The sequence below is a fragment of the Lepus europaeus genome, chromosome 1 (assembly GCF_033115175.1).
Source record: "Lepus europaeus isolate LE1 chromosome 1, mLepTim1.pri, whole genome shotgun sequence".
NCBI lineage: Eukaryota > Metazoa > Chordata > Mammalia > Lagomorpha > Leporidae > Lepus > Lepus europaeus.
In genome coordinates this window covers 4,608,305-4,680,393 of record NC_084827.1, presented here as the reverse complement: position 1 = coordinate 4,680,393, position 72,089 = coordinate 4,608,305, and the positions used below count along the sequence as shown (strand labels likewise).

Below are 72,089 nucleotides of genomic sequence, written 5' to 3'. Positions count from 1 at the left end.
TATTAATTTATTTGAAAGGCAGAGGACAGAGAGAGAGAGAGAGATCTTCCATCCACTGGTTCTTTCCTCAAATGGTTGCACCAGCTGTGGGTGGGCCAGACCAAAGGAAGGGGCTTGGAACCCTATCTGAGTTTATCACGTGGGTGGCAGGGTCCCAGGTACTTGGGTCACCTTTTTATGCTTTTACAGGCACAGCAGCAGGGAACTAGATTGTAAGTGGAGCAGCTGGCATACAAATAGGCACTCTAACATGGCATGTTGGCATTGTAAGCAGTGGCTTAACCACTGTGCCACAATGCTGGTCCCTACAAATGAATTTTCTTTTACTGTAAAAAATAAATATGTATAATATTTATGTCCATCTATTTCTAAGTGCCATATCATGTGGTCCCTACAAAATTTAATATGTGGACTTCCATTTTCATTTGTTTCTCAATATTTTGTAACTTCCCTTATGATTTCCCTTTTAAGAATATTTTAAATAGGTAAAACACGCACGCTCTCAGTTTTTTTGAGCATGTATAACATTCCAGGCACTTGGGCTATAGAAATAAAACACATGCATCCCATCCTCAAAAAATCGTAAAGATTGTTTATAGACATTACAGTTGCAAAGGTGTTTCCTCTGAAAGATGTCGTTTCTGTTGTTTGTGGAGTGGGTCCATGTGTGAGTCAGCCTGGATGTGTACTGATCAGCTGAATGTAGTGACTGAGTAGTGTGACCCCAGGTTAGCGTCCAGTGTGGGTGCCCATAAATCAGGCTGTCTTTGTTCCTGGTACAGCTAATCTGTTTGTGATCTTGTAAACAGATACCTCAACACAAGGAAGAAATAATGCAAATAGGTCACTTATTTTCAGTTTAATTTTTACTCAATGCACCCATGGTTAAAGTCCTATTTCTTCATGGCTTTGGATTTAGAAAACAAAGACAAAACAACAACAAAACCCTGTCTGCTTTCTCCTCCACATCTCATTTCCTTTCTTTGCTGGAAATCACTTTCAATTTATCTGTTTCAGTTGATAATTTCTTCCATGTAGCTAAATAACATTCCTCTTGAGAAAGGGTTCATGGGAGATACATTTTAAAAATATATTATTATACATTTTAAGTTTTTGAGATAACATTTTTAATTTACTTTATGGTCAAAGGCTTAATGGTCCACTAAATAAAGAGTTCAACAAATAAAAAACAAAAAGACCATCTTTCAGCAGGAACGAGGCAAGGGCTATAAACAATAATCACATGAAAAGATTTCAGTTTCACCCATATATAGTTAATGCTAGAAGAGTCACAGATTGGGCTCAGTGTTGTGGTGTAGAGGGTGAAGCTGCAGGCATCTCATATGGGCACCAGTTCAAGTCCCAGCTGGTCCACCTTTGATCCAGCTGCCTGTTAATGGCCTGGGAAAAGCAATGGAAGATGGCCCAATCCCTCTTAACAACTTGGTTGACAAATATTTAAAACAAAGTTTGAGCAAACACTATATTTGCAGCAAAATTGATATACACAGGCTTTTCTCCCTTTTTTTGCTTTTTGATTTTAAAAAAATGTTAGCTCCCACATATAAGGAAGAGTACATTGTATTTGTATTTCTATGTCCAACTTATTTCATTCAATATGATGTCCTCATTTTTTTTTAAAAAACAGATTTGCGGGCAGGTGCCATGGCTCACTTGGTTAATTCTCCGCCTGCGGCACCGGCATACCATATGGATGCTGGGTTCTAGTCCTGGTTGCTGCTCTTCCAGTCCAGCTCTCTGCTGTGGCCCGGGAGTGCAGTGGAGGATGGCCCAGGTGCTTGGGCCCTGCACCCACATGAGAGACCAGGAGGAAGCACCTGGCTCCTGGCTTCAGATCCGCGCAGCACTGGCCATAGCGGCCATTTGGGGGTGAACCAATGGAAGGAAGACATTTCTCTCTGTCTCTCTCTCACTGTCTATCTTTCAAATAAAAAAAAAACAAATTTGCATGTCTCAAATATTTTTATTCTAACCTTTTACCTGACTGCGTAGATATGATTAGAATTCCAGGCTGGGACCCTTTTTCCTTAGCAGTTTTTTTCCTTGAGCTTTCAGAGTGAGATCAGGGAGTTCAACCCCATTCTTGTGTGTTTTCATGTAATCTCTATTTCTGTCTGTGGAGTCATCTGATACCTTCTGTTTGTCTAGTCCTGAATTTTCAGGATGATGTTCATTGCTGCAGGTCTGTTGTGACTGGGAATTCAATCTGGAAAAATTTTATCTTCGAAGTTGGAAAATACACAGATCATTTATTCAGCAACTCCTTTAACTTTGTTTTCTCCTTTCATTTCTGAATTCCTAATCATTGTACGACTTTAATAATTTTCCAGATCTAACATTTTGTTCTGCTTTCTGCAGGTTTTCTTGACTTCACCTTTCTGTTGTGCCATTGCGTTCTTTTTAGTTGCCCTACTACATTTTTAACTTCTACGTGCACGTGCCCTGTTCCCCTTCTGAGTATACATTTTCAGCATTGTGCTGCTGCTGTTACGTGGTGAAGATACAACGAGTTGTCTTCTGGAGTTTCCTTTTTCCTGCATTGGCATCTGTTTCCTCTAATGTGTGCTCCTCTTTGATTTTCACCTTTGTCTTTCTTGGTGAGACAAAATAGAATCAGGACCAATTCAAGCCTCTCTTGAGCTGACTATGGTTCCATACCAATCAGGAGCAGAGTGTCCAGAACCTAACCACAAAAGATTCCCTACTGCCCCATTCCCAACTTGGGTGCATCCCCAGACTAGTCTAATACCACCAGTATCTAACCTTCCTGAGCAGGCAGTAATGAGCAACATCCCCACTGTGAGAGTGTGTTATGGCAAAGAAGCAGATGTGCCTGCAAACCAAAGTGCTGTGTGCCCAGGGAATGAGCTCAAGACCTAGAGGTGTACTGGGCCAGCGCCATGGCTCACTTGGCTAATCCTCTGCCTGTGGTGCTGGCATCCCATATGGATGCCGGGTTCTAGTCCTGGTTGCTTCTCTTCCAGTCCAGCTCTTTGCTGTGGCCCGGGAAGGCAGTGGAGGATGGCCCAAGTGCCTGGGCACCTGCACCTGCGTGGGAGACCAGGAAGAAGCACCTGGTTTCTGGCTTCGGATAGGTGTAGCTCTGGCCATAGCGGCCATTTGAGGGGTGAACCAATGGAAGAAAGACCTTTATCTCTGTCTCTCTCTCTCACTGTCTATCTCTATCTGTCAAAAAAAAAAAAAAAAGACCTAGAGGTGTAGTCATGCCTCCCCAACTCAATATAAACTGTTCAGCACCCATCAGATAGCCAGTCGGTTGAACGTCATCTTGCCATGTTGGCTCTCTTGTGTTAGAGTGTCAGTCAGGTTGGCCTACTCAGTTTCTACTTGCAAGTGAACCTAAGAACCCTGAGTGGCCACACCTGCATGGCTGACTCTGAGTGAGCGGGACTCTTCTAGCTCTTTGATCTCATGATATATTTTTTATTTTGCTCTTATCCTTAATAACAATTTAACTAGATAGAAGATTGTGTTGACAGATCTTTTCCCTTAGCACTTTTAATATTTGGATTTTCTAGTTTTTTTTTTTTGTGGTATTCATTATTGTTAATGAGAAAAACACCATCTTTCCTTAGTAATTTTTTTTAATGTACCTTTGACTAATTTTAAGATCATCTTTTTAAACAAATATGTTGGAGTTTTCTATCATGTGTTTAGTTTGTCATCCTTGGCATTTTGATGGGGCTTTAGATGTGACATCACATGTTTTTTTTAAAACTGGGAAACTTTCTGCAGTTATATATTTAAATACAACTTCTCAGACTTTTGCTTGGATCTCTTTCCTTGAATTTACTGTTACCTTCAGTTTCCCTTAACTGTTAACTCAAGTTATTGATATTTGTGTCTCCTTACTACTTACTCCATGTAGAATAGCCATGCAATTTATCATGCAAATGAGAAAATTTTGAGAGTGAAAAATGGTACTACAATGATTAAAATCATAAAATTATTTGAAATATAAACTGGCAGACTGATGAAATAGATATTCTAAAAGCACTTTACAAACTATTTTTACAAACAATTCTTTCTCCCTAAAGGAAAATGAAAAGTATTTGTATTAACTGAACACTAAAAATGATACAAATAATTTTCCTTTTGTGTGTAAATATACTTTAATGAACTTTTTGATTATATTATTTTTTAAAGATTTATTTATTTATTTGAAAGAATTACACAGAGAGAGGAGAGGAAAGGAGAGGTAGAGAGAGAGAGAGAGAGAGAGAGAGGTCTTCCATCCACTGGTTCACTCCCCAGTTGGTTGCAACAGCTGGAGCTGTGCCGATCCGAAGCCAGGAGCCAGGAGCTTCTTCTTGGTCTCCCACATGGGTTCAGGGGCCCAAGGACTTGGGCCATCCTCTGCTGCTTTCCCAGGCCATGGCAGAGAGCTGGATTGGAAGTGGAGCAGCTGGGACTTGAACCAGTGCTCATATAGGATGCCGGCGCTTCAGGCCAGGGCGTTAACCTGCTGTGCCACAGAGCCAGCCCCGATTATATTTATTTCTAATCCCACATCAGTGATATTCATGTTTCTCTGAATGCTGTTTTAAACTATCTCTTTTGACCTCTCTTATAAAGTTGTGCAATATTCTTCATTTTATGACTAATACATTTGAATTGTTGATACCCTCGATGGTCTTTGCTGTCATGATGACATAGTAGTCTTTTTTTTTTTTGGACAGGCAGAGTGGACAGTGAGAGAGAGAGACAGAGAGAAAGGTCTTCCTTTTGCCATTAGTTCACCCTCCAATGGCTGCCGCGGTAGGCGCGCTGCGGCCGGCGCACCGCGCTGTTCCGATGGCAGGAGCCAGGTGCTTCTCCTGGTCTCCCATGGGGTGCAGGGCCCAAGCACTTGGGCCATCCTCCACTGCACTCCCTAGCCACAGCAGAGAGCTGGCCTGGAAGAGGGGCAACCGGGACAGGATCGGTGCCCCAACCGGGACTAGAACCCGGTGTGCCGGCGCCGCAAGGCGGAGGATTAGCCTAGTGAGCCGCGGCGCCGGCGACATAGTAGTCTTTTAAAGATGCTGAGACAATTGGTGCATGCCAAGAAAATTCTGCCACATGGAGGCTATATTCAGTTCTAACTTTTTAACTTTTTATTGTGATGAATTATGTTAACATTTTAGCTTCCATTCAGCAAACTTTCTTCAAAATATTGATAAGACAAATATCATTAAATAAATTTCCTCTAATTATTCTGAGTATTTTTCACAATCTAAATACTACAAAATAATAGTGCACACTTTTGTCTAATTATAACACAGAATCTATTTGTATCTAATAAAATAATAGTTCCATAAAAATACCCTTTCCATGAGGTATTCTGGCATAATTTTTAAAGTTTTCAATTAATTAAGTCTTATCCACCATTGAGCACTCATGGCTAATTTGTTTAATTTTTTCTTTCTTTTAAACAGGTAAGACACCATTCAATGTCTTAACACTTTTTTTTTTTGACAGGCCAGAGTTAGACAGTGAGAGAGAGAGACAGAGAGAAAGGTCTTCCTTTTGCTGTTGGTTCACCCCCCAAATGGCCGCTACGGCCAGCACGCTGTGCCAATCCGAAGCCAGGAGCCACGTGCTTCCTCCTGGTCTCCCATGCGGGTGTAGGGCCCAAGCACTTCGGCCATCCTCCAATGCCCTCCCGGGCCACAGCAGAGAGCTGGACTGGAAGAGGAGCAACTGGGACTAGAACCTGGGGTGCCAGCGCTGCAGGCAGAGGATTAGCCTAGTAAGCCGCAGTGCTAGCCAATGTCTTATACTTTTTAAAAACATTTATTTATTTACTTACTTGAAAATTGAAAGGCAGAGTTACAGAAAGAGAGGACGGGGAGGGGAGGAAGAGGAATTGAGTTATTGTAATTGAGTTATTTTATCTTATCCTTTTTTACTATTGAATTGTATGAGTGCTTCATGTATTTGTATATTGTTAGATATTATGAAATATACATACATACATATATTTGTTTAAAGATTTTATTTATTTACTTGAAAGTCAGAGTTAACAGAGAGGCAGAGGCAGAGAGAGAAAGAGAAGTCTTCCATCTGTTGGTTCACTTCCCAAATAGCCACAGCAGCTGGAGCTGAGCTGTTCTAAAGCCAAGAGCAAGGAGCTTCCTCCAGGTTTCCCACATGGGTGCAGGGACCCAAGGACTTGGGTCATCTTCTACTGCTTTCCCAGGCTATAGCAGGGAGCTGGATTGGAAGTGGAGCAGCTGATACTCAAACCGGCGCCCATATGGGATGCGGGCACTGTAGGCAGTGGCTTTACCTGCTGTGCCACAGCGCCGGCTCTGAGATGTGTTTTTATAATATGAACATATATATATATAATATATGTATATTTTATAATACATAAATACATATATATTCAAGGATTTTCTCCAATTCTGTTGGTTTCCTTTGCATTCTGTTATTTCCTTTGCTGTACAGTTTTTAGTTTGAAAAAACATTCAAGTAACTGGCTATAAGAGGATTTTTCTGAACATAATAGAGGCCATATATGATACATACCCTATAGCTGACAGCATATTGAACAGTAAAAAGCAGAAAGCTTTTCCTATAAGATCTCTCACCATTCTATTCAGCATAGTACTAGAAGTCCTAGCCAGAGCAATTAGACAAGAAGAAAATTCAAGGATCCCAAGCAATGAAGTAAGAAATAAATTAACTCTGTTTGTGGCTGATGCAATGTTATATGTAGTAGAGGTGCTGCCAAAATAACTGTTTAATGAATTTGTTTACTAATTCAAACTTACAGAACATAAATCCACCTATAAAAATTGAGTATGTATATACTAATAATGAAGTACAGGAAATGGAAATTAAGAATACAATTTACAACAAATCAAAAACAATACAGTATTTGGAAATAAACTAAAAGAGATTGGAGCCTTACATATCAGAAATAGCAAGACCCTGATGAAAGAAATGATTCAAGTGGAAAGTCATTCTGTGTTCAAGGTTTGGAAGATTAAGTATTGTTAAAATGTATATAATATGCAAAGAAATATACAGATTCAATATTATTCCATCAAAATCCTAATGATATTTTTATAGAAATAGAAAAAGAATGCTAAAATTTACTTGGTAGCACAAAAGAAGCTTAATAACCAATGTGATCTTGAGAAAGAATAATGTTGGAAGCATCACACCTCCGGATACCAGAATGTTTTACAAAATTACAGTAATTAAAGTAATATGGAACTAGTACCACAGACATAGCAACCAATAAAATAGGATCAAGAATTCATCAATAAACCCACTCATATATGGTCAACTGATTTTTGACTTGGGTTCCAAGCAAGCACAATTTGCAAAGAGCAGTCTCTTCAACAGATTGTGCTGAGAAAATTGAATATCCATCGGAAAAGAATTAAACTGAAATATTAATTTAAACAATCCAAAAACTAACTCAAAATTCATTGAGGGCTTTACTATACAACCCCTAGAAGAAAATATGAGCGAAAGGTTCTTGACATTGGCCTTGGAGTGAAATCAAAAGCAGAGGTGAAAATAACAACAATAATAGAGATGACAGACTCTGAGAACTAAAAATCCTGTAATTTTTCATCAGTTGGGATGGGGCAGAGGTAGTGTTTGACTAACTTGGATGAGGGAAATTATAAAGGCTATTACATTGAATGTCTGCTGTTATTAGTTGTAGAAGCCCAGAAGAAATGACAAGTCCTGGTAGGTCAACAGTCAACTCAGGATAAGGATTCAAAGTCAAAAGTTATTCAGGATGGGGCTGGCGCTGTGGCGTAGTCGGTAAAGCTGCTGCTTGCAGTGCCAGCATCCCATGTGGGCGCCAGTTTGAGTCCTGGCTGCTCCATTTCCAATCCAGCTCTCTGCCATGGCCTGAAAAAACAGTGGAAGATGACCCAAGTCCTTGGGCCCCTGAACCCACATGGAGACCTGGCAGAAGCTCCTGGCTCCTGGCTTCAGATTGGCGCAGCTCCGGCTGTTGCAGCCAACTGGGGAGTGAACCAGTGGATGGGAGACATCTCTCTCCTCTCTTTCTGCCTCTCCTTCTCTCTCTGTGTAACTCTTTCAAATAAATATATATAAAAGGAAATAAATAAATAGATAAATAAATCTTAAAAGTTATTCAGGGCAGTTTAAACAGGTTCTCATGTCTTGTAGTTTTATGTACATTTACAGAAAATCAGGAGCACTGAAAATTAGGACTAGGATTTAATGTTAATGATGAGATATTTAAAAAGCACTGAATTCACCACCCTACCAAGTCCTACTCAGAGTCATGAGGAGTAAATGGATTCCAAGAACTTGGAATGGGGAAACTTGGGAATATGCACATGACAATATTGACCCCTCAGTCAACCACGAACCTCTGAACTTTGCTAGTGAAGAGCCAACTTCCTGGCCTAGAGAACAAGCAGAGAACCAACCTGAGATGATGTTTTGCTTTGTTAAAATCTGTTCTAACCTCTCCCTCCTTCATGGCCCTTCATGGAAGGACTGCCTCTGTTATGGGAAGGGAAAGATTACTCATCAAAGTGTTAGGTAGTTCTTTATCATCAGGAGTGAAATGGATATGACTGGACATGAATGATGACAGTTTTGAACCATTGAGGAAAGAATATAAGATTAATGAGAAAGAATTTATTGATACAAGGGCTATATCAGTTATTTACTGCTGTATAATTACCACGAATGTGGCAGGAACACACGCATTTGTTATCTCCCAGTATCTGTGAATCAGGATTCTGGATGTAGCTTAACTGAATCTTTTACTTCAGGATTTTTCACAGGCTGCAATCAAGATGCAGTCTGGGATAATTTCTCATCAGGAAGCTCAGTTATGGGTGAGCCTGCTTCCAAGCTTGCATGATTGCTGGCAGCTTTTCGTTTGTGGTTAGTTAGACTGGAGGGCCATAGTTCCTCGCTGGCTTCTGATCAGAGGCTACCCTCAGTTCTTGCAGTGTGGGCCTCTCCAGAATGACAACTTGCTTCCTCAAATCCAGGGAGCTAGGAGGCATGTCTACTAGCAAAGCAGACATCTTTAGTTTATATACTCATGAGAGCGACATCTCATGATCTTTGCTGAATTCTATTTGTTAAAATAAGTCTTAGTTTCTGCTCATTCTGAGGAAAAGGAATGACAGAAAGGCATGAACACTAGGAAGCGGGGTCATTGGGAATCTTGGAACCTGCCTATTGCAGAGGTGCGTTCCCTTGGTCTAGGATGTAAGCCTTGTCGAAGGATGCCTGGGGTCCAGTTGCTATTCTGCAGTTGGCTCCTTGTGGCTTGGATACATTGTGAGCTAATGGAAATTACATGAGATGCTCTCGCTATTTTGGCAGAGTATTAAGGTAGGATTCAAAAATATCAGAGATGTGAGCACACTGAAAATTCTGTGGAAAATGGTCTTAAAATATAAATTGATTTTGGTGAGAAAATTTTTGAAATCAATGCATTGTTTTTTCATAATACTCATTTTCCATGAAGCTTTTAAAGACTCCCTTCTATTATATATAGCCAGAAAATGAATCATGTGACTATTGCTTGAGAAATTCAAGAAGATGCTCACTTTAGTAAGGAAGTAATGAATGTGCTGGTGAGAAAACCAGTTGAATTATCAAGAATTTTTAAAAAGATTTATTTATCTACTTGAGAGGCAAAGTTACAGACAGAGGGAGAGACAGAAAGTTCTTCCATCCCCTGGTTCACTCTCCAAATGGCCAAAATGGTCGGAGCTGGGCTGATCCGAAGCCAGGAGACAGGAACTTCTTCCAGGTCTCCAACGTGGGTGCAGGGGCCCAAGTACTTGGGCCATCTTCCACTGCTTTCCCAGTCTATTAGTGGGGAGCTGGGTTGGAAGTGCAGCATCCAGAACTTAAACTGATGCCTGTATGGGATGCCAGTGGTGCAGGTGGAGGCTTAACCTGCTAAGTCACAATGCCAGCCCTGAACACGAAGTTTGATGGTGATTGTCTGTAGGTCAGTATTGGGTAGGAAATGCTGCTGTTGAATTGATTACCCTTGCATGAGGGGGATTATAGGATAGTGGGCCAGTGAAGGCTTGGTATTGTTTCCCCACTGTTGGAGGCAAGGGGAACATAATCACAGTAATTGTTAGAAAGGCCAAACTCACAGCCTTGGGACCTTGATCCACAGGAATATTTGGTGATGGTTAATAGACCATGGTGGTTTTAGAAGGAAGGTAGATGGAAAAAAGTTAAAGATGGAGAAGCTGATATTGACCAATGTAATGGACAATCACAATACTTCATCTTGTTTCCAGACAACAAGTAATTTTCAGAAGCAGAGCCTGTTGATTCAAGATGACACGGGTTCCTCTTTAAGGACCCTGACATACCACAGCACATGCTTATTTACTCCTTTAATTTTTCTCCAAAGGGACTTAGAACTACTTGCCAGAATAACAGCTTTATCTGGGAAATGAGGAACTCGCACATCTTAATGATACTGTATGTTAGTTGTCTGCTGAGATTGGCACAGAAGTGCCATCATGGTCTTCATGATAGAGCAGGTTTTATGGAAGCCAGTTGTGTGTGGGGGGGTGTCCTAGGCTGTTAATCTCAAAGTGAGTACATTTTTTCTCATACTGTGGTTATTCTTCAGGCATATTACATGCATAACTGGGATGAATATAAACTATAGATGCAGAATCTTACCATTGATTTCCTGGCTAGTAGAGCAAGGACTAAAATGATTTGAAAGGCGAAACAGAATCCTCTCGAATTTCATCCCTTAACAATAAGTCTCAATTCATCCTAGTAGAATAATGGAGAATGGCAAGTGCCAACCTTAAATAATTAAAAGATGCTTGCATGGTGGGCCTACATTATAGTTCCATTTTCTCAGCCATCTGACTCATGAACTAGATGGAGATGGACCCTAGTAGACTACTGCAAACTGAAACAAAACCAAAAAATCAAAACAAACTACATTGACAGCTGCTGTGTCAGATGTGGTATCTCTACAACAACAATTAATACAACTTCAGGCACTTGTCTGTGGCTGTTGATCTGATGAATGCTATTTGTGTCAATTCCTATCAGAAAGAAGATGAAGAGCAGTTTACTTTCACTAGGATGAACAGTCAGACACACTGTTCTGCTCCAGGATTGTATTAACTGGTTCCTTGATCATTCTGATGTTCAAGAGAACAGAATATTGATTTATATACTTATGATCCTGTGTTAACTGGGTCATAGTAAGCAGTAAATGGCAAGTATTCTACATGTCTTCAGAAGATGTATGTATAATGCAAGTACTTTAAAGACTACATCAGTTTTTTAATGCCTACAGCATACTGGAAAATATTTTGTAAGGTAATGATACAGTTATTGTACCTTGAGTAACCTATTACTAAAAGAATAGGCACCATGCTTAGGAGACTTTGATTTACTACACATGGGAATAATACACTCAGTCACATTTATTGGGTGGCTCAATAAGATTCCAATTTTGAGTGATGTTCCAAGCAATAAAAACCTCTACTAGAGGTTCAGACTTTGGCATAAGCAATCATTTTTTTTGGCCACATTGCCTGGCAGATCCTGTGAGCTACATAAATCTGTAGTGATTAATGATGTGGATAGAGTTTCTGGTACATCACAGGAAGCGCAATGCAGAGTAGACCACTAAGATACTGGAACAAGGCCACACCATCTGCGGGAGAGAGCAGTTTCTAGGAAAGGAGCACATGGCAGACTCCTGGACTCCTGGAGACCTTGTATGTGCATGAAACGGGAAGAGGTGGTGCGGCTAGAATTGCTCACAATGGCTCATATTGACAGACCCACAAATTATAAACTTGGGTGGGTACAGCAGCACACTAGTATGTGATGGAAATAGTACAGTTGGTGTGGGATTCAATCTGGTCTAGAGGCCTTAAGTTAAAGAAGATGGTGTATAGCCTATGCCAGCTACTTTTGGTTTAATTACAACTCTCTCTTATAGCTAAAGCTTCAAGTTGGGGGGTCCTTACAGTTTTGAAGGGAAGAAGTCCCAGGTATGATTCACATAGAGGCTCAGTTTGTTATTGTGAACTGATGATAGACTGTAACTGCATTAAAACGTTACTCAAGAGAACCCTAGAAAACATGACTCAGGGATAATACAGTGGAGTGAGCTTCAAGCAGTATACCCGGTAATGGACAGGCGCACCTTAATTCTTGGGCTGTGGACTCTATTGACTGACTGTTCAGGGACCTGGTCACAATGAGAACAGAGTATTTGACACTAGGAAGTCTGAGGAAAACCATCTGGATGAACATCTGGAAATAAACGTGAAGTGTATGGAGATCTTTGTGTCTCACGTTAGTACTCAGAAGAAAGTATCTGCCGCAGAGCAGACTGGTTCAGTGGATGTCAGTCAGCGTCTGTCTCTAGCCCAGTGTTTGTATGATAGCTCATGTGGCGGTGGTTGATACTATGCATGGACCCAGTAGCCAGAATTCCCTCCCACCAAAAGTGGTTAGGCTTTCGGGGTGCCGGTTCTGTCCTGGTTGCCCCTCTTCCAGGCCAGCTCTCTGCTGTGGCCCGGGAGTGCAGTGGAGGATGGCCCAAGTCCTTGGGCCCTGCACCCGCATGGGAGACCAGGAGAAGCACCTGGCTCCTGGCTTCGCATCAGCACAATGGGCCGGCCGCAGCGCGCTGGCTGTGGCAGCCATTGGAGGGTGAACCAACGGCAAAAGGAAGACCTTTCTCTCTGTCTCTCTCTCTCACTGTCTACTCTGCCTGTTAAAAAAAAAAAAAAAAGAAAAGAAAAAAAGAAGAAAAAAGTGTTTAGGCTTTGCTCCTGCCAACCCTTCAACAACAGAGACTGATGCTGACTCCTCAAGAAAGTTTCACTCTCAAGGAGATGGATCAAGCATTTGGTAGGATAGTAATATACATGCATATTGGGCCCCTTTGACTCTAGAAAGGGTAACAGTTTGTCTTTCCTGGAAATGATAAATATGCTGGGTCTAAATGTGGGTAGATATTTTCTGCTTGTGGTATCTTGTTACCACCACTCTATGAGGGCTAGCTGAAAATCTAATTTCTAGACATGAGATCCCATCTAATATATTCCTGATCCAGGGAAATATTTTTTAATGATAGAATTACTACAGTAGATACAAGGAATCTGGTGGTGTTTTTATTGATTGTATTGTCAGGAAACTACTGGCTGTGTAGCATGCTTGAAAATCCACATAAACAAGCAGCAAAAGAGATTGCTTGGGGACCACATCTGGGATTATGCTGCTGTCTTTCAAGATGTAGCATTTATTTAAAAAACAGCTACCAAATGGTGCTATGTCCTTGATATCTACAACGTATTGGCCTAGGAATCCAGGGATAGAAATGGCCTTTCTTTCCATCACTTCCAGTTGTGGAAGTGCTGTGTTATAGGGTGTGTCTAATGAATTTGAGTAATGTCAGACTATTATCCAAAGGCCACACCTATTTATACACTCCAACTAACATTGTTTAATGGTTTGTATGTATCTCTCCTGAATCCCCACCAGCACATAGCATTGCCTAGCTCTCTGAGTTTATTCTACTGTGAGGAAACACAAGGATATATACATGGGAAGGAATATGTCATGTTTAGAATTACAGTGCATCTGAAATTCTGGGGATCTTTTTCTTTCCACTAGTTGAAAAAGAGCAAGCTATAATTATTTTTTGACTTTTGATTAGTTGACTTCAGATAACTGGGAGGGGCAACTAGATCTAGTTGGACTAAATTGGTAGGGGATCAAATCCTCCCTCAGTTCTACCCTTGATTTTACCCTGGGGACATTTTCTTATCCTCTCTCTGAGTACTTTTTGTCTACATTGATGACTAATTCCTACTTTTTCTCTCATTCACTAGGGAATGAATGCCCATTCTGTCACATTTGTGGAAATTTCTTGGAAAACCAGTGCTGTAAAAATCCTTGGGATGTTTGAACAGACACAGTAGTAATTTGGGGGTTAAGGACGCAGAAAAGACATTGAGATTGTAGGAAATTTTTGTTGTCATCCACACAGACTCATACAGACTTAAGGATAGTTTTCCTCAGAGGGAGACTCTAGGGCTGGAGAGTCAGAGCCAACATCCTAGGTCAGGGTGTTAGAAAAACATAGTTCTTAGCAAATGCTTGGTAGCAAACAGCAACTCTTCATTGGGAGAGTACATATTCTCTGCTGACGCAACTTCAGCCATCCCTACTATGACTGTTATTTTCTGGAGAGAGGAAGCACAACTTTTTGGGGGCATGGGCTTTGACACCACTTCACCTCTGCTCTTCTGCTTAGTCTCCACCCACAGCCTCTCCCACCCTCCCTCTTACTGGCACTAAGTTTGCACTTCTCTGTTTCACAAACAAAGCATATCTGATGCCAGCCAATATCCCTGCCCTTGCATTCGGTTCCCTGCTCGTGCTTTCTGTCTATCTTGTGTCTCATTTTTATTACAATGCCTTACTCCTTTGCTTTCTGCCACTTCTTGGCCTTTTTTTGGTGGTAATTTTTTCCCAGAAACCTTTTATATAAGGAGTACAAACTTCATGTATTTCATAAATAAAAGTTTAGGAGCATGGTAATTCTTCCCACTGTACCTGCCCTGCCATCCACACTTCCACTGTTCTTCCTCCTCCCACTCCTATTCCCATTCTTATTTTTTTTTTACTGAAATTTATTTTCAATTAACTTTATAACACATATGATTAACTCTATACTAAGGACTTCAACAACAGTATGAAAAAAAATGTTCTGTGTTGAGACAAGGGCCGTCAAAGTCATTACATTTCAAAGTGTCAATTTCACGTCTATGGATTACCTTTTAGGTGCTGTATTAGTTATCACAGATCAGAGAGAAGATTGGATATTTGGCCTTTTGAGACTGGCTTATTTCACCAAATATGATGTTTTCCAGATGAATCCATTTTGTTGCAAATGACAGGATTTCATTTTTCTTACTGCTGTGTAGTATTCGATGGTGTACATCCATAATTTCTTTTTTTTTTTTTGACAGGCAGAGTTAGACAGAGAGAGAGAGAGAGAGAGAGAGAGAGAGAGAGAGAAAGGTCTTCCTTCCATTGGTTCACCCCCAAATGGTCACCACGGCCGGTGCGCTGCACCAATCCGAAGCCAGGAGCCAGGTGCTTCCTCCTGGCCTCCTATGCAGGTGCAGGGCCCAAGCACTTGGACCATCCTCCAAGGCCACAACAGAGAGCTGGACTGGAAGAGGAGCAACCGGGACAGAATCTGGCGCCTCAACCGGGACTAGAACCCGGGGTGCCGGTGCTGCAGGCAGAGGATTAGCCAAGTGAGCTGCGGTGCTGGCCCATAATTTCTTTTTTTAAAAAAAAATCATTTATTTTTTAAAGATTTATTTGAAAGAGTTACACACAGAGAGAAGGAGAGGCCGAAAGAGAGAGAGGTCTTCCATCTGCTAGTTCACTCCCCAGTTGAAAGCAACAGCCAGAGATGTGCCAATCTGAAGCCAGGAGCCAGGAGTTTCTTCCAGGTCTCCCACGCAGGTTCAGGGGTCCAAGGATTTGGGCCATCTTCTATTGCTTTTCCAGGCCATAGCAGAGAGCTGGATTGGAAGTGGAGCATCTAGGACATGAACCGGCACCCATATGGGATGCCGGCACTGCAGGTAGCATCTTTACCCACCATACCACAGCACTGGCCCCTCATTATGGTGTTTATTTGCTTTCCCCTGAAGGTTCGTGATCCTTAGCATTTTTTCATGTGTCCGTTGGCCGTTTGAATTTCTGATTTTGAAAAAATGCCTGTTTTTTTCTGTTTTATAGAATTTGTTTAACAAATTTTATTTATTTCATACATTTCATGTATAGATTCAGGAATATAGTAATACTTTTCAGTGTACCCTCTCTCCTGCCTACACACCCAACCTTCTTCCTCCTCCCACTTCTATTCTCATTCTTATTTTTTATAAAGATCTATTTCCAGTTAATTTTATACTCATAAGATTAACCCTACACTAAGTAAAGAGATCAAAAATAGTATGAAGGAAAAAAACTGTTCTTCAGCCGTCAAGACAAGACTTGAAAATCATCACATCTCAAAGTGTCGATTTCACTCCATAGATTACCATTTAGGTACATTATTTATTACCATAGATCAGGGAGAATATATGGTATTCGTCTTTTTGGGACTGTTTTTTTTTTTTTAAACTAAGTCTAATGGTTTCCAGTTGTATCCATTTTGTTGAGAATGACGGGATTTCATTCTTTTTTACTGATGTTTAATATTCCATAGTGTATGTATGCATTAATTTCTTTATCTAGTCATTTGTTGATAGATATCTGGGTTGGTTTCATAACTTATCTATGGTGAATTGAGCTGGAATAAACATGGGGGTACAGATCACTCATTCATAGGCTGTTTTCATTTGCATAAATTCCCAATAGTGGAATGGCTGTGTCATATGGCAGCTCTACATTCAGACTTCTGAGGTACCTCCATACTGTCTTCCACAGTGGCTGTACCAGTTTACATTCCAAACAACAGTGGATTAAGGTACCTTTTTCCACACATCCTTACCAACATTTGTTTGTTGATTTCTTTATGAGAGCCATTCTAACTGGGGTGAGGTAAAACTTCATTGTGGTCTTGATTTGCATTTCCATGATGGCTAATATTCTGAGCATTCTTTCAAGTGTCTGTTGGCCATTTGGATTTCCTCTTTTGAAAAATTCTTTTTTAAGTCCTTTGCCCATTTCTTACCTGAATTGTTTGTTTTGTTGTTGTTGAGTTTCTTGAGCTGTTTGTAGATTCTGGATATTAATCCCTTAACACTGGCATAGTTTGCAAATATTTTCTCCCATTCTGTTGGTTGTCCTTCACTTTGCTGAATGTTTTTTTATGCAGATGCATAGCTTGTTATAATACAATTTGTTAATCTTGGCTTTGATTACCTGTGCTTCTGGAATCTTTTCCAAGAGTCTTTGCCTGTACCAATGTCTTGCATAGTTTCCTCAATGTTCTCCTCTAGTAATTTTTTTTTTAACAGGCAGAGTGGACAGTGTGAGAGAGAGACAGAGAGAAAGGTCTTCCTTTGCCGTTGGTTCACCCTCCAATGGCTGCTGCGGCCGGCGCACCGCGCTGATCCAAAGGCAAGAGCCAGGTGCTTCTCCTGGTCTCCCATGCGGGTGCAGGACCCAGGTACTTGGGCCATCCTCCACTGCACTCCCAGGCCATAGCAGAGAGCTGGCCTGGAAGAGGAGCAACCGGGCCCTGACCAGGACTAGAACCCGGTGTGCCGGCGCTGCAGGCAGAGGATTAGCCTATTGAGCTGCGGCGCTGGCTGTCCTCTAGTAATTTGATGGTATTGGTTCATAGGTTTAGATCCTTCATCCATTCTGCATTGATTTTTGTATAAAGTGTAAGGTAGCGGTCTTGTTTCATACTTCTGCATGCTGATATCCAGTTTTCCCAGCACTTTTTTTTTTTTTTGAAGAGATTTACTATGTCAGGGATTCATTATAGCTCCTTTGTCAAAGATTAGTAGGTTGTAGATGTGTTGATTGATTTCTGGAGTTTTTATTCTGTTGCATTGATCTACATTTTTTTATGCTATTTTGATTATAATGGCCATGTAGTACATGTTGAAGTATGGTATTGTGATTCCTCTGGCTTTTTTATTGCTTAAGATTGATATAGCTATTTAGAGTCTCTTGTATATCCCTATGAATTTTAGTATAATTTTTCTAGATTTGAGGAAAATGTCATGGGTATTTTGATTGGGATCACATTGAATCTCTAAATTGCCTTCCATAATATGGATATTTTGATATTCTTCCAATCCATGAACATAGATTTTTCCAGTTTTGTGTCTTCTTCTATTTCTTTCTTTAACATTTTATAATTTTCATCATAGAGATCTTTCACTTTCTTAGATAGATATATTCCAAAGTATTTATTTTTTGTAGCTATTGTGAATGAGACTGATCTTAGAAATTCTTTCTTAGCCATGACATTGTCTTTGTATACAAAGGCTATTACTAAGTTTTGTGTGTTAATTTTATATCCTGCAACTGTACCAAACTCTTTTATGAGTTCTAATAGTCTCTTTAGTCTCTTAGTGGAGTCTTTGGTTTCCCTGTATATAGAATCATGTCATCTGCAAATAAGGGTAATTTTACTTCCCCCTTTCTCATTTATATCTCTTTGATTTCTTTTTCTTGCCTAATGGCTCTGGATAAAACTTCCAGGACTATGTTGAAAACAGTGTTGAAAGTGAGCATCTTTATCTGGTTCGGAATCTTAGTGGAAACACTTCCGGCTTCTCCTCATTCAATAAGATGCTGGTTGTGGATTTATCACAAATTCCCTTGATTTTGTTGTGGAATGTTCCTTTGATACCCAATTTGATTAAGGTTTTCATCATAAAAGGATGTCATATTTTATCACATTCTTCTCTGTGTCTGAGATAATCACATGGTTTTTGTTATTTAGTTTGTTAATGTGATGTATCACATTTATTGATTTGTGTATGTTGAACCATCCCTACATGCCAGGGATAAATCCCACTTGGTCTGGGTAAATGATCTTCCTGAATCCCACTGTTGTGGGATTCTATTAGCTATTATTTTATTGAGGATTTTTGTATCTGTGTTCATCAGTGATATAGATCTATAGTGTTCTTTGTTGTATTGTTTTCTGGCTTTAGAATTAAGGTGATGTTGGCCTCATAGAAAGAGTTTGGGAGGATATTTTCCCTTTGAATTGTTTTAGCTTGAGAATTGAATAGCTTGAGAAGAATTAGAACTAGTTCTTCTTTAAATGTCTAGTAGAATTCAGCTGTGAATCAGTCTGGTCCTGGGCTTTTCTTTGTTTGGTTCAATATCTGTCTTGGTTATTGGTCTGTTTAGGTTTTCTATGTCTTCATGACTCAATATTGGTAGATTGGGGGCTGGTGCTGAGGCACAGTGGGTGAAGCTGCCACCTGCAGTGCTGACATCCCATATGGGCACTGGTTCAAGACCCGGCTGCTCCACTTCCGATCCACCTCTCTGCTGAGGCCTGGGAAGACAGTAGAAGATGACCCAAGGCCTTGGGCCCCTGCACCCATGTGGGACACCTGGAGGAAGCTCCTGGCTCCTCCTGGCTTTGGATTGGTGCAGCTCCAGCCATTGTGGCCAATTGGGGAGTGAACTAGCAGATGGAAGACCTCTCTCTGTCTGCCTCTCTGTCTCTGTCTCTCTGTGTAACTCTGAATTTCAAATAAATAAATAATCTTTAAAATAATATTGGTAGATTATATGTGTCCAGGAATATCCATCTCTTCTAGATTTTCCAATTTGTTGGCATATAGCTATTTATAGTAATTCCTGATGATTCTTATTTCTTTGCTATCTATTGTTACACCTCATTTTTCATCACTGATTTTGTTAATTTTGGTCTTCTCCACCTTTGTTTTGGTTAGCTGGGCCAATGGTATATCTGTTTTGTTTATTTTTTCAAAAAGCAGCTCTTCATTTCACAGATCTTTTGCATTTTTTGTTTCAGTTTTGTTTATTCTTAAATTTTCATTATTTCTTTCCTCTTACTCATTTTGGGCTTGGTTTGTTGTTGTATTTCAAGGTCCTTGGGATGCATTGATAGATTGTTTATTTGAGGGATTTCCAATTTTTTGATGTAGGCACCAATTGCTGTAAACTTCTCTCAACACTGTTTTGCTATATCTCATAAGTTGTTTTTTTTTTTTTTTGACAGGCAGAGTTAGAGACAGAGAGAAAGGTCTTCCTTCTGTTGGTTCACCCTCAAAATGGCTGCTATGGCCAGCACACTGCGCTGATCTGAAACCAGGATCCAGGTGCTTTCTCCTGGTCTCCCATGCGGGTGCAGGGCCCAAGCACTTGGACCATCCTCCACTGCCTTCCTGGGCCACAGCAGAGAGCTGGACTGGAAGAGAAGCAACCAGGACAGAATCCGGCGCCCCAACCGGGACTAGAACCCAGGGTGTCAGCACCGCAGGCGGAAGATTAGCCTAGTGAGCCACGGCGCTGGCCATAAATTTTGATATGTTGTACTGTCATCTTCCTTTGTTTCCAGGAATTTTTTAATTTCCCTTTGGATTTCTTCTATGACTCACTTTTCATTTAGGATTGTATTGTTTGGTGTCCAGGTGTTTGCACATTTTCTAGAAATTCTTGAGTTGCTAATTTCCAGCTTCATTTCATTGTGGTCAGAAAAGATGCATGGTATGATTTCAGTTTGTTTGAATTTGCTGAGACTGCCTTTGTGGCCTAGTATGTGGTCTATCCTAGAGAAAGTTCTGTGCACTGATGAAAGAAATCTGTATCTGCAACTGGACGATGAAAGGTTCTGTAGGTATCAGGTAGGTTCGTTTGGTCCATAGTGTTATTAGCTCTTTGTTTCTTTGTTGATTTTCTGTCTAATTTATCTGTCCATTGATGACAGTGGAGTGTTGAAGTCCACAATTACTGTTTTATTGGAGACTATGTTTCCCTATAGATCCATTAACATTTCTTTTAAGTAGCCAGGCACCTGGTAAATGGGTGTGTATACATATATTATAGTCACATCAATCCCTTAATTATTACATAGTGCTCTTCTTTGTCTCTTTTAACAGCTTTTGTGTTAAAGTCTATTTTGTGTGATATTAGGATGGCTACACCTGCTCCTTTTTGTTTTCAATTTGCATGGAATATATTTTTCCATCCTTTCATGCTCAGTCTGCATGTATCTTTGCTGGTGAGGTGTGTTTGTCTTAAGCAGCAAATTGATGGATCTTGTTTTTAATCTATTCAGCCAGACTGTATCTTTTAATTGAAGAATTTAAGCCATTTACATTCAAGGTCATTATTTAGAAGTAACGACTTCACCCTGCCATTTTCCCATAAATATTCCTATTTTTTATTTTGGATTTCCTTTGTTCTTTTCCTGGGAGATTTTCTGTTTTCACATTTAGGTTTTTGATTGTTGTTGTTGTGTTTTTTTTTTTTCAGACTGTCTTGGCTTTCCATGCCTAAAATACTCTCATGGGCTCTTCAGCCAGATCTGAATGCTTTAAGGGCTGATTCTGAGGCCAGAGTGCCATCCTATGAGTCTGCTGTGTATCCTGCTTACCATGTCGGATCATTCTCTCCCTTTTTTATTCTATCAGTTAGTATTAGCAGACACTAGACTTGTTTATGTGATCCCTTTGACTCTTAGACCTATCAGTGTGATCAATTGTGAACTGAAGATGATCACTGGGACTAGTGAGATGGCATTGGTACATGCCACCTTGATGGAATTGTATTGGAATCCCCTGGCACGTTTCTAACTCTACCATTTGGGGCAAGTCAGCTTGAGCGTGTCCCAAATTGTACATCTCCTCCCTCTCTTATTCCCACTCTTATATTTAATAGGGATCACTTTTCAGTTAAATTTAAACACCTAAGAATAATTGTGTGTTAATTACAGAGTTCAACCAATAGTATTAAGTAGAACAACAAAATACTAAAAGGGATAAAGTATTAAATTGTACATCAACAGTCAGGACAAGGGCTGATCAAGCCACTGTTTCTCATAGTGTCCCTTTCACTTCAACAGGTTTCCTTTTTGGTGCTCAGTTAGTTGTCACCGATAAGGGAGAGCATATGATATTTGTCCCTTTGGGACTGGCTTATTTCACTCAGCATGATGTTTTCCAGATTCCTCCATTTTGTTGCAAATGACTGGATTTCACTGTTTTTGACTGCTGTATGGTATTCTATAGAGTACATGTCCCATAATTTCTTTATCCAGTCTACTGTTGATGGGCATTTGGATTGATCCCAGGTCTTAGCTATTGTGAATTGAGCTGCAATAAACATTAAGGTGCAGGCAGCTTTTTTGTTTGCCAATTTATTTCCTTTGGGTAAATCCTAAGGAGTGGGATGGCTGGGTTGTATGATAGGGTTATTTTCAGGTTTCTGAGGAATCTCCAGACTGACTTCCATAGTGGCTTTACCAGTTTGCATTCCCACCAACAGTGGGTTAGTGTCCCTTTCTTCCCACATCCTCGCCAGCATCTGTTGTTGGTAAATTTCTGAATGTGAGCCATTCTAGCTGGGTGAGGTGCAAGAAAAATAAATTAAAGGGATACAAATTGGGAAGGAAGAACTCAAACTATCCTTCTGTGCAAATGATATGATTCTTTATTTAGGGGATCCAAAGAGCTCTACTAAGAGACTATTGGAACACATAGAAGAGTTTGGCAAAGTAGCAGGATATAAAATCAATGCACAAAAATCAACAGCCTTTGTATACACAGGCAATGCCACGGCTGAGGAAGAACTTCTAAGATTAATCCCACTCACAATAGCTACAAAAACAATCAGATACCTTGGAATAAACTTAACCAAGGATGTTAAAGATCTCTATGATGAGAATTACAAAATCTTAAAGAAAGAAATAGAAGAGGACACCAAAAAATGGAAAAATCTTCCATGCTCATGGATTGGAAAAATCAGTATCATCAAAATGTCCATTCTCCCAAAAGCAGTTTATACATTCAAAGTAATACCAATCAAAATACCAAAGACTTTCTTCTCAGATCCAGAAAAAATGATGCTGAAATTAATAAAGAGACACAGAAGACCTCGAATAGCTAAAGCAATCTTGTACAACAAAAACAAAGCCGGAGGCATCACAATACCAGATCTCAGGGCATACTACAGGGCAGTTGTAATCAAAACAGCATGGTACAGAAACAGATGTATAGACCAATGGAACAGAATAGAAACACCAAAAATCAATCCAAACATCTACAGCCAACTTATATTTGATCAAGGATCCAAAACCAATCCCTGGAGTAAGGACAGTCTATTCAATAAATGGTGCTGGGAAAATTGGATTTCCACATGCAGAAGCATGAAGCAAAACCCCTACCTTACAGCTTTCACAAAAATCCACTCAAAATGGATTAAAGACCTAAATCTACGACCTGACACCATCAAATTCTTAGAGAATATTGGAGAAACCCTGCAAGATATAGGCACAGGAAAAGACTTCTTGGAAAAGACCCCGGAGGCACAGGCAGTCAAAGCCAAAATTAACATTTGGGATTGCATCAAATTGAGAAGTTTCTGTACTTCAAAAGAAACAGTCAGGAAAGTGAATAGGGAAAGGACAGAATGGAAAAAAATATTTGCAAACTATGCAACAGATAAAACATTAATAACCAGAATCTACAAAGAGATCAAGAAACTCCACAACATCAAAACAAACAACCCACTTAAGAGATGGGCCAAGGACCTCAATAGACATTTTTCAAAAGAGGAAATCCAAATGGCCAACAGACACATGAAAAACTGTTCAGCACCACTAGCCTTCAGGGAAATGCAAATCAAAACCACAATGAGGTTTCACCTCATCCCGGTTAGAATGGTCTACCATATTTCTTGTTTGAATCATTGAATTCTTCATTTCTAATATTTCATTTGGGTTCTCTTAAAAATTTCGATCTCATTGAAAATTTTTCCTCTGTGTAACCTATGGATTTCTTTAAATCATGAATTTGCTTCTCCTTGCTTCTGACTAATCGATGATCAGTCTTTTGAATTCCTTTTCAACATTTCTTTTTTTAACTTTCATTTAATGAATATAAATTTCCAAAGTACAACTTATGGACTACAATGGCTTCCCCCTCCCATAACTTCCCTCCTACCCGCAACCCTCCCCTCTCCTGCTCCCTCTCCCCTTCCATTCACATCAAGATTCATTTTCAATTCTCTTTATATACAAAAGATCAATTTAGTATATATTAAGTAAAGATTTCAACAGTTTGCACCCACATAGAAATACAAAGTGAAACATACTGTTTGAGTACTAGTTATAGCATTAAGTCACAATGAACAGCACATTAAGGACAGAGATCCCACATGAGGAGCAAGTGCAGAGTGACTCCTGTTGTTGACCCAACAAATTGACACTCTAGTTTATGGCGCCAGTAACCACCCTAGGCTGTCGTCATGAGTTGCCAAGGCTATGGAAGCCTTTTGAGTTCGCCGACTCTGATCATATTTAGACAAGGTCATAAAAGACAGGATGAGGATAGTAACCAATGATCCTAAGAGTGGCATTAACCAGGTCTGAACAATTATACAGCATTAAGTGGGGAAGAGGACCATCAGTTCACACAGGTTGGGAGTAAAGCCATTGGTGGTAGAGTAGAGGTTATGATTACAAAGGAATGAGGCCCAAGTGCACTAGACAGGGTCTAGAATAAAGGACAGAGTCATTATTAGAGGAGCTAAGAAAGGTGCTGTCTAAGCTACAATTAAGTTTTCTGATTGAGAGACAAATAGAACCTGACAGAAGGGGCTTGATAATAATCTGGTGGGCTTTAGGCCTTGTAAGTTAAGAGGCCCAGACCTATCTATCTCTTTACATGGGGTACATCCTAAGGGAGGTGTGAACCTCCTAGGGGAAGGCACTCTGTTGACTTTCATTACTTGGCTGGCCTGGGAGGAGAGCTGGCCAGGTAAAGGCAGGGGGCATCTCTAACAAGAAATTGACAGTTCTGCCTGCAATGTTGCTGACCCTACTTGGCCATCCCCTCAGCTGCAGTGGTCACTTTGGAAGCTGGGCTGAGTGAAGGGCTTTTCAGCTTAGAGCCAATAAGATCTGTGGCTCTGACCTGGGCATCCTTCGACTCCAGGGCAGGTCCATTTCCAGTGATCCAACTCTTGGCAGAGCTGCCAGGGCTCTTCACAAGTTGAATTCTGCTGAAGCCCAGGCTTACCACATTGAAAGCCACTGCAGTGGACTGGCCTGTTGGGTCTCCTTGAGGGCAGATCACTGTACAGATCAGCCATTAATAGGCCTGCCACCCATTGCTTCTGATGCCGAGCTTTCTTTTCCTCCTGGTTTGTGTTAAAGCAGACCAGAGGATACAAGTCAAGGGAGTGCCCGTGTCCCATCTCTAATCTTCGGTGGCCTGAACTACAAGTCTATAGTCACAGGCATGTTCTGTAGTAGTTTTTCTAAGGTAGACAATGCCCATGAGAATATAATTTCTCACTTTAAAACTTTCTTTCCCTTTGGTCTGAAAGGGAGGTTTTTTCTACTTACTGCTTACTTTGCTGATGGCAAAGTAAATCTAGCTATGAAATTATAATTTAAGCTCTTATTTTGGCTATGCTATTACAGAAAAATGTTAGCCATCTCTTTTATAAGGTCTAAAGATTAAATTGTGCGTCCTACAGATTCCTTCATAATAGAATTAGTTTCCTACCTTGAAGAGAATAGAGAAATGAAAGAACAAGTTGGGCTTAGAATAGAGAAATGAGGGAGCAAGTCCTAGATCGCTTGCTGACAATAGCAATATTACATGAAAACTTAGCAAACCGTTTCAACCATTAGATAACAACTTAAGAAAACATTTACCAGAAGGTCCAATGCCTTCTCTAAATTTTAAGAATCATGTATTTGAAAACACCTCTTAAATATCTAACATGGTGTAGTTTGTTTAGCCAGTAAACTTAAGCACAACCATCTAAAATGTTTTTAGTTTCTACCAACAAGTATAAAACATATGATACAGAGATTCAGGTCACACGAATTAAAATGTATCTGATTAATTTCAGCAGCTTAAATTTTTGGACAATCTTATCTATAAGCCAATTAAAATAAAATTCTTAATAAAATTTTCCCATGTAGACATACAATATGACAACACATATAACATAACATAATGGACCAATATAGCAATTTTAATAATAGCTTTTAAAATCTTTAACTCTTTTTGTAGATTGCCAATTGATTTGAATTGCTTTTTGTTTTTAGTAACCTCAGTTAACCATACTTTCTCTCAGTCAGTACTATTAATACATTATTGGCTTCATCTGTTTACAGAGCCATCCCAAAGTACTGAATACAATAGAAGTGGCTGGAAAAAGTCCATAGGAACCTATAGGAGGACAGCTAAACACAGAACCAACAATGCTTTAGTTTTATGAGCAGCAAATCATATATAACTGTCAATGACAAAAGACTTTAAGTTGCCATATTTAAAATTATAAACTCATCAACCAACAAGAGGCACTTGCTTACTTCACAGTATTTTTGCAAGCACCTGTAGGATTTTACAAGTATTTAACCCTTTAAGCCTCTGGAGCTTTCTCATTAAGATAACTATCATGTCTAGTAACACAAGATCATTAGACTTTTTAATTCTCAAACATTTGTATTAATAGCATTTTCCATTATAGAAACTTAAAATTTAGTACCACATCACATCTTGACAGTACTTCTAATATAATCCAAATAGCCTGATTAGTTGATGTCTCTATAAGATGAGAGACATAGGTCCTTCGATTTTTTCAGTTGGGCCCAAACTGGAAAAACCAAAGTCCAAGGTTTACTGGAAATTTTAGAGTCCAGATTGTTTGAAACTTTGATTTTTTGAATGCCTGTCAAGAATGCCAAGAAGGCTCAAAATCCAAAATATCTGGTTGAAATAAGATTCCTTAAAATCATGACATAATAAAGACCAAATTTGATCATTGTTACAAGGTGATTATTCAAATCTTTGAAAATAAGCACATATTTAAATAACCCATAGCTCTTAATAAAAATTCAGCTGTTTTTGACCAATTAGAATTTAACAGACATTAAGAGAACATAATAGATTACTTTAACACATTGCTTTAACAGAGAATCAGATTTTAATTCTATGTCAAAGAGAAATTGAGCTTCCTGTGATCTTTTGCTGTGAGGTTTTCTTCCTTTACCTTCTTTCATATTGACCATGTTTCTGTGTTTCTGTGTGTAACACATCTTTAAGCATCTTTTGCAGGGCAGGACAATTGGCAACAAATTCTTTCAATTTCTGTTTGCTATGAAAAATCTTTATTTCACCTTCATTCACAAATGAGAGCTTTGTAGGATATAATATTCTGGGCTGGCAGTTTTTCTCTCTTTGTACCTTGGCTATGTCTCGCGATTCCCTTCTAGCTTGTAGGGTTTCTGATGAGAAGTCTGCTGTGAGTCTAATTGGAGATCCTCTGAGAGTAATCTGATGTTTCTCTCTTGCACATTTTAGAATCTTTTCTTTATGTTTCACTGTGGTGAATTTGATTACAACATGTCGTGGTGAGGATCTCTTTTGGTCGTTTTTACTAGGGGTTCTATAAGCTTCCTGTACTAGGATGTCTCTGTCCTTCTCCAGACCCGGGAAGTTCTCTGCAAGTATCTCTCTAAAAAGGCCTTCTAATCCTTTCTCTCTCTTCATGCCTTCAGGAACTCCTAGAACCCGAATGTTGGTTTTTTTAAGAGTATCCTGTAGATTTCCAACAATATTTTTTAGATTTCTAATTTCCTCTTCTTTTCTTTGGTTTGACTGTATACTTTCCTTTGCTCTGTCTTCTAAGTCCGATATTCTCTCTTCTGCTTCACTCATTCTTTTTTTAAGGCTCTCTAATGTGTTTGTCATTTGATCTATTGAATTCTTCATTTCATTATGATTTCTTGTCACTATCACAGTTTCTTTTTTTACTAGTTGTTTCATTTCATTTTGATTCCTCCGTAGTATTTCATTTTCATGAGAGAGATTTTCTATCTTGTCCATTAAGGATTTCTGTAGTTCAAGAATTTGTTTTTGAGAGCTTCTTAATGTTCTTATCAATTTTTTGAGATCTGCTTCTTGCATTTCTTCTATCTCTTCATCATCAAAATCTTGAATTGGGGTGTCTTTTTCATTTGGGGGTGTCATAATGTCTTCCTTGTTCTTGTTACCTCGGTTTTTGCATTTGTTTGGCATATTGGAGATAGTCTTTGATATCTTCACTGTGGTGTTTTTTCTTTTTATACTATGACTCTAGATTAAGTGGACCCTTAGAGGCTTGAGATGGGTGTGCCTGAGAGCTGTGTTTGGTTCCTCAGGGTTGAGGGTGTGCCAAAGGTGACACTCCCAGGTTAGGCGTGGTAAATCTCTCTTTTTTTCTTTCTTTCTTTTTTATTTTTTTAATTTTTATTTTTTTTGACAGGCAGAGTGGATAGTGAGAGAGAGACAGAGAGAAACGTCTTCCTTTTTGCCATTGGTTCACCCTCCAATGGCCGCTGCGGCCAGCGCATCGCGCTGATCCGAAGCCAGGAGCCAGGCACTTCTCCTGGTCTCCCATACGGGGGCAGGGCCCAAGGATTTAGGCCATCCTCCACTGCCATCCCGGGCCATAGCAGAGAGCTGGCCTGGAAGAGCGGCAACCGGGATAGAATCCGGCACCCCAACCGGGACTAGAACCTGGTGTGCCGGCGCCGCAAGGCAGAGGATTAGCCTGTTAAGCCACGGCGCTGGCCTCTTTCTTTCTTTTTGATTCAAAAGGGAAGTAATTCTGCACAGCTGAATGTAATTGGAGGTAGTTAGCAGGGGAATGATATACCCACAGAAGCCAGAGATTGGAAGCTCTTTCCCACGGACCACACAGGGAATCTGTGCTGCCCTCATTGTGGGCTCCAATTCTCCTGCAGTCTCCCACTGGGTTGCCAAGGCTACCGAACTGTAGCTTCTCTGGAGAGCACTCACGTGAATTCCGTGAGTGCTCTCCCCCACCGTCTCCTTCTTCACAGTCTCAGTTGACCAGCACCACACATTCATTAGGTCCTAATCTCCTGTTATTTCACCCCCCCTCCCAAGTTGGGTTTTTCTGCTTGGCTCAGGGCCGGTGCAGACCTGAGGTCACCCTGCTTTTGACGTGTGTCCAAAATGGCGCCTGCTCTTTGTCTTGCTCACCTTTGAGAGGTGAGCGGAGAGAGAGAAACTTGTGTCCGTATGGGTCACTTTTTTTTCTTTTCTCTCTCTCTCTTCTAGTTAGCCTAGTGAACTTTTCCCCACGGAGTTTCAAGCCTCGTTCCCTCTAGTCTCCTCTTTCCACTTTCCCGCTGGTGTCTCGTGCTATTAAGGTTTGGCTCACCTTGCATTCCAGCGCTGGTGTGTTGAGTCTGCCGCAGATGTCCTGAACTTGGGCTCCCATGCTCTCCACACAGGTCCACTGTGAATCACTAGTTCCGGAAGAGTTTCCTCTGCTGTTTCTTCCCCTACTCTTCCTTGACCCTGCAGTATCTCCACTTTTATTAACCTGTGTCTTTGCGAACTATCAGTGTGCTCTCTTCCTATTCTGCCATCTTTCCGCTCTCCTCCTTTTCAACATTTCATCAATCTTTTCATCTTCACATTTTAATATTGAAGTGTTGTGTTCTTTTGTGGAAGTCATGTTGTCTTCTTATGCTTGTCTTGAATTTTTCCTTTTATTTTTTAGGCATTTGTGGAAATACTTGATTTTCTCCTTTGATGGCTTTTTAATTTGAGCTATCCTCCGTGGCTTAGTGGAGTGTCTGCTCCTTCAGTTAATACACAGAGGCATGTACTTGCTCAAGTGTGAGGAGACTATCAGGGTGATGCCCAAGTTGGGCATGGGCACTCTACTAGTGTCAGCAGGGGAGAGAGCATGATCACACCCATTTGTGTAATTTAAGCTCTTTTCCTCTCTTCCAAGATGATCAATGACCAGGAAGCTCACAGTGGATGCAACACTTACCTGTGGTGCTGCGTGAACTGCACAAAAGATTTGTGTAGACCTCAGTGTGAGCATGGGTCCCTCTCAGTGATTCACCCCAGGCATTCAGGAAGTGCTAGGCCTCTGGCACTAGAGATAGTGATTGCCCAGAGAACCAACTACACCCTGCGCCTTATTCATTCAGTGTACCCACAGTCACAGCATGAAAGGCTCCCACAGTTATGGGGTGCAGAGGATCTGTTCCACTCTGCTAGCCTGTCCCATCCATGGAGAGAGCAGAGATGTTCCCAGAGCCACTGCCTGGGGGTGCTCCACCCTGGCATTTTGAGCCCTGAAGCCTATGATATGCGGTGAGGATTGGGGCACATCACAGTCCTATGTGCGCACTCAGCCTCCTGTCAACTCTCCCAGCCAGACTCAAAGTACCTGGGGTATGCAGAATTTCCCTGTGGTAAAATTTCCCAGCAACACATTCACACTAGAGCAACTGCCTCTACTACTGTTGTCAAAATAGTGCCTTCTCCCTGCCAGTTTGCAGGTGCCCTTGTTGGGGCACGGGGAGAAAGAAACATAATGGATTAGGCTGGTACTCTCCCCCAATTATAGCTCCAGGCCTGACTCAAAGACAGTGTGGTCCACAAGGCTCTCTTCTGCTGCTCTGACTTTGCTCTCTGAAGCTGGTTATCTTCCAGCTCTTGGCTGCGGGGTAAGTGTGTGGTGTCAGCTCCTTGCTGTTCATTTGCACCTACCGTGCTGTTCCATGCATCCCTCTTCATTCTGTAGAATTTCCACTGTGTATTTCTCTCAAGCTCCCCCCTGGGAAATGCACTTTCTCCACTTTTCCCCTTCTATTTCCCCCTTGTCTAAAGCAGTATGTGTTTTCCCTTTCAGCCATCCTTGAATCTCTTGAATTGCTCTTAACATTGTTGTGTGCTCCTCCTGGGCGTATTAACTATACTATGAGTACTGTGGGCTCAGTATTTTTTTTTAAAGATTTATATTATGTATTTGAATGACAGAGTTACAGAAAGAGGCAGAGAGAGAGAGAGAGAGACAGACAGACAAGTCCTCCATTTGCTGGTTCACTCCCCAAATGGCCGCAAATGCTGGAGCTGAGCCAGTCTGAAACTAGTTTCCAGGAGCTTCTTCCAGGTCTTCCACGTGGGTTCAGGGGCTCAAGGATTTGGAACATCTTCTGCTGCTTTTCCAGGAACATTAGCAGGGAGCTGGATCAGAACTGAAGCAGCTGGGACTTGAACCGGTGTCCATATGAGATGCCGGTGCTACAGGCTGGGGCTTTAACCCGCTGTGCCACATCACCCTGCCTCTGAGACTCAAAGTTCCACATTTTTGGAGACATTGTCTTTGTTACAGGATTCAAGATTGCATTTTCTTTTTTTTATCTATGCACAAATATCAATTTATTCAAAAATTATGTACATCTCAGCATCCATATAGGGTATTATTCCTCAAAGAAACCTATCTCCACCTTCCTTTTCTAGATGTTATATCTTGACTCTGAACCCCTCCACATTTTCTTTAACCTCTGTCAATTATGATCTACTTTCTTTTTTTTCCACTTTTTTTTATTTAATAAATGTGAGTTTACGAAGTGCAACTTTTGTATTGTTGTGGCTTCCCCCCCCCCAACCTCCCTCCCTCCCGTAGCCCTCCCCTCTCCCTCTCCCTCTCCCTCTCCCATCCCACCCTTTATCGAGTTTCATTTTCAATTACCTTCATATACTGAAGATCAACCTAGTATATACTAAGCAAGGGTTTCAACAGGCTGCACTCACACAACCGCACAAGGTATAGGGTACTGTTCGACTAGTAGTGTTTTTACGTTTCATAGTAAAACACATTAAGGACAGAGATCCCACGTGGGGAGCATGTACCCAGTGACTCCCATTGTTGATTTAACAATTGGCACTCTTATTTATGACATCAGCAATCAAGATTGCATTTTCAAAATCATGTATCAAGTGTTTGTCTCCTTATGCTTACTGCATTTGGCTTTCTTATGAAGCTATCAACTTCACTCTCATTGTCCAGGGTTAATAGTGAAAGGGCCATTGGATGAAAATGTAATTACCAAGAACGAAAAGCAAGTTTTTGTTTCAAATTGGCATCCAACTTGGGACCGTCAACAAGGTTTATAGCCAAATGAAGGTGATAAGAAGTGTAACCAAGTTAAGTTACAATGTAAAGTATATTATGAAGATTGAAACCTATGTGACTGGTCTTGCAGAGGAAAATGAAATAGAAGATTGTGTTAGGGGAGAATAACTTGGCTAGTTAAGTTTAAAGTATCTCAAATTTGTTCAGCTTGTTGGACTTTCAAGCAGTTTCTAGCTAACAAGGGAAGAGCCATGTCTGTCACAAGAGGTACAGGGATAGAAATCATCCTGGTTCCACACTTTTGAAAAAGTTTTCCATTTTTTAAAAAAGATTTATTTATTTATTTATTTATTTATTTATTTATTTGGAAAGCAGAGTTACAGAGAGGCAGAGGCAGAGAAAGAGAGAGGTCTTCTATCCACTGGTTCACTCCCCAAATGGTCGCAATGGCCAGAGCTGGGCCAATCTGAAGCTAGGAGCCAGGAGCTTCCTCTGCATCTCCCACACGGGTGCAGAGGCCCAAGGACTTGGACCATTCTCTACTGCTTTCCCAGGCCATAGCAGAGAGCTGGAATGGAAGTGGAGCAGCCGGGTCTTGAACCAGCACTCATATGGGATGCTGGCACTCCAGGTGGCGGCTTTACCTGCTACCCCAGAGTGCCGTCCCCAAAGTTGTCCATTTTTGTGGGGTACCTTGTGACAGTTCATTACATGGATAGAAAGTGCAATAATCAGATGGGATGGTTAGCATTTCCATTTCCTTAAACACTGACAAATTTGATTCACATAACTTCTTTTATATTTTCTCTTTGTTTTGGTTTGCTGGTTTTTTCCTTCCTTGGCTCGTGCCCATTTGGAGAAGGAGGAGCAGATGACAACCTGGTCTAATTCATCATGAGTGAGCCCCTGAGGGCTTGACTTGGATACAGAGCAGCCCATTGTCCCATCCCCAGATTTGTGCAGATGGGAAAAATGGACTTGTGTGTTTGTGATGATGTGGCAGTCTTTTGGAAGAGATTTCCCAGTTGTAACAGAGTCTTCCTCTGGTATAAGAGGATAAAGCCTGCCTGCTGTGGTTCTCTAAGAGCTGTGTTTTGGCTTTTGCGTATGTATACTTTATCTGCACTTCTGTGAGAATATCTGGAAGTGTTCTAAGTTCCTTGCTCACTTCTGGTGAAGGAATCAGGTTGAGGCTTGGCTAGTTGTGATTCCATCTTTCCTTCTGCTTGATGGACTGCAATGCTGCCTCTCCTTTTTTTTTTTTTTTAAGATTTATTTATTTTACTTGAAAGTCACAGTTATACAGAGAGATAAGGAGAGGTAGAAAGAGAGAGACAGACAGACAGACAGACAGAGAGGTCCTCCATCTGCTAGTTCATTCCCCAGCTGGCTGCAGTGGCCAGAGCTGTGCCGATCCAAAGCCAGGAGCTAGGAGCTTCCTCCGGGTCTCCCACGTGGGTGCAGAGGCCCAAGGACTTGGGCATCTTCTACTGCTTTCCCAGGCCATAGTAGAGAGCTGGATCGGAAGTGGAACAGCCAAGACTTGAACTGGCGCCCATGTGGGATGCTGGCACTGCAGGTGGTGGCTTTACCTGCTATGCCCCAGCCCCAGCCCCAGCCTTTCCTTCTAATTCCACAATTCTTTCCTTAGCACCTAATTCTCTTGGTTCATGAGGTAAGTAATAGAGACCCCAAATATCATGGCTTTCACGCAATCTATTGTGCTTATTTCCGTGGGGGTCAAGGGCTTGGAATTCCTTAGAGGTGGAGGTTCTCAGACATTCAACAACTTCCTCCACACACATGTTCCTGGCCTCATACAAAGTACCCAGATGTGCTTGACAGAGTCTACATAAGCTTCCTGCACTTATTTTTGTCTGCTGAGCATTTGCCATCACCCACACTACTCTACCCAGTTAGTCTGTCTCCCTGGACAGTTCTGGTTACTTACTCTGAGGGGTTCCCACAAGCACTTAGCTAACTGTAGATTGTAAAATAATGTTCTAGTGGAAGTATTAAAAAATAGCCACAGAAAGTGCTAATAGAACTGAGTCTGTTTGCTGAAGGTGTGGAAATAGATGAAAGAATTAGTAACAAATTCCGCAGAAAATCTGTTTAGAGAGTGTGTGGGGGCAGTGCTCTTTCTCAGTAGTATTAGGATGGAAGCAGCAGTGGTGGTGGCGACTGTAATTTGTGTGCTCCTTTGATGAGAGTTTGCCGAAAGTCCTGCTCTGCAAACATTCTTACCACTTTCTGAAACAGTGGAAATGCTAATATCTGCATGGTCTAAATGTAGCACCATGCAGCCACTCAATCCTGCAAATGAGGCTCATCCAGCTAGGTGTGCTGTAGGTGAAGATACTCGACATATTTCAGATTTGGTATGAATAAAATAATGCAAAATATCTCTTCAGTCATTTTTAAATGTTATATCTTGAAATGATATTTGGGAGATAGTAGGTTAAATAACATAGTAACTTAATTTACTCTGTTTTGTTTTGCTTATCTAAAAATGTGCTACCAGAAAATTAAAAAATACACATATATCTTAAAACATATTTTAAAATTTTTTCTAAAAATAAGATTTCTTATTTTTAAAAATTTATTTATTTGAAAGGCAGATATATATATGTAAATATAAATATAAATAATGGGGGGGGGAGAGAGAGTGTGTGTGTGTGTGAGAGAGAGAAAAAGAGAGAGAGAGAGAATCTTCCATCAATTGGTTCACTCCTCAGATGGCCACAACAGTGGGGCTGGGCCAGGCTGAAGCCAGGAGCCTGTAATTTCTTCTGGGTTTCCCATGTGGGTGCAGGTGTCCAAGGACTTGGACCATCCTCTACTACTTTCTCAGATGCATTAGTAAGGACTCAAACCAGCACACATATGGGATGCAGGCACTGCAGACAGCAGCTTAACTTTGTACACCACAGTGCTGACCCCATTTTCTGAATTTAAAAAAAAAAATTATTTGAAAGTCAGGTTACAGAGAGATAGGGGGAGAAGAAGGAAGGGAGAGAGGAGAAAGAGAGAGAGAGAGAGAGAGAGAGAGTCGGTCTTCCATATGCTGGTTCACTCCCCAGGTGGTCTCAATGACCAGGGCTGGGCCAATCTGAAGCCAGGAGCCAGGAGCTTCTTCCCAGTCTTCCATGGGGGTCGAAGGGACCCAAGTACTTGGGCTGTATTCTGCTTTATCCAGGACATTAGCAGGGAGCAGGATTGGAAGTGGAGTAGCCGGACTTGAATCAATGCTAATATGGGATACTAGCATTGGCTTTACCCATTCCACCACAACACTAGCCCCTTAAAACGTATTTGAATATATATTTGTACTGGACAGTTCTAGCCAAGACAACCAAGGATTCTAGGTGTGTGGCAGGACAAAGTGTTTGTAAGGAGGTAAAAGTGTGCACAGAGATCATGCAAGAGCTAAAATTCACAATTTTGAAATGCTATGTGGCGGAGGTTTTGAGGGCCCCAAATGCGACTATGGATTATGTGTGTAGTGAAGACACTAGGAGCATGGTCCCTGGCATCTGCCTACATTTTCAAATGCTGTCTCTGTTGTTTGCTGGCTGTGTGCAAATGTCTCACCTTCTGTCATTGCAGTTTTCCCATACATGAAGATGAAAATAATATCTACTTTTTTACTGTTTATCTCCCATGAAGAATGGAAGCATTGTAAGAAGAGGATGAAAAATTCTCTATTCACTTCTCTAAAACCAAGCAATACAGCAGATGGCGGCATACATATGCACTAAGTAAATATTTATTGAGTGAATGAAGACTTAATGCATGTGGATGTTTTCAGTAGGGTGTGTGATAAAGCACATAACGTGTTTAGCAATATGAGAATGATGTCTTAGTTCATTTATCACATGGTATTTTCCAGTCATTACATTTCCCTGCCCTGAGTTATGATAGTCATTTGGACTACTACCAGCCTGAAAGATAGAGTCCCACTTCCTTGCCTGGATATATTTGACCTCTTCTGACTTCTGTCACCTCACCAGCATCCTTGTAGCCCTACAGTTCCCAGTTAAACATGCTCAGCATTCGAATGATAACCTGGTCTGACATGGCACCGTGTTATGCTTGGAGCTCTAGGTTTCTGCTGTTCTTTCTGCCACGCTGCCCTCTGCCCACTTTGTGTCCCTGACCCTTTGTGGTATTCCTCCTCTGTCAGGAAGCACTTGCTCCCTCTCTCTGAAGAAATCCTGCTGGGCCTTCTCCATTCCTGTTCAGCCTGCTCTGCTACACTTGAGCATGGTAGGCAGAGCTGCTCAGGAGCCTAGTGTATTGGTGTCACAGCCCACTGTCTCTTGCCAGTTAAAAAGAAGCAACAGAATGGGAACGAATGCTGCCATTCATCTAGAGGGCCGCAGACCCTGGCTTTGCTGCCTGCAGGAGGCGTTGGAACAGTTGCTAAAGGGCTAGTGTGGGATGAGTAAATGCCAAGTAATAGGGAGACTTGACTGCCTGTCCTGGTTCTGTGTCTCATTTGCTCTGAGTTTTGGGGCTTCCACCGCCCCGCTCCGTGGAAATATTCACTCTTTTAGCTATTTATTTTTTTTCCCTCTTTATCCCAATGGGAAGTAAGGACCCATAAAATTTCTTTAGGGAAGCTTCTTTAAAAGACTAATGTTCTGGAAATTTACGATGCCTTGAGGCTCTTTGGGGTAGATTTTGGAGGATAGACACGGTAGAACACAGAGAAGCATATAAGAAGTTTATTGTGCAGATATCAGCCACACTTTCTTGGATCCACATAGGTGTGGCAGGACACCCATGGGCTTCCATTAAGATACATTTAGTCTATGGAGTACATAGTACCGGTTGGATTTGATGGGTACCACAGCTTTATCTTCTGGACAGATACCTAGTTCCCGAATAATGTCAACCACAGCTGCAATGACTGTAGTGTCTGAAAGAGATGATGACAAAGATCACCTCTCAGACATTCTAGCCCCAGGGTCCTCTCTTTTCTCCTAGGATCAGGCATGCACACACTGGGATTCAGTTTCCCCAAGTCTTTTGCAAATTGATCACCTTTCCTAATCCTCACACAGCTCCTCCTTTTGGGACCTGGGCATCATCTTCCAGTGATCTGCCCATTCTTCTCCCTCACCACGTCCCCTCCTTATTTCTACCCCAGAGAGTCTGCCCTGGTTCTGGTGCCTCGCTTTTGTTTCTAGATTTCCTCCCCAGTGGATAGCTCCTCCCTTAGACAGCTCCTGTACTCACGGTTAGTCTCGAAGTCCCAGTAGAAGGTTCTTGGATAGTCATTACAGAGGCAACCGGTGTATCGATAGTTGAATGGGCCATCAATTTCGATGTCGCTTCTGAGGTAAGTTTTAATCTGGTCAGAAGAAGGCGGGGAGAGAGGACACAGCATTAGTCTGCTGGAATGGGAGGAGAGGAAAAGGAAGGGAGGAAAGGGCCAGAGGTGGGTCAGGGGCACACCGTATCCTCTAGGGTGCCAGTCTTTGTGAGAAGGTTTTTTTCTCCTTGTCTCCTCAAACTCCTGCCTTAGCAGTGTGGACAGGAGGCTGGAGGTGAGTGGATTCACAGGGTGAGTGGAGGCTGTCTGTGTGGCGGTAGGCTTGCTTCTATTGTTGGCCAGACCTTTCATGGACCTCACCCAGCGACCCTGTGAGATGGCAGCCTGGCCTCTTGCGTGTAGAAGCAAGGCCAAACCTTAATGTTGTGACCTTTGGTCATTAAAGCTATACCTCTCATTTACTTTCTTCAGCTGTGAGACAGAAGTCATTCCATCCCAAATGTGGCTGTTGGATGAGCAAACGAAATCGGGAAGAGAAGCTTCCTCTCCCCCTCACTTCTTCCCCCTTCCCTTTCTTGTAATTGAAATTGAGTATTCCTTCATTGTCATCAGTGAACCACCATAGCAGTAGAGGATGTGTGATTTTATCTCGAGGAGAAACACACACATGTTCTCCTAGTTTGCTGTCAGATATCTTGAAACATCACTTGCACCCATGGTTCACTACCTTGAACGTATGACAGATGGGTTGCATAAGCATAGCTGAGGCCATCTGCTGTCTCCTGAATCGTATTCAGATGTCTGGCAACTCTGCACCCCATAATCCTCTGCCAAAAACGATAAATTCAAGTGTTCTCACTGCTGGAGCTCTACTCAGAAGGCTTTGGAGAGTCCTGGTACCCATCCTTCCTTTGTTTACCTTTTAATAACATTTACATCAACATATCTTCTTGAATCAAGATTCTCAGCACTTGTATAGTTAAACAAAACAAAAATCTGATTCCATCAGATGTCTAGCTTGGCACATATGCATTGTCAGCAATCAGAGTACAATTTAATGTCTGTCTGTCTTCAAGCAGCAACATTTATCACACAGTTAATGTCTTCATAAAAATAAAATTTAACTTGTTTATATTTCAGATGTATTGCCTTACTGGATCACATGTTGAAAGAGAAATGCAGATATGAATATTATTGTCTCATAAGTTTACTTTTAGTAATTTTATTGTTATTATCCAATGTGGTAGTTTTCCTATGTAATCAAACATACTTTTATTTATACTTTTATAATTTTTAAATAAATGTTTCATAGACCACAAAACCAGCAAAATGGCCCATAACACTATAATTTTCAAACTGGTTTCCCATAAATCCTCCTCAACTTTAAAGGTTGTACACATTCAAATACATGATTGAGGGTATAATCTATATGAATTTTAAAATAAATAATTGTGAGCCTAAGGCCTCACTTTATAAAATAAATTCAGATGTGAAGCCATAACTGGAAAACAAGGATTAGGCACTAGAAATTTCACACTTACATGAATAAATTGTACTTTCTTAAAATTCTGCAAATATAAAGATGTTTCATATCTATATTTTATAAAATTGAAAGCTACAAATAAAATTTTTTCCCTGTAACTCACAACATTTCTTTGTCATGATTTATTTCTAATCTGCAAAATCACTTCGTCTGAGACATTCCTTGTCCTTTTATTTGTGCTTGGGTAGGGTTTACAAAGAGAGCTTTATTTTATTGTACTAACATGATTGTTAAAAGCATAATTTTATAAATCATAATAGCACAACATTACAACACTTGTCATTTTGTTGATTTAAACACATTTTATTACACCCATCACTTTTTCAGGGGTGGAAATACATTGCCACTGTCTATCACTAGTAGCAGCTACTGTTATCACAAAAATTTTACTCACACATTATGTACACATTCTGTTTCTCATCTGTGATTATGATAAAGCACAAAATTGCTAAATTATGAATCAGCCTCCATGATGCACTGAATTAACATGGTTCAGTTTCTTGGACTAAGCAGAAAAACTTGACATTTGACAAAATTGCTGTCATATTCTTGGCTCAGTGATCAGGAATCTTTCTCTTACAGGTGTGGGGATATTTCAGGAGTGTATTTTAAGGAATAGCAATGTTCACGTTCCCAGTTTTGTTTCTTATTTGATCATTGTCCTTAAATTGCATTTGAATTGGGAAACTCATTTGTAGGGAAACACTGTAATCACCCAGGAAGGTGTCCTGGAAGGGTCTTGGGGCTGGGGACAAAGGGGGATGCTTCCATCTTGGCCCTGGAGAAAAGGTATTTTACAGGGGTTAGATTTTGTGTCTCTGGTACTCGAGACCATTGCCAGGTGGAGAACGCATGACTGTGAGTAGGGGTTATTACTGCCCAGTTTCTTTTCCTTGTGGCCCAGGGCAGCTAGGCAGGAGGATGATGCTCTAACCCCAAGTTGTTCACAGTGGTTCTGTGGGCACAGCTTTGGTGTGCCCTGGGGTTTGTTCCCCACACAGAACCTGCATTTTAATGAGATGCCCAGGCTCTAGTTCAGAGATAGGACTTTCTCCAATAAATGCTGAGCTGGGGGAAAGGAGAAGAGTCTAGGCTCTTTGTCAAGGAAGGGAGACTGGCATGAGGGTTCAGTTCTGATGTGGGGCCAGGGATCAGCAGAAGGGTGAGGAGAAAGCAGGCTCTGCTTAGGGTTCACTGGAGCAGAACCATATCCTGCACATCCTCTTCCCCCTCCTGCCTCCACCTACTGCATGGGTTGCAGTTAGTTCTTCTGAGGCTTCCCTCCCATCCCCATCCCAAACCAGCCATACCCACAAGCCATTCTCCACCGGCTCTTTTTTTTTAAAAGCTTTTATTTACTTAATGCAAATTTCACAGCTTTAGGAATGGTTCTTCTCCCCATACCTGCCCTCCTACCCCCACTTCTGCCCCACCTTCTATTCCTCTCCCATCCCATTCTTCATTAAGGTTCATTTTTATTTAACTTTATATACAGAAGACCAGATCTATACTAAGTAAAGATTTCAACAGTTTGCACCCACACATGTACACAATGTATAAAGTACTGTTTGAGAACAAGTTAATTTTCATAGTACAACTCATTAAAGACAGAGGTCCTACATGGGGAGTAAGTGCACAGTGACTTCTGTTGTTAATTTAACAATTAACACTCTTATTTATGATGTCAGTGATCACCCGAGGCTCTTGCCATGAGCTGCCAAGGCTATGGTCTCCACCAGCTCTTACACTTTTTAAAAAATTCTCCCTCTTTCTCACTTCCATTCCTTCTTTTTCTCAGTCTCCTACTCTCTGTGCTTCTCTGGATCAAAATTTATTCATTTACAAAATGGAAATAGTCATCAGCCCCCAAGTTCCCATAATTGTGCTGATGCTCAAATAGTTTAACATGTATGGAAATATCTTTAATATGTCTAATGTGCAACATTAAGGTAAGACATTAAGGGGTGCATTCATAATTAAGGAGTCGGATTTGTCTTGAGGTCTCAGACCTCTACTTACCACCATACATTCTTTCAATTCTGTTTGAACTGCAAGCTTCACAGTGACCTCCTCATTTGCAGCTGCTACTGTAGGCACCTGCAAATTCATTTGTATCGCTTTCCAACTGGTTCTGGGAAGAGAGAAGCAGTGCCCAGAGATCAGAGACTGATTCACCAGAAAGTGAGGGTGCCATGAACAGGGCAAGTGAAGTGGGGCTGCTGCAAGGAAGGGAGATTGTGGGATCAACTGCTCAGCATCAGAATCCCTGAGAATTTTTGTATGTGGGTTGTTTTGACTTTTATACAGATGTAATTTTAATAAAGCAACCGGGACACTATCTAAAACTGAACATCTGCTTTACTTCCATTGATTAAAAATAATTTTTAAAAAGAAAGAACTAAATTACAATATTACATGACATTTCCTAATACCATCTCACAGGTTCTGCTGCACGTCCACTGAGTGAGAGGACTCAAGAGATCATTCAGAGAACAGTTTATATCCAAAGAATCACATTAAACCAGCAAACGTCTCAATGCCTTGGAGGAGTTTGTAGAATCATCCTTGTATGTCTTGCTTCTCTGGTTCTTGCACAGGACCTACGGATTAGTATTTATTAACTCTGTAGAGGCTTTGGATCTATAGCCATATTTGAGAACTTTAGATTCCACTCTACAGTCAGGTAGCACACCACAGTCTGATGGATAAGGAAACACAAAGGAATGATTAAATGTTCCTTTTCACTTAATGAGGACTGGGTTTAGGGCCAGGAGAGTTACTTCCTCTTTCCAGAAACACCTGGCAAAGACCTTTGGTACTGAATAGAACGGAAGGGAACTCAGGTTTTTAACCCACAATGTTCCACAGTCCCATTTTTCTAGGGTAAAACAGCACAGACCTTTCCATTTCTGGTGCCGATTGCTCTAGTGTTTTCCAGTGCACAGGAAGAGGGTGTGATAACCTGGGTATCTTAAAAATTCCTCCTATTTGTGCATGACTTTGTGGTTGGTGGAGTGACCAGCTTAGCTACATTGGCTCACCATCTAGTTGACTTTGGACCAAGGGACTTTCTGGAGTGAGAGACTGTCAGTGTTAAAACCAGGAAAGTCCTGGCCGGCGCCACGGCTCACTGGGCTAATCCTCTGCCTTGCGGTGCTGGCACACCAGGTTCTAGTTCTAGTCGGGATGCCAGATTCTGTCCCAGTTGCCCCTCTTCCAGGCCAGCTCTCTGCTGTGCCCGGGAGTGCAGTGGAGGATGGCCCAAGTGCTTGGGCCCTGCACCCGCATGGGAGACCAGGAGAAGCACCTGGCTCCTGCCTTCGGATCAGCGCAGTGCGCCGGCTGCAGCGTGCCAGCTGCGGCGGCCATTGGAGGGTGAACCAACGGCAAAGGAAGACCTTTCTCTCTGTCTCTCTCTCTCACTGTCCACTCTGCCTGTCAAAAAAAAAATAGGAAAGTCCAGGGCAAACTGGGATGTCTGGTCACCATCATGAGCTCAATTTGCTGTCTCTCTGGACTAGGTGGAGTGACACCTTGGTCTCAACTTGTCCTCACACGAGGTTTCCATTGCATCAGCTTGTCAAAACCCTTAACAGTTTCCTCCAGGATAGAACCGCCACAGAAAGCATCTCCAGGATCATGATCAGCAAACCCAAATCCTGCTGCTGCTGAGGAATCTCCCTAGGTTATCTGCATAGCCCCGCTTCTCTCCCGTCCCTGGCTCCATTTCCTACTTCATTTCACTTGTCCCAATTTTCCTGCTTCTTTCACACATAGACCCTGAGCAAGCTGGCCTTCAAATCTGTGCTCTGAGGTCGCATGTGGATGGGCACAAGAGATCTAGCATTCATTTTCAAATTTCAGAATATGTAGAAAGCTTAGGCTGCTGGAACTGCTGAATCATAGACCATGGGACAGTGACCAAAGCTTCTAATACTTCAGTGTGTCCAGTCAAAGCTGCCAAAAGCCAACATGTTAACCCTTGTCTCCCAGGAGGCCAGGCGTGAGAAGATGAGGTCTACTCATTAGAAATCTACAAAGAAATATAGATTACAGATAGCATGTGGATCAAAGTGTCCATGCAGCCTAATTGGTTTTTTTTTGTTTGTTTGTTTTTTTGACAGGCAGAGTGGACAGTGAGAGAGAGAGAGAGAGAGACAGAGAGAAAGGTCTTCCTTTTGCCGTTGGTTCACCCTCCAATGGCCGCCGCGGCCGGCACGCTGTGGTCGGCGCACTGCGCTAATCCGATGGCAGGAGCCAGGTGCTTATCCTGGTCTCCCATGGGGTGCAGGGCCCAAGCACTTGGGCCATCCTCCACTGCACTCCCGGGCCATAGCAGAGAGCTGGCCTGGAAGAAGGGGAACTGGGACAGAATCCAGTGCCCCGACCAGGACTAGAACCCGGTGTGCCGGCACTGCAAGGCGGAGGATTAGTATATTGAGCCGCAGCGCCGGCGCCTAATTGTTAATTATAGTCTATGTATGTTCCCTGGGAGTTTTATCTCCACAGGCCACCTAGAAACACTCAGCAGAAATGTGAGGAGACCAGTGGAGCTTCCCAGGAGGGGCGTGAAGTCTGCCATGGGCCCAGGAGAGCTCCTGGGAGTCGAGTTCTGGGGAATGTGAAATGTCTTCAGGAAAGGATAGGTAGCTTTCCAGGTTAGGAGAGCAGCCCTCCCTGGAAAGTTATTCTTGTATTTTTGGTAGGGAGCAGGAGGATGGAGCTCACGTGCTTTCCTCAGCTTTGTTGATCCCCAGCTGCAGGCAGAGAACCAGGAGCAGGGCGGCAGGGCTGACCCCGAGCAGGAACTGGAGAGCGCGCATGCTGGAGCAGACAGAGGGTGACGTCCCAGAGAACAGAGTCCCAGGGCCCAGCTCGCCTTTAAATGCAGATCAAGGAAGTAGAAGAGTTGCCAGGTAGATCCATTATGTGAATCATCCAATCCTCCTCCCCACTTACAATCTTTCCTTCTTGAGCTGAAGTTTTTTTTCTATGGAAAAAGTCAACATTCAGCTTGATTGTTAGGGAGTAGTTACATTGTCCTTTCTTATTTTCTCATTATCAGAGTTTTTCAAAATGGCCAGGACCTCAAAAGATATACCAGTCCTTCCTCAGCTCACAGATATGATTTACTCTTCCCTTGCTATAAGCCTGCCTGTCCTACTGTGTGTAGTCTTGGTTTTAGCCACTTCTCTCAGCCTCTGCAGGCAAAGAACCCAGCTATGGTGCCAGGTTTCAGACCACAGCCTAGAGCACATTTGTTTGATGACCTTAGAGTCAGCTCAAGAGGAAATGCAACAAAAATCACTTTGAGGGATAGGATGATCAGGTTTTAGTTAGGAGCTGGCATCAACCACAGAACAGAAAACTAGGATGAGCTGGGCTACTCTGAATGACAGAGAAGTGTGGGTGACATGAAGATATCTGTGCTAGTTGAGCCCTTTATTTTTAAAGATTTATTTAGTTATTTTGAAGGTTGGAGCTACACAGAGAGAGGGAGAGACACAGAAAAGAGAGATCTTCTATCTGCAGTTCATTCCTCAGATGGCTTTAGTGGCCGACACTGGGCCACGCCAAAGCCAGGAGCTTTATTCTGGTCTCCCACGTGGGTAGCAGGGGCTGTCTTCTGCTGCTTTTTTGGTCCATTAGTAGAAAGCTGGGTTGGAAATGGAGCAACCTGGACTTAAACTGGCACCCCATGTGGTGCTGGGTTCATAGGTGGCAGCTTTACCTGCTACTCCACAACACCAGCCCTTGTTGAGTCCTTTTTAACTTCAGGTGTCGTGGTGATATCCTACAGATATCCAATATCCCCAGCTACTCCAAATCTCCTCTAAAGGGTAATGTTTCAATTCTAGATCATTCCTGTAAATAGCTGGCATCGCAATTCAGATTTCTTGGCACTGAGAGACTGCTCATTTCCTTGTTGACATTGCCACTTTTTCACTCTTACAGCATAAGGCACATAGGGAGACTCACAATGGGATAGATTCCCTCTGTTACAACAGAACCCCAACCATCACCAGGACATGCCTTGGCCTTAGAACTCCTCTTCCTGGGATGCTGGAATACCTGCTCTTGCCATTCTCACATTCTGCTATTTCTCTTTACTATATTAAATCTGTTTCTTAAGTAGGACTTGTTACACTGTGAGCTTTTCCCCTATGCTTTGTGTGACAGGTGCATTCCAGTAATATCCACTCTGGCAGAAGAATAAAAATCAAGTTCTAGAGTTACCTGTGTATGTTGCTATAGCCAGGATTCAGAATTGCCATCTAGGTATATGCATTGATTTCTGAATTCCTCTGCCTGTTTACTCTATTTCTGCACCTTGCTCCTCGTTTCTTTGAATTGGACCTCATTCATGTCATTCTTCATTTATAGCTTCAGCTATTATTGCGATCACATGCTTTCTTCTCTTTTTAATTCATGAACTCAAGAACAATGCTTTGTTCTACCTTGCCCTGATCACAATGGCACTCCTTTATAAGTGCTCAGCTTATAATTTTCTTTACACGTGGTACTTCTCATATTTACTTTAGTAATTCCCATCAGAGAAACCATCTAGTTGAGATTAACAAGAAAATAAGGCAAAAGAATACAGGAAGTGTCCACGTGAGCAAATACAGGAAGAAGTCTTGCTGAGGCTTACTCCTCGCTGCAGGCACTACCCTGGCCTTCAGGATCCATCTCAGCTCTGGCACAGCCCTGTCTTTCAGGATGCATCTCCAAAACACTCAACAAAGTGGTACTCAGAAAGGGTGCAGGCAACAATGGGTTAAGAGTATCTCATGAAGGCAAAGAGACCATTCTGCTGTAAGCTAGTGGGGAACTGTGGCACTCAGAGCCATTCTTTGTACTGTGCAGGCCGTGGCTGGTGTAATAGTTCCTTTTGTTTATCAACTTGGCTAGGTATGATATCAAAAATTTGATAAAACCCCAGGTTGGATGTTGCTGTGAAATTATTATTTTGAAAAAGGTTTGTTTATATATTTATTTGAAGGGATGAATGACAGAGAAGTGGGGTAGGGGGAGAGGCAGATAGATCCATCTTACATCCACTGATTCACTCCTCAAATGGCTGCAGTGTCTGCGGCTAGGCCAGGTCAAAGGCAGAAGACAGTAAGCCCATCTGTCTCTCACATTGGTGGCAGGGTCCCAAGTACTTGGCCCATCTTCCACTGCTTTGCCAGGTGCATCAGCAGGAAGTTGGATCTGAAGCAGAGCAGTTGGGTCTCAATTTGGTGCTCCGATATGGGATGCAGCCATTATAGAGAGCAGCTTAACTTATCGTGCTACAATGATGTCCCCTGTGGAGTTATTTTTTTTAAAGATGTGATTAATATTTAAATCAGTTGAGTAAAGCAAATTACCTTCAGTAATGTAGGTCATCCTCATCCAGTTAATCTAAATCCTTAAGAGAAAAGCCTGATGCCCCCTGCGGAAGAAATTGTCTCCAGACCGCCTTTACCTGGGGCTGCAGCATCACCTCTTCCATGACTTTCCAGTTTGCCCATCGGCTCTGCAGATTCAGATATGCCAGCCCTAAGATTGTATGAGCCAATTCCTTCATCTTGGTCTTCTCCCTCCATCTCTCCCTCCCCTGTCCTTCTATAGATTCTGTTTCATTGGAGACTCCTAACTAATACAACTAGCATTTGGGAAGGGCCACTACATGTCAAAAGGGCTGGAATTCATATTAGTTGAAAGCATAGCTGGAATCCTAGGATGACATCAAATTCTAAATCCAAGATCACTTCAGACAGGACCAGATAGCAGGCAGGCACATTGTGTTGAATGCTCAATTCCATGTTTTTTCTGGGTTTCTGGATGTTTCAATGTCATTTCAATAGGTACTGAAGTAAAAGGCTATGAAACAGATTATTGACCATTGAACAAAATTTTGAGAGGTATTACATCATGATCTTCACCTACATAATAAGTTAAAAAGTCAATATTTTTAAGTTTATGGTCACATATTAGTCAAGGGTATTATGAAAAATGATGATTACAGAATAATGGAAGATGAGGTAAATGCTTTAAGTGCCAATAGAAATGGCCAAAATTTCTGTCTTCTGCCTTTTCATTCCATCATATATATTTGATTACAGGGTAACTGGGTATTTTTCCACTTGATTTAAATGTTTGCAGGCTTTGGTTAAGTAGTTCTGACTTAAATGACAATGAATATTTATTCTGGAAAGTGATTTGGTTTGTGGGCCAGTAAGCTTGACATACCAAACAATAAATCATTGCAACATAGTTTTCTTTAACTGCTACCTTAACTGCATATAAGGTTTGCATAAGGTAAACAGTATCCTCCAAACCTTCAGTGGAATGTTGTCTTGTACATTTTACTATTTTGGTTTTAAATCAGGGAGTAAGCAAATCCAGCAGGCAGAAATCCCTGTGTTCCAGCTCTCTTCCTTAGTTGACACAAGCCTGTTGTGCAATTGAGAAATCAATATTCATGGGGCTGAATCAGCTGAAAAAGGTCAACATTTTAGAAGAAAGATAGGATCCAAAGACTGTAGGTCTGTAGATGCTATGTGGCCATATTGTTAGAATGTTACTTAAGGCAAAATTTGAGGACAATACTACTTTCTCGACAATGTTATTGTTGTGAAACCTAATCTAGTAGATGGCTTTTTTGGGGGAGGGGTGGAAATGGAAACAAAATGGTTATGCCCTAAATAAGAACAAATGCTAATAGATTTAAGAAACCAAACAGAGTTGATCAAATCAGATTATAGTGAACTCAGGAAGTTGCAGAAGAGAATGTGTGCAGACACAAAGGGCAGGGATGAAGGGTTAGGGAGAGGCTTGCCGCAGGCTAAATTTTGCAGAGAAAGGTGACTCTGACCCTGACAGGTCTCATGAAAAAGGGAGATAAAGAACAACCAAACAGAGGACTTACAGAAGGCAGCACACAGGGAGGGCCTGAAATTTGCATGGCATTGTCCTAAACATTTCACAGGTATTGACTCTGAATCCTCATAAAAATCCTAGAAACCAGGTTGCCATTTTTATTCCGTTTAACGAGTGGAGAAACTAAAAGCACAGAAGAGGTAACTATCCAGCGTAGGTCCCAGAGCCAGGGAGCACTAGAGCCAATTTGGAACCCAGGGTTCATGGAACCTGAAAGTTTTCATTTACAATATTGGAGCATTTCTTTCAGAAACAGGCTAGAGAGTTACAACAATAAAATCCTGCAACAGATCTTGAAAGAGGTGAGGCCCAGTGAGGTTTTCACCTTATTAACTTAATGTTGAATACAATTTTGGGGGTGGGGGGCTGTGTTTGAATGCAGGCGGTTTGGCTCTAGAACCTGAACTTTTAGCTACTCCACTGGCTACGTGTGGGAGCTGGTTGTGGAGTTAGTAACTGGAAAAGTTGAGGTTCAAAGTCAAAATCAAGTATTCTGGTTACCACTTTGTTAGATTGTCCTGTTTCTTGATGTAACAGCGTTTTAAAGTTGAAGGACAAAACTCACAGTGGTTTTAATACCTTGCTCAGGTCATACTGGCAATGAATAACAAAGGTGTGATTGAAACCCATTTAAAAGTGAATCCGGAGTTGGCACTTAAATGACCAGTCTGCATTTCCTTTTAATAAAAGCAGTAGTGCGCTAGGACGTTGACAAGGACATTTCATTCATACTGAGGTTGAGATGTGTTGTTTGCCAGAGACTACATCCAAGGTGTCTTGAATTGAGAGTTGTAATATGAATCAAATTCAGTGTGATAGAAGCATGAGTGTGTATATGTGCACATATTAGAGAAATTAATCTTAGCCGCCTTAATTGATTAATCCTAAAATCTTAATATGTTAGAAGCTTCTGTGTAGCTCACGAAAATCTATGGCAGAGATAGGAATGAGAGAATGACTCTGCACTTAAGAATGCCATTTTTAGTGTCTCTTATAAGGTCATGGTAGGCATTAGTATTCAATTATTAAAATGTGAAAGAGATGGGGCGGCGCTGTGGCTCATTTGGTTAATCCTCTGCCTGCCACACCGGCAATCCCATATGGGCACCAGTCCTAGTCCCAGTTGCTCCTCTTCCAGTCCAGCTCTCTGCTGTGGCCCAGGAGGGCAGTGAAGGATGGCCCAAGTGCTTGGGCTCCTGCACCCGCATGGGAGACCAGGAGGAAGCACCTGGTTCCTGGCTTCGGATTGGTGCAGCGCTGGCCATGGTGGCCATTTGGGGGTGAACCAACAGAAGGAAGACCTTTCTCTCTGTCTCTCACTGTCTATAACTCTAACTAAACCCTTAGTTTAAAAATAAAATAAAATAAAATAAGAAAGAGAGAGTGGAGAATTTTGGAGTTTTTTTATGGGCAAGGTTTGGAAGTGGCTTCTGTTACTCGTCCAGCCTCTTCATGGTCATGGTTTAGTCATATAACTACCCCAAAATGTAAGAGAATACAAAATGTGGTCTAGCTGTGTGTCAAGGAGGAAAGGGAAATGGGTTTGGTTAAGTTACTATGTCACCATATGCCTATAATATGTTTGTCTTCATTTTTAGTAGAGAAAGTAGAGAATTTGAAATGTTTTCTGAAGTTGTGATACCAATATGAAAGTGGAGTATTGAAGTCCCTCATTGATATTGTATTTAAGTCTATGTCTTCCTTCAGACCTCTTAACATTTCTTTGAAATAACTAGGTACTCTGTAGTTAAGTGAATATACGTTTATAATAGTTACTTCTTCCTGTTGAATTGATCCCTTAGTCATTACATAGTGCCCTGATGTCTCTTAACAGTTTTTTTTTTTGACAGACAGAGTTAGAGAGACAGAGAGACAAAGAGAAAGGTCTTCATTCTGTTGGTTCACCCCCCAAATGGCTGCTATGGCCAGCGCGCTGCACCGATCTGAAGCCAGGAGCCAGGTGCTTCCTCCTGGTCTCCCATGTGGGTGCAGGGCCCAAACATTTGGGCCATCTTCCACTGCACTCCCGGGCCACAGCAGAGAGCTGGACTGGAAGAGGAGCAACTGGGACAGAACTGGCGCCCCAACCAGGACTAGAACTCGGGATGCTGGCACCACAGGCGGAGGATTAGCCTTCTGAGCTGTGGCACCGGCCAGTTTTTGTTTTAAAGTCTATTTTGTCTGATATTAGGATGGCTACAGCCACTCTTTTTAGTGTCAGCATGGAATATCTTTTTTTATCCTTTCACTTTCAGTCTCTGTTCATCTTTGTTGTTGTGATGTGTTTCTTGTTGGCAGTAAATAGTTGGGTTTTGTTTTTTAATCCATTCAGCCACTCTGTGTCTTTTCACTGGAGAGTTGAGGCCACTTACATTCAAGATGACTATTAATAAGTAACAACTTTGCCCTGCCATTTTCCCAAAAGTATTTCTATTTTTTTCTTTGAATTTCCTTTGAAGTTTTACTGAGAGATTTTCTTCTTTTACCTTCTTTCCTAGTGATGACCATGTTTCTGTGTTTCTGTGTGCAGCAATCCTTACATATCTCTGCAGTGCTGGATGGGTGGTAACAAACTCTTTCAATTTCTGTTTGTTATGAAGATCTTTATTTCTCCTTCATTCATGAATGAGAGCTTTGCAGGGTACAGTATTCTGGGTTGACAATTTTTTTCTCTTTAGACTTGGACTATATCTCGCCATTGTCTCCTAGCCTTTAGAATTTTTGTTGAGAAGTCTGCTGTAAGTCTAATTGGACATCCTCTGAAAGTAATCTCTCACGCACATTTTAGAATCTTTTCTTTATGTTTTACTGTGGTGAGTTTGATTACAATGTGTTGTGGTGATGATCTCATTCTGGTCATGTCTGTTAGGAGTTCTATGTGCTCCCTGTACTTGGATGTCCCTTTCTTTTTCCTAATTAGGGAAACTTCTTGTTATTATTTCACTAACAAAGCCTTCTAATCCCTTCTCTCTTTCCAGTGCTTCAGGAACTCCTATAACCCGTATATTGGGTCGTTTGATAGTATCCTGTAGGTTCGCAAGAGTGTTTTTCAGTTTTCTAATTTCCTCTTGTTGTTGGTTTGACTGTGTAATTTCCTGTGCTTTGTCTTCTAAGTTGGATATTCTTTCCTCTGCTTCACTGATTCTGCTTTTAAAGCTTTCCACTGCATTTTTTATTTGTCCTATTAAATTCTTCATTTCATTTGATTTCTTTTTAAGATCTCAATTTCATCGAGAAATTTTCCTTAATTTCTCGTATGGATTTCAGTAGTTCATGCATTTGCTTCTGATTACTTCTATGTAATCTTATGATCATTTTTTTGAATTCCATTTCTTGCATTTCTTTAATCTCATTATCTTCACAACCTAGTCTTGATGTGTTGTGTTCTTTTGGGGGCGTCATGTTGTCTTCCTTGTTGTTGCTTCTTGAATTGGTGCATTTGTTGTTTGGTATTTGCTTTCTTCTTTGTTTTTTCACTGTGATGCCTTTTATTTTTGTACTATGTCTCTGTAGATAGTTGGGGTGTCTGCTTTCAGTGACTATCTAGTCTTATAGTGGGCGTGGCCAGGAAGCTCTGTTCAGTTCTCCAGGGTGAAGTATGTGTCTAAGGTGACACACCCAGGTTTGGCATGGCATGGTGAATCTTCTCTCTCTCTCTCTCTCTCTCTCTCTCTCAAATCAAAATGGAAGTTAATCTGTTGAGCTTAGCTCCTCTCCTCAAAGGAGACAGTGCCTCAGTGCTAGCCCCAGTGGGTATAATGTTTGTCCACTCTGCCCCAGGGACCACACAAAGGATCTTTGCAGTCTTTAGTGTAAGCTCAGATTCCCCAGCAATATCCTTCAGCAAGTAACCAAGAAGTCCTGAGTGTGTGGTACACAAGCCTCCCACAGTCACGAGCACCCAGCCCCCTGTTAGTTCTCCCCAGCAGAGTTGGAAGTCTCCACTCAGCTGGTTGCTGGGCACAAACATGAGCTGGCACAGCTTTTATGTATGTCCAAAATGGTGCCAACTCTATCTGCTTGTTATAGGATGCTGTTGTATAGTGATTGGGGAGAGAAACGTGTTGTTCCTCCTCCAGTTTGGCATGTACACTATCCCCCATGGGGCTCCAAGCTGGGTTCCCTCTAGGCTCTTCCTGTAGCTTTATCACTATTGGCTTGGGCTCCTGCGGTCTGGCCTTACCTCAGTTTCCAATGCTGTTGCAAAGGTTCTTAAGCTGCTGGAGTCCTGAATTGTGAGTATCCTTGCCCTCCATGTAGGTCCAACTCTGTTCCTCTAATTTTTTTTATTTTTTAAAGATTTATTTATTTATTTGAAAGTCAGAATTACACACAGAGAGAGGAGAGGCAGAGAGAGAGAGAGAGAGGTCTTCCATCCGTTGGTTCACTCCTCAATTGGCTGCAATGGCTGGAGCTGTGCTGTTCCAAAGCCAGGAGCTTTCTTCCAAGTCTCCCACGTGGGTGCAGGGGCCCAAGGACTTGGGCCATCTTCTACTGCTATCCCAGGCCATAGCAGGGAGCTGGATTGGAAGAGGAGCAGTCGGGACTAGAACTGGCGCCCATATGGGATGCTGGTGCTTCAGTCCAGGGCATTAACCCACTGCGCCACAGCGCCACCACCCTCTCTAATTTTTGTAGTTTCCTCTGCCATTTGCTCTCTAACTTTTCCCTGAGACTGCACTCTTGTCACTTTTTAAAAACTATTGTCTCTGGGCCCAGCACCGTGGCATAGCGGGTAAAGCTGCCATCTGAAATGCTGGCATCCCATATGGGCATCATTTTGAGTCCTGGCTGGTCCACTTCCTATCCAGCTCTCTGCTATGGCCTCGGAAAGCAGTGGAAGATGGCCCAAGTCCTTGGGCCCCTGCACTCATGTGGGAGGCCCAGAAGAAGCTGCTAGCCCCTGGCTTTGGATCAGCACAGCTTTCGTTGTGGCCATCTGGGAATGAACCAGCGCATGGAAGACTCTCTCTCTTTCTGCCTCTGCCTTTCTGTAACTCTACCTTTCAAATAAAAATAAATAAATGTATGACATAAAAGTTATAAACTATCTTTTCCTACACTAGAGCAGTAAGCTCCCTCCCTACTCTGCCATCTAGGAACTCCCTTCACAATTTCCCACAAGTTTTCATATGATATATTATCATCTTTATTTATTTCCAGAAATTTTTGATTTCTCTTTATTTCTTCTGTGGCTCACTCTTTGTTCAGGCGCATGTTATTCAGTCTCCATGTGTTTGCATATGATCTAGAGATTCTTGAATTGTTGATTTCCAGCTTCATTCCATTTTTGTCAGAGATGATGGATGCGTGGTATGGTTTAAATTTTTGTGAGTTTGCTAAGTCTTGCTTTATGGCCTAGCGTTGGTCTATCCTAGAGAAAGTTCCATGTACTGATGAGAAGAATGTGTATTCTGCAACAGTGGGGTGAAATGTTCTGTAGATATCAGTTAGGTCCATTTGGTCCATAGTGTCAGTTAACTCTGTTGTTTGCTTGCTAATTTCCTGTCTGATTGATCGTCCATTGAAAAGTTGATTGTTGAAGTACTCCGTTACTATTGTATTGGAGTCTGTGTATCCCTTTAGATCCATTAGCGTTTATTTAAAATTGCCAGGTGCCCTGTAATTAGATGTGTATACATTTATTACAATCACATCTTCCTGTTGGTTCAATCCCTTAATCATTACATAGTGTCCTTCTTCATCCTTATTAATAGTTTTTATGTTAAAGTTTATTTTGTATGATATCAGGATGCCAACACCTGCTCTTTTTTCCTTTCCATTAGCATGGAATATCTTTTCCCATCCTTTCACTTTCAGTCTGTCTGTATTTTTGTTGGTGAGTGTGTTACTTGTAGGTAGCAAATAGATGGGTCTTGTTTTTAATCCATTCTTTCAGTCTGTATCTTTTAACTGGAGAGTTGAGACCATTTATATTCAAGGTGACTATTGATAAGTAATGACTGGGCCCTGCAGTTTTCCCATAAATTTTCCCTTTTTCACTTTGGATTTCTTTTGTACTTTTACTATGGATTTTCTACCTTCACATTTTTGCATAATGATGGCTACCTTTCTGTGTTTCTGGGTATAATACATTCTTAAGCATCTTTTTAAAGTCTGGGCATGTGACGACATAGTCTTCCAATTTCTGTTTGTTGTGAAAGGTCTTTATTTCACCTTCACTCATAAATGAGAGCTTTGCAGGGTACAGTATTCTGGGTTGACAGTTTTTTCTCTTAAGACTTGGATTATATCTCACCCCTCCCTTCTAGCCTGTAGGGTTTCTGATGAGAAGTCAGCTATAAGTCTCATTGGAGATCCTCTGAAAATCATCTGGTGCTTCTCTTGTGCACATTTTAGAATCTTTTCTTTGTGTTTTACTGAGTAAAGTTTGACTACGACGTGTTATGGTGAAGACCTTTTCTGGTCGTGTCTGTTGGGAGTCCTATGTGTCTCCTCTACAAGGATGTCACTTTCTTTCTCCAAATTAGGGAAGTTTCCTGTAATTATTTCACTAAATAGGCCTTTTAATCCATTCTCTGTTTCCATACCTTCAGGAACTCCTAAGCCGCATATGTTGGGTTATTTGATAGTATCCCATAAATCTCCAACACTCTTTTTAAGTTTTCTATTTTATTCTTTCTCTCTCTCTCTCTCTTTTTTTTTTTTTTGGTCTGACTGTGAGATTTTCAAAGATTTGTTTCCTAGTTCAGATATTATTTTTCTGCCTCACCAAGTAAACCGGTAAGGCTTCCCACTGCATTATTTATTGGATCTATTGAATGTTTCATTTCTAATATTTCATTTTGATTTCTCTTTAAAAATCTCAATTTCATGGGAAAAATTTTAATTTATGTAATGTATCTTTTTTTCTGGTAAAGGATTTGCTTCTGAAAGCAATCTGGAGTTTTTCTTGTGCACATTTAGAATAATTTCTTTATGTTGTACTGTGGAAAGTTAGACTACAATGTGTCATTTTGAAGATCTTTTCTGGTCATGTCTGTTAGGAGTGCTGTGTGCTTCCTCTATTTGGATGTCTTTCCCTTTCTTTCTTCATATTGAGGAAATTTTCTGAATTATTTTATGAAATAGGCCTTCTAGTCCATTCTCTCTCTCCACACTTTCAGGAACTCCTAAGACATGTATGTGGGTCATTTGATAGTATCCCATATATCTCCTACAGTGTTTTTGCGTTTTCTTTTTCTTTTTTTTTGACAGGCAGAGTTAGACAGTGAGAGAGAGAGAGAGAGAGAGAGAGAGACAGAGAGAAAGGTCTTCCTTCCATTGGTTCACCCCCAAATGGCCGCTATGGTCGGCATGCTGCACTAATCTGAAGCCAGGAGCCAGGTGCTTCCTCCTGGTCTTCCATGTGGGTGCAGGGCCCAAGCACTTGAGCCATCCTCCACTGCACTCCCAGGCCACAGCAGAGAGCTGGACTGGAAGAGGAGCAACTGGGACAGAACCAGAGCCACAACCAGGACTAGAACCCAGAGTACCGGCGCCATAGGTGGAGGATTAGCTTAGTGAGCCGTGGCACCAGCTGGGTGTTCTGTTTTCTTCTCATTCTCATTCTCCTCTTCCTCGTCCTCCTCCTCCCTCCTTTCACCTCTCCCCCTCAGTTTTGCAATGGCAATTTCATTGCAAATCAAGTGTTCATATTTTTCATTGGCCTATGATCTTCCATTATGCCAATTATTATATGTGACTATATTATATAAGCTAGCTTCATAATATAAGCTGTTATAAAATTACGGTCACTAAGAGCATAGAATAGACATCATTACTCATGATACTTATTGCAGTGATTCTTTTAAATTGGTTCTTATTAAATTTTCTTATTCTTTTTTTTAAAGATTATTTTTTTACTTGAGCAGCATAGTTACAAACAGAGAGAGGTCTTTTATCCACTGGTTCACTCCTCAAATGGCTGCAACTGCCAGAGCTTAGCCAATCCGAAGCCAGGAGCCAGGAGCTTCTTCTGGGTCTCCCTTGTGGGTGCAGGAGCGCAAACACTTGGGCCATCTTCCACTGCTTTCCCAGGCCATCAGCAGGGAGCTGCATCATAAGAGGAGCACTGGGACTCGAACCAGTGCTCATAGGGGATGCGAACGCCACGTGCAGATGCTTAACCTACCTTGTGGTAGCACCAGTCCCTCTTATCCTTATTCTTTATACTGGGTGTCACTGAACATCAGCTTGTAAAATTCTGTAAAGAAAAAAGTTGATCTTTTGACTGGTATGACATTGAGTGTATCAGTTAATGTTGGGGGAGGGATTAACACTTTTACAGTACTGACTTTACAATCCATAAAGATATTATATACTTTCATTTATTTCAGCTTTCTTTAATTTCTCTCAATAATGTATGCAATTTTATGTAGAAAGTCTATTGTTATATTTATTATTTTTTGAATATATGTTTTAAAAAGATTTAATAATCCCTTTAATAAAAACAAAGTATGGCTACAGAAGGAGAGAAAATATGCAAGTTATTGTCAACACAAATTGTTTACTTAAGGCCTTATATTTGTCCTTGTACATATAACATGTCAGAGCACACAAACACATGCTACCTGGCTCTCTTATGATACAAGGCCCATCAGAAAGTAGTCCATGTCCATTGACTAGGGTCACCCCTGGATGTCTTTACAATCGGTGTAGGTGTGAATTCAAAATTTCCATGGGTCTCTCTCAAGGACTCTTCTTTCTCTTCAGTATTTCTATTCCCTTATTTCCCTTCTACTTATAAAAATTGACATTATGCCATCTTATGTCCAGTTTTCATCATTGGCTTATGTTAGTTCCTTAAAATGTTACTGCCCATGAATCATGACCTGTATTTTTTTTTATAACAGAAGCTAAAAGATGTAGACATCACAAATTAGTTTTTTTTTTAAAGATTTATTTATTTGCAAGTCAGAGTTACACACACACACACACACACACGGGGGGGGTCCCTTCTATCCGATGGTTCACTCCCCAGATGACCACAACAGCAGGAGTTGTGCCAATCTGAAGCCAGGAGCCAGGAGCTTCTTCCAGGTCTCCCATATAGGTGCAGGGGCCCAAGGACTTGGGCCATCTTCTATTGCTTTCCCAGGCCATAGCAGAGAGCTGGATCAGAAGTGGAGCATCTAGGTCTCGAACCCGTGCCCTTATGGGTTGCTTCAGGCCAGGGCATCAACCCGCTGCGTCACAGCTCCAGTCCCTAGCGGTTATTTTAAAAACTGAAAATAAAAAAAAAATATAGTCACCAACTTAGAGGATTTTATACATTATTAAGTATCCTATTATTTTTCCACAGCCTGAATTTAGTGTTCTATTTTATTTCCATGGCCTGAATATTGTTTCTTACTTGAGAAAACATACTTCATTTCTAATCACTTATTTTATCTTTCTTCAGTAGAAACAGTTTTCTTTTTTGTCAGAATTGTTCTGGGAAACAACACAAATGCCTTTCCAAATTAGTGCGCAAGTCTTCCTTAAGTGTCAGTAATAACGAGGGTAGAGTAGCAATTTTTAAAATTGCATAAAAGCCACTGTTAGCTGATGATGGTTTTGGATGTTTCGCGGATGGTCCACCTGAACTAGTTCTGTTGTCAATGTCATTTTCGTCTTCTGCATCATCTTCATCACCACCTTCTCAGAGCTCACTGTCCGAGGCCTCATCTCCAGCCACTGCCACTCAGTCCTGTGTCTCCCACTGTCCCAGCAGGTCCAAGAGCTCTGTTACCAGCTCCCTCGTCTGGGCCACGCCAGCCAGCAGGCCTCACAGGGGTCGGCGTCACCCAGCGACTCACAAGACGCCCGCAACCTCTGCGGCTTCCTTTTCTGCCTGACGTACTCTCCTGCTAACTCCATGCCTATATTGATTCTTGGGTGTTTGACATTCTGTGTCACTGTAAATAAGGATTTAATTTCACATTCTAACAGTTTGCTAGTGGCATATAGAAATATATACTCAGAGATCTTGTAAGCACTTAATATTCTTCATGATTTCTCACTGGTTCTTTTGGATTTTCTTTTTACACAAAATATGTCACTTAAGTATAAAGTTTTCATTCTTACCTTATACAATTTGAGTATCCTTCAACCAAAATGCTTCAGAACAAAAGTGTTTCAAATTTTGGGTTCTTTGGCATTTTGGAATTTTTGCACATACATAATGAAATTTCTTGGGGATGGGACCCCTGTCTAAACAAGAAGTTCACTTATGTTTAATATATGCCCAATACATGTAGCCTAAAGATAATTTTATATAATATTTCTAGTGTTTCTGCATTTTGATTGTGACCTGACACTTGAGGTCATGCATGGAATTTTCCACTTGTAGCTCAGAAAGTTTCTGATTGGGAGGCATTTTGGATTTCAGGTTTTTGAATTAGGATTGCTCAACTTGTAGTTTGTATTTTTTCAAGATTTACTGAATCACTTAGAATATTCAGTTGGTCATCCTTCTCAATACAACTTGATCTATAGCTTTGATTAGGAACATGAACTGTCTTTTCTCAAAGATTTGTATTTCCTGAAGTATGACACTGGCATTTCAGATCTCTGCAGGTCTGGAGTTGTGTGAGAAGAGGATACCCCCCTATTCCAGAGGTTGAGTAGTTCACACATCCTGCTTTAATCAAGCTGTCAAATGTTGCATTTTACTGGGAGTGATTTTAAGTCTTCTTGACCTGCTCTTGGAATAAAAAGGTAGCTCTCATTCAGAAGAGGCTCCCGTGGAGCTGTTGATGAGAGTCAGCAGGCATTGACATAAACCCCAGAGCTGTTCCCACCAGACATGCCAGATCTTTGGACATGCTGACATCTTCTTTCCACCAGGCTGTTATTCCTACAAACATCTTTTATCAGACTTAAAAAAAATCTCCCAATTTTTTTTATCGTCTTCAAGAGATGTAGCAAAGTTGATGTCCTTACATAATCATCTTTTAAATTTCCATTTTCTTAAGATGTTTGTTTATCCAAAGGGCTCTTGTTCATGGAAGACAGAGAACATCAGAGCTACATGTCCTATGATTGTGGGAACCTGGAAAGTGCCTGTGTGAGGGAGCATGGTACAAGTGGTTAAGCTATAAGTAGATTATGGATATAAAATTATAAGGACTCAGGGATCAAGGGCAAGAACTTGAATGGTTCAGGTGCAGAGGAGCCCAGGTCCAGCACACTGTAGCCCAAGGGAAACTAGCAAGCCTGATGGCCAGTTGGCCAGTGTTGGGCTGGCTGTATCGACATTTCTCTGGTGGCTTTAAAAGCAAAACATATTTTTGGGCCCCACCCTTGTAGAATTCAATTCAGGAGTTTGACAAAATGACCTAGGAATTTGATATTTTTAAAAAAGTTCTGTTGGAGATTCTGATGACCCATCAGTGCTATGGAGAACTCAAATACACAGATTAAACTTCAGGAACTTTTTATTAGAGAGCAGCATCTTGAGGGAAATCTGAAAGCTAAAGATAATAACCAAGCAGGTGGACATTTCACAGTGTGCTTTAAAATAAGCCTGGAGATGTCAAAACCCTGCATTAAGGTTTGATCCATTCTCCCCTGGTGATGCTACAAACAGCTTTTGGTTAGAGTTTGGGTGAGGCTGCAGTGAGGCTGGAGTTTTAGAATTCAGAAGGTCAGTTCATAAGTCACTATGTGCATAATGATTGCTTGAGCAATGAAACAAAAAAGTAGCAGGGAAGAAAAGGTTCATACTAAACATACTGAATCAAGCTCTCTGGCAATGCAGAGATTTGGCATTTTAAAATGTGAATGATTTTATTTATATTTCAAGTAAATACAAACAATATATGGGAATGTATTTTTTTGTTAAGGAGATAGTTTGACTTGATTATTATTACAATTACAGTGACTTTGAAGGAAGACATATCCACCCTTCTACCCAGAGATTGTTTCCAAAATTTGCTTCTTGTAGGTATTTTAGGTGAGCAACCTTGGGATGAAGCTTTCATTTTCTAGAAACCAGTGTGGCAGATTGTTCTGGTCATGTCTCTCAGCTGTGTCCCACTTGTCCAGCAAGAGAGCGACCAGAGAACCAGATGGAGAAATAAGGTTCTTTAGTTCAAGTGCCCTCCCCTTTTGGGAGACAGCTGAAAATTTCTTTTTTTTTTTATAGGTTTATGCTATAATCTTCCATTTCTAAAGGATTTAGTCAAACTTTCACTTCCAGAAATGTGCTGAACTTCTACGAAGAAGGTCTTTCCTTGGGGATCTTTTCTGTTTTGGATGAGTTCATTGTATATGGAGAAAAGTGAAAAGAGTGAGGATTGAGAGGCAGAGCTGGGAGGGATAATAGGAAGGAAAGACTTTGGCTCATTTTCATCAGGGTACCTGAATATCTGGGTCTGGGATCAGAGTTCATGTTCTGACTCAATGATTCAAATCCCCAGATTGGAGGGAAACAAACCCAGCCTCCTTTTTTTCACAATGGGATGGAAGCTGTCAGTGTCGTTTTGAGTGTAGGGATCCACAATGGAGAGAGGAAGTAGAGCCTGTTGGTCTTTGGAATTAGAGCTATTGCATCCAATTTGTAATATATCTATTCAGGAAGAATGAAAGAGAGGACTCAGTAAGTAAAACTACAGGCTGCAGAGTTACCCGAAGAGCTACATACACACACACACCATCATGTGTGCCCAGTGATACACACACAGTCACATACACTGATAGAGAGTTGAGCTACTTTACCAGTGAAGTAGGGAGGTTCCCTTCCTCATCTACACTGTTCTTAACATTTTCATATGGTTATGACTATGTCTAAAAAACTTCCTATGAAATATATATGATTAACCAATGCAGTGGATGAAAAAATAAGGATCTTAGAAATTAATTTACCAAAGATGATACATATAGGATGTGTCCAGATTAATGTCTATGTGTTCTAATTGCAAAAGCCACCCTCTTCTCCTTACACCCTGTTGCCTCTTAGAATTTAAAATTACAATTTAATATTTGTGGCCAAACTCTGCACATAGAGTTCAGGGCGAACATCTCCAATCTGGCATCTCAGCCAAGAGCAAGAGGACGGACAAGGCTGCAATGCTCAGTAGAATTTCTGGAAGGATCAGGTGGAAGAGAAAGATCAAACGTCCCCTCAGGCCAGTTGGAAGAAGTTCTCAACATGCTTTCTTACCCTTTGAAGATGTCTCTTTAGGCAGATTCTGCCTCTACAGGAAAAGTCAGTGGTAGCTTCAAAACAGCACATGTTATGAATATAACCCCAGGAGAGGGAACAGGATGTTCTTCCTGGTTTTATAGATACAATAATGTCCTTGTGTCAAAGATCATTTTAATGCATTTATTTCCACTTGCTTGCCACTTCCACCACTTCAGTCATGTGATTGATTGTTACTGGATTTCAAGTGATACAAGTCCCTTGCCTGCCAGTTCAATCCTGTGTTATGCCTTGTAGTATCTGCAGGGGGTATACCCCTTCCACTCCCCTGGGTTAGGAATTGGGATCTGGTTCTGTGAGTGACTGATTGCCGATAGAAACCTCCACATGAATCAGGAGCTTCATCCACCTGAGTTTGACACATAGGTACCTCATCCACGCTTTCCTTGCAAATGTCTGTTTCCATGCCCTGGACACATTTTGAGAGAACATAGAGAACTTATCAATATCAGAGCTGTAATTTTTTCCCACCTTTTTCATTCTACTCTTTTTAGGGAGATTAAATTCCATCCTGGTTTGCCTAGAACTTTCTCAGTTCAGCAATGAAAGTCTTGTGTCTGGAGAAACCTAACTCTGGGAAAACTAGGGTGGTTGATCACTCTTAATTTCCCTTCTGATTCAACTTCCAGCTTCCAAAATCCTTCAGTGCCCAGGCTAATTTCCAGAATCCCGGGTTGGGCTGGGAATGAAGCAGTGCCAGGGAAGTGTAAAATAATCCTATACCTCCTTTGAGGTATAGGAATTTGGAATAAAACAAAAAGGAAACCAATCACTTACTATAAGCCTTATCTCTTGTCGTTTTTTTCCTCAATCCCACAAATGAAGACGTTGTTTAAGACATTTTTTATGAAAAAACTTTTTTACTTACTCAAAAGGCAGAATGATGGAGTGAGAGACAGAATGCCTGGAACAGTCAGAGCCATGCCAGGCCAGACCAAACTCAGGAACTCCATCCTGGTCTCCTGTTTGGGAGTCAGGGACACAAGCACTTCAGCCATCATCTGCTACCTTCCCTGGCACATTAAGAGGAAGCTGGATTGAAAACCAAGCAACTGGGGCTCAAACTGGCACTCCAGTGTGAGAAGCCAGTGTCATATTGCCAGCTCTGAACAGTGACATTTCTACCCAACTTTCTTTCATTTACTTCTTAGCAACATTATTTTGCTTTCAAAAATGTTCAGTGTGATCACAGAATAGCTTCCCGACAAATGTGCTTGCATTCTCTTCCCTTGAACTCGGTCTTCAAAATTGCGATTAAATTAGCCTTTCTTAAGTGACCTCTGCTAGGGCCACTTTCTCTCAAAAGTTGGCCTTCTTGCCTACTAAGGAAAGTAAAAGTTTCTTAATCTGACATTTCAGGCTTTCTATTATGTCATCTGCATTTACAGGTTCATCTCCTATCATTTTCCTGCATAAAGCCAATACTTTCTAGACAAACTGGACTTTTTACTGATTCTCGATGTTGCCCTACTGTTGGAGTTGTGCTTGTGCTTCTGACCTTCCATATTCCTTCATACAGCTCATGTTTTCAGAGGCCAAAATTAAAGGTATTCCTTGAGGTGTGCTTTGCATAACCCATTCTTTATGCATATATTTTATCCTCATTATTATAGTGACTACCTCGAACTCTCATTATTTTGAATGCACTTTCCTTTTACAGCCTATTTCATTTTAATTCTCCCTATAGTTATATAAAATCCAGATATCTAAGAGCATAAAGTTCTTAGATGATTAACTTGTAAAACACCTAGCGGTTTTTGGCATCTCATAGATATGTAGGAAGAATTTGCTTTGTTAAGTATAAAGGATGGGGAGCATTTAGGAAGGTAGAACAGAAAGCACCTGGATGGGGAGGCAGTGAAAGATGTGACCAAGATGGTGGGGACAGAGAAAAGAGCTTAAACGGAACATAGTAAGAAGACTAGAGGCTTACAGAACAAAAGATTTTTTAAGAAATTAAAAATTATTCTTAAAATTTTCGTTTATTTAATTTGAAAGGCAGAGTTACAAAGAGAGAGTGTGAGAGACAAAAATGGAGAGATTTCTTCCATCCATGCTGATTTACTCCCCAAATGGCTATAATGGCTAGATCTGGGCCAGACTGGAGCCTGGAGCCAGGAGTTCACTGCAGGTCTACCATGGAGGTGCAGGGGCCCAAGTGCAAATATGTGTGAGTACTGATAATGAATCACGGGATAGGGAGTGGTAGTGGAGTGTATGTACATGTGCATATGCACTCTTGTTTTAACTGGATGCTGGTAACCACGATATATTGTGCCCAAGCGTGTGTCTGGGTATTGATGTTTTCCACACGTTCGTATCTGTCTGCACATGTGTCTCTGAATTCCAGTATGGGAGCTGGGGCGACTGTTTGGCTCGGCAGTAAAGACACCACTTGAGACACCTGTATCCTCTAGTGGAGTGCCTGGTTTGAGTCTGAGCTCCACTTCTTTTTTTTTCATTTTTAGATTTTATTTAATGAGTGTGTTTTTCTGAGCTCCACTTCTGATCCAATTTCCTGCTGATGAGCATCCTGAGAGGCAGCAGATGATGGCTCAAGTAATTGGGTCCCTGTCATCCACATGGGAGACTGAATTGGGTTCTAAACTCCTAGCTTCAGCTGACCCAATCCTAGCTATTGGAGGAGTAATCCAGCACCTTGAAGATCTTTTCTTTCTCTCTCTCTGTTTCTATATCTCTACCTTTGAAGTAAAAGTGAAAAACATATATGGGTGCTGAATATTAGCAACCTCAGACTTGTTGGTTGTTGCTTTTTCTTCTTTCCATATGATGTTCCTGGTAATCCTAGCCCAAGGCAATTATCCGGCTGCAGTCTCGAGCCAAGAACCCCTGAGCTAAATCCCTTATGACATTGGGATAGTCCTGCTGTGTTGTTTTTGGATGATTTGGGAGACATGGATTTTTGCGATACAAAATAACATTGTGATTTGCTATTCCTGGAATAGTTTGGGCAGGATTTGATCACCCACACTAGCTTCTGAAGAAAGAATTATTTTTCTAAAGTCCAGTGTGTGTAAGGGGGACCCCAAGAAACATACTCCCCAGTAACTTTTCAGTCTGGCAGATTATCTAGATAGAGAGTAACTGCCTGTCTCTCTAGACCTCTGGTCACAGTAGAGACTGGCACAGAATGAGGTAGAAGAATGCTTCAGGCTGAGCATTGAAGGAGCTGGCTCTGGACAAAAGATGGAGAAATTCAAGCAAAGGGATGTGGGGAGGATAATGCCGTCTGTCAGTTGTCTAGAATCACTGCATAAGCCATAACAGCAAATGTCACCAGCAGGCAGTAGACGCAGGAATTTGAGTGACAGTTTAGCCGATCATATGCTATCCTGCCTCTTCCATTTGCTCATTCCTGAGTCTGTAATCTGCAATGCCTGAATTTTGGAGGGAAAGATGCAGGTTTGAGAGAATAAACTTCTTCCTTCCTTCGAAGCAGGTATCGTTTAATATTAGCAATTTACACCTAACTGTTAGGGGATCAGCCGAATGTGATATCGGAGAGCATCGGACCTCATGGCTCACGAGGACAACCAAAGCTGGAAGGATTTCAGTGGTCACTGGCCTCAAGGAAGCTGCTCATCTCTTCCCTGTCAATGCGTTAAGACGTAGTCTCCATGGCTTTTGATATGTCTGCACATTGTAATCACTAGGAAGCCTCACCCAGACAAATTAATAGTAGCAGCATTTCTGAGCATACTGCCAAGAATTAAAAAATATTCCAGAGGGAGCTATAATATGTAGCTAGGATAGAGAAAAGCTGAAACTGTGAAACCCCTCAACCAGGACACCGGAGCCGGAAACAGGTATACGTAGATTTTGGAAGAGCAATAGTCAGTCTTTCAATAGCCATAATGTCTCCTTTATTCATATGATGTGTTGGGTTAACTGTTCACTGTGTGAAACTATTTTGATATTCAGTGAACATATGTGAAAGCTGTGAGCTGGACCAAATAAACTTTCTCTCTAAGGAATTTGAAGGGAAACCCTAAGGCTTGTCCTGAAAATTCAGAATGAATTGGGATAAGATAGTCATTAAGAATCTCAGGCCAGACAAGTTTGTCAAGGAGTAGGGACTCGGGGAATTGGTCAGGCGAGGGGAGAGGTTGAAAGCAGTCAGTGAAGAAAAAGAGCGGTGGGGTGGGGTGCGGAGAACCCAGGGGAGGATGCCGCCCCACACAGGGGTCTGCATATCTCACTTTGTTGAGGTGTTTCCCAGATCCCAGTGCTACCAGAAAAACCCTGAGCAGGACTTGGGATTTAGAACTGGAAGTGAGGCAGTCGAAGCTTGTGGAAGGTGTTGTTCCCTCTCATTTCGTTAAGCTGGCATAACCTGTCTCCCTGTCTTGAATGCATTTTATTCTCTGCTGTCACTCAGAAACTTACTCTTTTTTAGAGAACAATGTGCATGTCACCCTTCCTCAGCCCTGCCTCCCCAGAACAAGTTACAACCCACTTTTGTCCTTAGTGTGTAACTTTCTTTCTGTGCACATTGAACTATAATTTTCTATTTGCTTGTCTCCCCTACTAGATTTTGAGCTCCTCAAGGAAGGAGGTCATGTGCCATTTATAGTTTCCAACAGCATCTGATACAGTTCCTGGTATATAGCAGTTGCTGAATAGTTATTTCTTATTTGAGTATTTTGTTAAAGATTTAATGGGCCTGAGTTAGTTGAAATTTTTGTTTTCTCATATACCCAGAAAAAAGTTGATAAGCATAAAATGTTTCCAGAATTGGATTTGAAGTCTGCAAGTAATTTTCTCCAGTAATTTCTTATTTAAAATATCTACTAAGGGAGGCAAGAATTCGGCACAGCTGTTAAGCCACTACTTGGGACACCTGCCTCCCAAAGTGAAGTGCCTGAGTTTGAGTCCTGGTCTCTCTCTACATTCGTCACTTGCTAAAGTGTACGTGTACCCTGGGAGGCAGCCGATGATGGCACAAGTGTACCCTGGGAGGCAGCCAATGATGGCACAAGTAGTTGGATCCTTGTCAGTCATATGGGAGAGACTCAGATTGAGTTCCTAGATCCTGACGTTGTCTTTCCCCTGGCTTTGTGGTGCAGGCATTTGGAGATGAACCAGTGAATGGGAGATTTCTCTCTCTCTGTCTCTTTGCTTTTCAAATAAATAAAATAAATACGTAAAAGTAAACATCTATTAAAAACTCTTAATGCAAAATTCCTTTCTGCCTTTAAACATGCTTCCATAGATAGGTTAACAAGAGCATTAAGACATAAAAATATTAAGATAATTAATTATTAAACTGAGATTGTATTGTTATGTAATGGCAGTATGCCCTGAAAATTAATTATCTAAATAATTTAAATGAGTCAGTTAACATAATCCCAAAACATGGGTTTTTGAAATGTAAACTTGTTATTGTAGTGATACAGTTATTTTCCAATTGTATCAATGGGTGTATAAATACACGACTCCTTGGTTGAAATTGGATTATATTATGTGATATTTGAATCAACTATGCAATGTCTATGACTATATCTGGAGTTCTATGGCATCATGTAAATTTCATACTATAGAGAGTTACTTTTTTTTGGATATGATGCTTGATTTATGACTTTGTATACGTTCAATGGGGGATCCTATTTCACAGTAAGGAATCTGTTTCACTATCTAGTAATGGGCCAAAAAAAGTCAACTGATTGAAGGCTTTGTTTTGGAATTTAAAAGTTTTGCTTATATAACAACAGATGTCCTTTATAATTTTTATGTAACTGAGGGTAGAAAGGTAGAGAGGTAGAGAGGTAGAGAGGGAGAGAGAGAAGGAGGGAGAGAGAGAGAGAGAGAGAGAGAGAATCATCCATCCACTGATTTACTCTACAGTGGTCAGGGCTTGGCTCAGGCCAAACCCAAGAGTGATTCAATTGAGATTTTTGATATGGGTAATTGGAACCCAATTTCTTGAACCATCATCACTGTCTTTCAGGGTCTGCATTAGCAGGAGGCTGGAATCAGGAGCTGGAGCTTCGGATCAAATCCAGGGGGTACAGTTGTTCTAACTGCATTTTAACTTCTAGGCTCAATTATTTTCATCCCTCACTCCATCTCCCTGCTTTCCTACTAGTTTACAGTAATTCTGATCGGTTTAGTATCTGTTTTCTGTGTATATTTTTAAAAAACATGTAATGATATTTTGTGTGCAGGTATTTTTACTTATAAAAATTTTTATTTTGATGTAATAGTAGATTCTCATTTTTTTCCACATTTATTTTATTTTTATTTTTATTTTTATTTTTGGACAGGCAGAGTGGATAGTGAGAGAGAGAGACAGAGAGGAAGGTCTTCCTTTTTGCCGCTGGTTCACCATCCAATGGCCGCTGCGGCCGGCGCATCTCGCTGATCCGAAGCCAGGAGCCAGGTGCTTCTCCTGGTCTCCCATGCGGGTACAGGGCTCAAGCACTTGGGCCATCCTCCACTGCACTCCTGGGCCACAAGAGAGCTGGCCTGGAAGAGGGGCAACCGGGATAGAATCCGGCGCCCCAACCGGGACTAGAACCCTGTGTGCTGGTGCCGCAAGGCAGAGGATTAGCCTGTTAAGCCACGGTGCCGGCCTTTATTTTTTTTTGACAAGCAGAGTTAGACAGTGAGAGAGACAGAGAGAAAGGTCTTCCTTCCTTTGGTTCACCCCCCAAATGGCTGCTACAGCTGGCACACTGCACTGATCTGAAGCCAGGAGCCAGGTACTTCCTCCTGGCCTCCCATGTGGGTGCAGGACCCAGGGACTTGGGCCATCCTCCACTGTCTTCCCAGGCCACAGCAGAGAGCTGGACTGGAAGAGAAGCAACCAGGACAGAATCCGGCGCCCCAACCAGGACTAGAACCTGGGGTGCAGGCACCGCAGGCGGAGGATTAGCCAAGTGAGCCACGGTGCTGGCCTCCCACATTTATTTTTAAGAAACATTATAGATGAATCTTTCATACCTTTGGTAACATCTTAAAACTGGGGCTAGTGTTGTAGCATGGTGGGTAAAGCTACCACCTGCAGAACCACCATCTCATACGAGCACTGATCGAAAGCCCAGCTACTGCACTTTCAATCCAGCTTCCTGCTAACACGCCTAGGAAAGCAGCTGATGGTCCAATTGTTTGGGGCCTTGCCACCCACGTGGGACACCTGGATGTTGTTTCAGGCTCCTGACTTTGGCCTGGCCCAGCCCTAGCCATTGTGACCATTTGGGGAGTGAACCAGTGGATGGAAGATCTCTATCAGTCTGTCTCCCTGTCTCTCCCTGTCTCTTCCTCTCCCTCTCTCCTGCCCTCCCTCCCTGCCTTCCTCTCTATCATTCTGCCCTTCAAATAAAAGAAAAGTCTTAAGAAAAGATAGTACAACAGCACAGACAGGATACTAAAATTGAGGATTAAGATACTAACTTCAACTCTCATGTTTTCTCTTTAACATACGCAGTAGTAAATAGCCAGTAAAACTCAATTCAAAATCCTTTTTATTAATGCTTATTTGTTTGAATGTAAGCAAAGTTAATGAGAAAATAATCAAAATAAACTGCATTGGATAGAGGATATGAGGATGGTAGAACAGTTCAGTGTAACAGATGTTTATTTGGTCTCTTTTATGTACCAGCTAAGAGGAAAGCTCGTAGATTAGAGGAAATCTAAGCTCATAGACCCTACCTGGCATGTCATGTAGTAGAAATTTTCAGAGTGCCATGGAAACTTTCAAGAATTCACTTAGTACAATTGGTAGAGACAGAGCAAGGTTCTTGGAAAAGACGATATCTGATCTGAGCCTGTTAGGCCTTGATAGAAAAATCTCTGCAACTTTTGTGCTCATCTTACTGATTATTTCCTCCTTCCTCCCATCCTATAACCTATGGAGTTCTTGATCAGTCTTTTTTTATGTAAGTTACATAAGTTTCATGTATTTCATATACACAGATTTAGGAACACAGTGATACTTCTCACCCTACCTCCTTCCCACCCATGCTCCGACTCTTCCTCCTCTTCCATCCCCCATTCCCACTCTTAAGTTTTACAAATATCTCCTTTGAGTTTACTTAATGATCATAAAGTTAACCCTACACTAAGTGAGAGAGTTCAACAAACAGTATGAAGAAAAAAAGCACCGTTCTTCAACAGAAGAGATAAGGGCTGTAAATAATCATTGGATCTCAAAATGTCCATTTCAGTTCAATACATTACATTTTAAATACTCTGTTGGTTACCTCAGGTCAGGGAAAACATATGGTATCTGTCTTTTTCGGACTGGCACATTTTACAAAGTTTAATGGTTTCCAGTTGTGTCCATTTTGTTGCAAAATACATGATTTTTTTTAAAATTTTTTTTTAAACTTTTATTTAATGAATATAAATTTCCAGTGTACAGCTTATGGATTACAGTGGCTTCCCCCCCCCCCATAACTTCCCTCCCACCCGCAACCCTCCCCTCTCCCGCTCCCTCTCCCCTTCCATTTGCATCAAGATTCATTTTCAATTCTCTTTATATACAGAAGATCAATTTAGTATAAAGATTTCAACAGTTTGCACCCACATAGAAACACAAAGTGAAACATACTGTTTGAGTACTAGTTATAGCATTAAATCACAATGTACAGCACATTAAGGACAGAGATCCTACATGAGGAGCAAGTGCACAGTGGCTCCTGTTGTTGACCCAACAAATTGACACTCTAGTTTATGGCGCCAGTAACCATCCTAGGCTGTCGTCATGAGTTGCCAAGGCTATGGAAGCCTTTTGAGTTTGCCGACTCTGATCATATTTAGACAAGGTCATAAAAGAGTGAGGATAGTAACCAATGATCCTAAGAGTGGCATTGACCAGGTTTGAACAATTATACAGCATTAAGTGGGGAAGAGGACCATCAGTACACACAGGTTGGGAGTAGAGCCATTGGTGGTAGAGTAGAGGTTATGATTACAAAGGAATGAGGCCCAAGTGCACTAGACAGGGCCTAGAACAAAGGACAGAGTCATTATTAGAGGAGCTAAGAAAGGTGCTGTCTAAGCTACAATTAAGTTTTCTGATTGAGAGGCAAATAGAACCTGATAGAAGGGGCTTGATAATAATCTGGTGGGCTTTAGGCCTTGTAAATTCAGAGGCCCAGACCTATCTATCTCTTCACATGGGGTATATCCTAAGGGAGGTGTGAACCTCCTAGGGGAAGGCACTCTGTTGACTTTCATTACTTGGCTGGGCTGGGAGGAGAGCTGGCCAGGTAAAGGCAGGTGGCATCTCTAACAAGAAATTTACAGTTCTGCCTGCAATGTTGCTGACCCTACTTGACCATCCCCTCAGCTGCAGTGGTCACTTTGGAAGTTGGGCTGAGTGAAGGGCTTTTCAGCTTAGAGCCAATAGATTCTGTGGCTCTGACCTGGGCATCCTTCGACTCCAGGGCAGGTCCATTTCCAGTGATCCAACTCTTGGCAGAGCTGCCAGGGCTCTTCACAAGCTGACTTCTGCTGAAGCCCAGGCTTACCACATGGAAAGCCACTGCAGTGGACTGGCCTGTTGGGTCTCCTTGAGGGCAGATCACTGTACAGATCAGCCATTAATAGGCCTGCCACCCATTGCTTCTGATGCCGAGCTTTCTTTTCCTCCTGGTTTGTGTTAAAGCAGACCAGACGATGCAAGTCAAGGGAGTGCCCGTTTCCCATCTCTAATCTTCGGTGGCCTGAACTACAAGTCTATAGTCACAGGCATGTTCTGTAGTAGTTTTTCTAAGGTAGACAATGCCCATGAGGAAAATTATATTCTCACTTTAAAACTTTCTTTCCCTTTGGTCTGAAAGGGAGGTTTTTTCTACTTACAGTATACTTCGCTGATGGCGAAGTGAATCTAGCTATGAGATTATTATTTGAGTTCTTATTTTGGCTATGCTATTGCAGAAAAATGTTAGCCATCTCTTTTATAAGGTCTAAAGATTAAATTGTGCATCCTACAGATTCCTTCATAATAGAATTAGTTTCCTACCTTGAAGAGAATAGAGAAATGAAAGAACAAGTTGGGCTTAGAATAGAGAAATGAGGGAGCAAGTCCTAGATCGCTTGCTGACAATAGCAATATCACATGAATACTTAGCAAACCGTTTCAACCATTAGATAACAACTTAAGAAAACATTTACCAGAAGGTCCAATGCCTTCTCTAAATTTTAAGAATCATGTATTTGGAAACACCTCTTAAATATCTAACATGGTGTAGTTTGTTTAGCCAGTAAACTTAAGCACAACCATATAAAATGTTTTTAGTTTCTTTCTACCAACAAGTCTAAAACATATGATACACAGATTCAGGTCCCACAAATTAAAATGTGTCTTTGATTGATTTTAGCAGCTTAAATTTATGGACAATCTTATCTATAAGCCATTTAAAATAAAACTCTTAATAAAATTTCCCCATGTGGACATACAATATGTACACACATATAATATAGCATAATAGACCAATATAGCAATTTTAATAATAGCTTTTAAAATCTTTAACTCTTTTTGTAGATTGCCAATTGATTTGAATTGCTTTTTCTTTTTAGTAACCTCAGTTAACCATACTTTCTCTCAGTTGGTACTGTTAATACATTATTGGCTTCATCTGTCATCCTTGACACACCCTCAACCCTGAGGAACCAAACACAGCTCTCAGTCCACACTCATTTCAAGCCTCTAAGGCTCCACGGAAAGCAGACAGTCCACTTAATATAGAGCCATAGTGTAACAAGAAAAAACACCACAGTGAAGAAACCAAATATCTCCAACATGCCAAACAACAAACGCAAAAACCAAGCTAACAAGAACAAGGAAGACACTATGACGCCCCCAAATGAAAAAGACACCCCAATTCAAGATTATGAAGATGATGAGATCAAAGAAATGCAAGAAGCGGATCTCAAAAAATTGATAAGAACATTAACAAGTTCTCAAAAACAAATTCTTGAACTACAGAAATCCTTCATGGACAAGATAGAAAATCTCTCTTGTGAAAGTGAAATATTAAGGAGGAATCAAAATGAAATGAAACAACTAGTGGAACAAGAAACTCTGATAGTGACTAGAAATCACAATGAAATGAAGAATTCAATAGATCAAATGACAAACACATTAGAGAGCCTTAAAAACAGAATGGGCGAAGCAGAAGAAAGAATATCAGACTTAGAAGACAGAGAACAGGAAAGGAAGCAGGCAAACCAAAGAAAAGAAGAAGAAATTAGAAATCTAAAAAATATTGTCGGGAATCTACAGGATACTATTAAAAAACCCAACATTCGGGTTCTAGGAGTTCCTGAAGGCATGGAGAGGGAGAAAGGATTAGAAGGCATTTTCAGTGAGATACTAGCAGAAAATTTCCCAGGTCTGGAGAAGGACAGAGGCATCTTAGTACAGGAAGCTTATAGAACCCCTAATAAACATGACCAAAAGAGATCCTCACCACGACATGTTGTAATCAAACTCACCACAGTGAAACATAAAGAAA

The 72,089-nt window shown here is 41.3% G+C and overlaps 1 protein-coding gene and 1 pseudogene across 1 annotated transcript; both read right to left on the bottom strand.

Moving 5' to 3' along the window:
- Window positions 1-36,464: 36,464 nt before the first annotated feature.
- PIP (prolactin induced protein) lies at window positions 36,465-43,312 on the bottom strand. The gene is made up of 4 exons (XM_062197770.1): window positions 43,218-43,312; window positions 40,509-40,614; window positions 36,910-37,024; window positions 36,465-36,589 (listed from the first exon to the last, which is right to left on the bottom strand). The coding sequence occupies exons 1-4, from the start codon at window positions 43,310-43,312 to the stop codon at window positions 36,465-36,467; spliced, it is 441 nt and encodes a 146-aa protein (XP_062053754.1).
- Window positions 43,313-56,841: 13,529 nt separating this feature from the next.
- Window positions 56,842-57,278, bottom strand: LOC133761869 (EKC/KEOPS complex subunit GON7-like; annotated as a pseudogene).
- Between the last annotated feature and the right edge of the window lie 14,811 nt (window positions 57,279-72,089).

Coding starts and splice junctions, on each gene's coding strand:
- PIP (XM_062197770.1), bottom strand. CDS start 43,312: ATGCGCGCTCTCCAGTTCCTGCTCGGGGTCAGCCCTGCCGCCCTGCTC. Junction 40,615..43,217: donor AACAAAGCTGAGGAAAGCAC/GTGAGCTCCATC, acceptor TCCCAGAACCAG/TTGGAAAGCGATACAAATGA. Junction 36,590..36,909: donor CTGGGACTTCGAGACTAACC/GTGAGTACAGGA, acceptor CATCTCTTTCAG/ACACTACAGTCATTGCAGCT.